At 41.2% G+C, this 72089-nt stretch overlaps 1 long non-coding RNA gene across 1 annotated transcript; it reads left to right on the top strand.

Annotated features, from left to right (window-relative positions):
• The first annotated feature begins 37056 nt into the window (after nucleotides 1-37056).
• LOC125964632 (uncharacterized) lies at nucleotides 37057-40707 on the top strand. The gene is made up of 3 exons (XR_007477833.1): nucleotides 37057-37081; nucleotides 40051-40158; nucleotides 40659-40707. It is a non-coding gene; the product is annotated as an uncharacterized LOC125964632 (long non-coding RNA).
• Nucleotides 40708-72089: the final 31382 nt, after the last annotated feature.

Raw genomic sequence — 72089 nt, 5'->3', positions numbered from 1 at the left:
TTCCATTTGGTGTTGTTTCCAATTCCCAGGGGCTGTCCTGTGAAGTTTGGATGGGGAATTTTCTGTTGAAGTTCTCTGTGTATTGCTTGATACAAAATAGTAACTCAATAAAGATTCATATTATCCAAATTTGAAAATCAAACTTAATGCTCACTATCTGAGCCTCACCATAAACGTGTAAGTAGAATCACTCCCATTTTACTGATGAAGAAACTGAGTCTTAGATTTAATTCCCAGTTTTCATGGTAGGACAATGCACATTCCTCCTTCGTAAGAAGATTAAGGTGCTGCTGTTTTGTTTGCTTATCTTGGCATATATGTCCCTAAAATGTGTTTCCTAAAAGATCTGTTTACTGTCTGCCTTCCCCATTAACCTGTGTATCCTAAAACGAAGGGACTATGTCTGTCTTGTTCGGAGCTCCATGCCCAAAGCCTAGGACACTATAGAAAACAGAAGTTTCTCAGTATCTGTTGAATAAGTACACCACAAAACATACTTTAAATTACTTTGTCCTCTCTCCAGCTACTGCGGTTTTTCCTATTATTTGGAGGTTTAGCATTAATCAAATGGGTCCTTATACCTAGATACCCATTAATAGGTTTTATCGCTAAAGAAAAGCAATGTGAACAGAGGTTTGGATAGCTTTGTTTGCTCTCCACACAGCAGAAATGAGCAAATTGGTGTGTACATTCTAAAGTCTCCGTGAGATCTGTTTACATGGAAGTGCAATTATTATGGGGATACTAGGCTCACACTTACAGCTACAGCTGGACTTGTAGGAGGAGAGGACCTGAAAGTGTTGGTTGGATTCCACTTGTCTAAATATTGCTGGCCTGGCCCCGCCATCCCCTGTCATCCTGCCTTTCAGATGATTTGTCTTGAAGGAGGAAAACTAAGCAAGGAGTAACAGATTTCTGTGGTAGGATATGAGAAATAGGATCACAAGGCAACTGTACATTTCAAAGCTGTAGAAAGAGACTCTATCTCATGCATACATTTAAGGAAACATAAACCTGGAATAATTAATTTTCCGCTAGAAATGATCTTGAGAACTTTTATTTTCAATGAAATTCCCAATCACAGTTGGGGATGAATTTAGCAACAATAAGGTTTTATTTTTCTATCTCAGCTTTACTTTCTGAAACTGTCTTTCAAAAGGCCAGAAAGCAAGTTTGATTTTTTTCACATGCAGAAAGAAAAAAAAAAAACACACAGAAGGATTTGTGTCTTGAGATCTAGGGGCAAGCTTAGTGCCTATGTCTGAGTCCTATAAAACACAAAGAAGCCACTAACAGTGAGCTGAAAATACAGAACTTTGCACCTTTATTTCAGTTGAGTTGATGTACTTTATTTATTTAGCCATCTGGACAAGGGAATTTAATATTTTCATGCTGTCACATGCAGATGTGCCAAGACCTATATGCAAGGGGAATATTTCATCGATTAATCCATGTCCGAAGGCAATGCTCCCCTTCCTTCCTGCAGTCATCTGCCTTCATTAGTGTAGATAACACACATGATACTCTTAACCACATGCCAGGGACCTGCTAAGCGCTTTACCAGTAATGTCTCACAACCACCCTCCAAGTTTTCTATTTTTACGATCTCAATTTTACATATGAGAAACTAAGGCCAAGAGAGATTAATTTCCCCCAAGGTCACCCACTTAATAAGTAGCAGAGCAGGAATTTGGCATGTTTAGTTCCAGAACTTGGGTCTATAATCGTGATTCTGCCCTTCCCCATCTCCGTAAGCACGTGTTGCTCAGAAATGGGGGCTTCTCTAGTAGCTGTATCAAAAGGACACTGGAGAGACAATTCCATAGCTAATTATGTCCTTCAAAAATGCATTTTTGATGATGATAATGACAGTGATCCCCTTAAAGTATTTCCTTTGTCAGCTCACCGTCATCTCTAGCTAGTGAAACATGATTCCCCCCCAGAATGTGTTTTGTCTCTCTCTGGCTCACCAAAGGGGTAACTTATAAGACAAAACTTATAAGATACAACTTAAAAGATAACAGTAAATGCGCCTTGCTAAGAAAAGCAGGGCTGTCGGCACAGCCAACATACATTCAAGTTGACAGTGGGATTTTGCTATGTTTACTTTAGAAGCCAAAAGCCCTGCATTGGGGTTCAGGAAACCTATATTCTAATTCCAGCCCGATAACTTTGGGCACTTAACCCTCCTGAGCCTCCATTTCCTCATATGTGCATTGGGGAATAATACTTGTTTTGCTTACTTTGCCTTAGTTACTGTGAAGGGAAGGAAACTGCGGCAACAGGGAACACCAAAGCTTAGATCAGTGTATCATTCCCTCAGCCATTCACGTAACAAACATTTTTACAGGGCGTGTACCCTGTGCAGGCACCACGCTAGGTGTTGGGGCTACAAAGTCTTCACTCTGGGGGAGGAAGATTCTGGACTGAAATTCAGTTTGGCTTTTTGGGTGGTTCATAGCATGAACTTTGTTGGATTTCTTTTTAGGACTCATTATGTATAAACAGAATTGAAAAATTTGGAATGTTCTGGATCTCTCATCCTATATTTGGCCACAGAATGCATGGAAACCAAAACAGAAAACAAAGCAACCAAAAATGCATCAATGGAGCCCAGCCTGGATGGGTCATATCAAGGGAAGTCCTGGCTGTCAAGAGGGTGACGGTTCCCATGACAGCAACACTGCTCCTCTGTGCATGACAGAAGGAAAACACACCCCACTTGAGCTATGTCCGATATGGCCCAGCCAGTTCTGCCCTCGACACACACCTACTCAGATCTGAGTTTAGCCAGTTGGTCGTAGTGCCTGATGTTTTCGGGGTGGTGGAGGGGCAGCGGCAGGCGGGCTGTGGAAGGAGTTAGCTTCTGCCACCCATGGCCCTTCTGGAACCCTTCGATTTCCTCCCATTCGGATGCATGTCTTTTCATGTGTGAAATGAATTTTCTGATTTCTGTGAAGTCCTTAGGGAAATAACCACGGCAGTAAGCATGCCTACTGGCCACCTTCATTGGCAACAGGGCCCTGCTCTCAGAAGTGTCGCTCTTAGAGTTCAGTACTCTGCCCTTGCCATCTTGAAATTCCTAATAATCTAATCTTCCACTTTGTTTTGTAAACGAAGCCTGATGTGACAACTGAGTATGCACTGGATCTTGAAAGCTTGTTCATACAAGGTCGAGCTTCCCACTGCCTCTTTCAGGCATGCTCTGGGTCTTCCCCTCCCCACTCTCCGGAGCTCTGGGTCCTCCCCAGCTTCCTTCAGCTCCCACCCAACAAGTGTCCCCGGCGGGGAACTGGGCACAAGGATGGGGACAGCTGCGGTGTCACACGGTGGCCACAGCAGAAGGCCCAGGGGATGGGCAGGGGGAACGCAGCAGCCGGTACGCTGCGCATGCGCACGCACACACGACGGTCTGACGGCGGGCCCCCAGGGGTTCATGAGGGTCTGCGCTCACCTCGGGGCATCCTGGTGCCCAAGGGGGCGTGCCATTAACTAGGAAATAAACACCATGGCAGATAGAAGCCAAGAAAATAAAAAAGGAAATGGTTTTCTATTTTAATACCTTCCATAGCACTGTTTGCTGCTTTGGAACAGAGCCCTGCACTTTCATGTTGCGCTGGGCCCCCTAAGATTATGCAGGGGCCCTGCTGGGAAGCTCAAGTTTCCCGGGGTAAAGACCTGACTCGCTTTTTAACGCTCACAGGTTAAAACAAAAAACAAAACAAACAGCTGACGAAAAGGACCCATCTCCTCAGTGAAGAGGAAAGGGAAAACACGGGGAAAGTTACATTTACTAATGCCCTTTCCCAGCTGGAAGGAGGCTGATGCTTTGCTGACATCATCTTTTAAAAACTCCCTGTTCGGGTGGGGTGGGGTGGGGGAGAGATTAGCTTTGTTTTCAAGATGAGGGAACAAAGGCTCAGGAAAGTAAACTGACTTGCCCAAGACACACTGAGCTGGTGTCTGATGCACGGTCAGGATGCAAACTTGGGTTGCTGGGTGCTAAAGCCCCCAGGCTCTGTGTTCCCAGACCTGGATACGAAATTTTTGTAAAAGGAGAAAAATGCCATGGACCCCAACTCAATTCATCTTTATTATAATGTCACTTAAATATATAAGAACATAAACCTAGGTATTACCTCTTTAGGCTTGATATAAGTTCTCAGGTTAAATACAAAGGAAACTGCAAAATCAATTAAATTCACATTAAAAACAATAATGTAATAGATGGTGTTTTGCTCAATGTTAATTAAATTCAAATTAAATTTTTATTATTTAATTTGAAGGTGTTTTTATTATTTTGTTTTATTTTATTTCATTATTATTACTGTATTTCCAGGTGAGGGTTATCAGACCTTATGCTTAACAAAAATCACTGCTCTTTTTATTTATTTTTTTTTGCGGTATGGGGGCCTCTCACTGTTGTGGCCTCTCCCGTAACAAAAATCACCACTCTTGATGGTGAGTTGCTTGGTCACTTATAAAATTGTACTGTTCATTTAAAGATAAATTTAGCATGACAACATTAGCAAATCTGTTCCAATTATTTCTGGACTAGGGATTATAACACTTTATTGCACATTTACTACTACACTTTCTGCTAATGAAATGTTGTAAATAGTTGACTAGAAAAGACAGTGGCTACTGACCAATTGGTATGGAGGTATTCCAATATTTTAACACATGGTTATGGCTGCGCCGTAACAGCTCAATACAGTGCAATACAACACAATACGTGCCTATTACAGAAACTTACTCTGCCCTTGGCCATGGCCTTCCCAATCACTGCTCATCAAAGAAAGCATGTAAATATGTGTATGCTTGTGTTCCTGTAGTGTGTAGGATTGTGTGTGTTGAGTGTGAATGTACAGATCTATAAATACATATGTATATATTTGTGAATATGTGTATATGTACATGTCAGGAAATTTCTGGGCCTGGAGGGAAAATACGAGGGCTCATCTTTTATCCTTGCTATTGAAAATATTTGTTCTGTACATAATAGATACACAAAAAATGGTACTGAATCTTATGTTACCAGATGCTCTCTTTCTCAGGCGTTATTTTTCCCTCGGTCTTGGGTTCCCTGACAACTCCAACCCAGTAAAACATGTTATCCTATTGTTGGATTATCTCAGGCTGGCAAAATAACTTACATATAGTTACTTTATTATTGTTTTCTTGGTTTAACCAATAATTACGTAGTGCTTACTTTGAGTAAGGAAGAGATCTAAGCGTTTTATGATATGAATTACTTCATAGTTGTCTTAGGTTACATTTCTCTGTGACTAGAATTTAGAGGAAGTGGTTTGTTTGGGAGGTGATTCCAAGGTGTTTTTGTCAGGTTGGAGAGTGAGATTGGGAAGGAAAAGAAGCCACTGTGGGTGCATTCATGAGCAGTTACCATTGTGGGGAGCTGGGCTTGATTCTGTTGGGGGCCTCTGAGAGAGGATGGTGAACAGACGCCTCAGAGACTCCCCACAGGGACAAGAAAGCTGGAGTATTTCCTACCCATCTCTTCCTTCATTGGTTAGAGGAGCTGCTCCCAGGGGCCATTAGCTCCATGGCACTCCTGGCCTGCCTCACATGTGGCTGAGTGGTCCAAGAGCCCCTTCCAGAGAGGCTCAGTAAGCTGCAGTAAGAAGACATTGGTGTTCAAGAGGAGGGCGCCCAGGGGGCTTAAGGGGGCCACCAGCATCTGCTGCCATACTAAGAGCAACAGCATCATCACACACATTTGACAGGCGAGGAAATGAAGGCCCAGGGAGGTTAAGTGCATTGCACCAGGTCCTAGAGACAACGAGTGCAGGAGCTGGGGTTCTTACCCCGTGGTTTTGTTACAGTCTGTCCTCTTAATAACTACAAAGGGAATCAGAAGGAATTTTATCCCTCTGGGTATTTTTTCCCCAAAATTTTCCACTTCAAATCATAAAGAGGTCTTAACGATGCATACCTTCTAATTCGCTGTAGAAGAAATCTGTTGGTAATAATATATTCTTTCCTTTTCTGTTGACGCTGAGCAAATATTTCTGAATGTGTTTCTCCTTTTCCTTGGATGGTTCTTGGATGACTCTCTAGGATAAAGTCTGCAACTTTTCTATCAAATGCAAATTACCTAAAAGGAAACAAGGAACAGTAACTGTTTGAAAGAGATGGGAATGATGTTACAGTCAGGGGTGGAATTATGTGTCCCAAGGATCAGGAGATGAGACTGGGTATCTCACCAAATATGAGTTGTACTATTTACTTACAACACTTGCATAAAAGTAAAGGGGAGAAAGGCTCAGAGTCCAGGCGATGGGCCCTTGTTGGGAGACGAAGTGTGTCTCCCACTCCAGGAACGAGATCCAAGGCTGACATGCATTTTACAGGATGCCATCTGGAGTGATGTGAGGTGGAGACTCCATGGGCCTGTGACTCACAGATCAAAGTCCTGGAACTAAGTCACATCCATTTCAATCTGACTCAGACATGCACAGAATGGGCCTAGCTCACTCATTCCACATCTGTTCCCTATGTTCAGTGCTTTTTGTCAGGTGACATGACAAAAAAGGCACAAGACACAGCCCCAACTGCAAAGAACAACCCGATGTTGCAGGAGATGTATTGAGATATTCATTTGAGTCTGCTCTCACTACAGACCCCTTTCCAGACAACTCCCTGCTTCCAGAGGGGTTCCTTTGCCTCAGGGGAGTTTTGTGGCAGAGCAGGAAACTGAAGCTTCTGGAAGCAAGTAGTCTATCTCTTCTTGCTTTTGTAAAAGGCTGGATTGATGAAGACATTTTTCTGGGTGTCCTTGATACAAAGGACTGAAAAGGGTGTATCTTCAAGGGCAAAAAGAGAGAAGCAGAGATTTCCCCCGCACCAAGAAGCAGGTTGAAGTGTTGAGTTTGGGGAAACAGGGACCTATAAGGGTCCCAGGAACTGGGATCTCAGCCTTAGCAAAGATTCTGAGCCTTATACGTGGTCCCAAAGCTGAAAGCCACCATACTGTACGGCAACAGTATCATGGTGATTGTGACCAATGGGACATGAGAGACCCTTCCCTCCCCCCAAATTCCAAACAGAAGTCTCTCAAATTCTTAAGAAATCTAGAGAGAGAGAAGTCACAGCAATGACTAAAAATGACTTTCTATTCTGCCCAGTGTGATGAAGATGAGGGCAGTTTTAAAGATATTTCTTGAATACTTGAATCTGTAGAGTGTTTCATACTCAACACTGAATAATAGCTAACATCTTAATGTGTGTTTCAGGGACCTACCTGGTGGCGCAGTGGTTAAGAATCCGCCTGCCAATGTAGGGGCCACGGGTTCGATCCCTGGTCCAGGAAGATCGCACATGCCACAGAGCAGCTAAGCTCGCGTGCCACAACTACTGAAGCCCGCGCGCCTAGAGCCTGTGCTCCGCAACAAGAGAAGCCACTGCAGTGAGAAGCCCGTGCACCGCAACGAAGAGTAGGTCCTGCTCGATGCAACTAGAGAAAGCTGGTGAGCAGCAACGGAGACCCAACGCAGCCAAAAATAAATAAATAAAAATAAATAAAATGAAAAAAAAAGTGTTTCAGTGTGCTACACGCAGGGCTAAGTACTTTGCATGAGTATCTCATACAATCTTCATAGCGATTCTGTGGGTTTGATGGTTTTGTTTTCCCCGTTGCACAGATGAGGAAAATGAGGCTGAGTTTGTGACTTAGCTCAAGCTAAGGCCCCGTCAGGTGAGATGTGACCAAGTCTGGCTGACCAAAAGGTCTGTGCATTTAACTCAATGCTGTAAGTCTAGCTCATGAAATAATTAGGGCACTGCACATAAGAGTACATGGGTAAGGATTAAATTCAGTGTTTCAGCTATAAGTGTTGCAACTTCAGAGGAAAGAGAGACCAGTGAAGGCTGCAGAGAGGAATGTCAGCACCATGAGGGCTGAAAATTTGGTTGCTTTTGTTCAGCGGTGCATTCCAAGTGCCTAGAACAGCACCTGGCCCATATTAGGAACTTAATCAATATTTGACAAGTGAATGAATGAATGAATGAATGACAGGGACCCGGAATCCTGCCTTTTATGATGAGAGGGCTTTCGAGAATCCAAAGGAAAGCCATTCCAAGTGGGGTAAACAACACTTTGACAAATCACCTTGTAAATGGCTAGGGATTTGTATGACAAAACACAACTTGATGCATTTCCAAAATGGGCTCATTATCCTTGCTTGTCTCCTCTTCCAAGTCCTTAAGTGAAAGAGAAGGAATTCTTTCTGATTCTAGAATACAGGTAGACTCCATTAGCACAAAATAGTATTTTGGGTAAAGATGAGATAAACCGAGGTAAATACCTAGATTAATGACAACAGATCCATATGTTTAGCATAGAATTATGTTTTGATTGTCCATAAACATATAACTGCTCATTATGTCTTCATTAAAGAGTTTCCAGGGATCCCCGGATGAATTATAATGATTAAAAGTAATGCAAAGCAAAGAGCTTTTGCATCTACCTCTTGGAACTCTTCTTAGAAGGGGATGGTGGCTTGACTCTAGAATTTTCATAAAATTTTCATAAAACAGTCTAAGACAAGGAGAAGTCTATTGTAGAGAGTTTTTAGGGTAGAAAATACAAGGGTGTGAATTCAAGAAGATTCATTTTAAAATAAAATTATAAGGCAATGTAGCAATGTGTTTCAGAGATCCTGACAAGAAAATGGCTTTATTTCTGTTTTACTACTGGGGCAAGTCGGACCAGGAACACATAAGGGATTTTCCCTAGGATAGCAGACCCAAGCCTCCTAATACCATCCTCAAATCTACGGAGAGACACCATGACCAAAGAAAAAGTTCGAAGGAGAAATCACCTGTTAATATTCTAAGACAGTCTGCAACCAAAATTAATGGTGAAATGGAAAAGTATATACATACTGTTCATTTCCTATATGAACTCAAATGACCTTCTGGCTTCTCTAAATGAGAAGTCTGATGTTTCCCTTGGCAGTATTGCTGGGGAGATAAGATAAATTGGAATTCCTGAGATGATCTGGGATACTTATCAGTAGAAACAGCTTCCAGGGAAATGTCTGCTTTCTATCTCTAGAAAATTAAGAAACCACTGACAAGAAGAAATTTTGGTATTTGATAATAAGAAGGCAGCATGTACCACAATATTCTAGGACATATAGTAAACAGAAATCGATCTGCATTAAAAACTGACTCATCAAAACACCACTGCCTGCTCGCTCCTGCCTTAGCCGCCCCCAACCTGGCTCCTCTGTCTGCCCAGAGCAGCAGTATTGTTATGTCAAAGGCCCACTGTCCTGTTTGTGTCCATTGTTACCTTTTTTTTTTTTTTTTAACCGTTGTTACCTTTATGTAAACACTGGCACTTTCGTGACACACACTCCAACACCAAGGAGAGCAAGGGAAAGAAATGTCGATAGTGACTGTCAGTGTCTAGGGATATAGTTTACAATGACAGTGGATTCTATTCCACTTTCTGGACTTTAGGATAATGTTCACCACTGCCCCACTGGGGCCAACTATGGGAGTGACGTTGGCAGTGCTGCACAAAGAGTATGTAAACTTTTTGGTTCTTTCCCAACGTCAAATTTAATCCCCAAAGGCAAGCACTCATTTCACTCACTTTCCTAAGACTCGGTGTTAAAATTCCAGTATGTTTTTCTGCTATAAGATTTGAAACTTTTATTGGTCCTGGAGGTACTAGAAAAGGTACAGAAGAACCCTTGCTTGCAGTACCAGCTTCAAAGACTTTGAGCTAAAAGCAGGAAACTCGAAAGCATCAAATGTAAAGGCAATTTTGATTGAGACAAATCTTTTGCACTTGCATTCAGATGCGAATTCAGATGGCAAGATGAACATTAATTACATAGAGAAAGATCTACTTAGAGGTGAGATAACTCTGCCTATTTTCAGAGAGAACGGCTGGCGTGTGTTGCAGACAGATTGTGCAACTACAGTGGCCTCTTTGAAGACGCAAATCTGACTGTGCCACTCTCCTGTTTAAAACCTTGCACTGGTTCTCTTTGACATTAATGCATATTCATCAGAATCCTTTTGGTAGTAAGACACAAAAAACAACTTAAAAGGGTTTAAGTAAAAAGTATGTTTACTGGCTTATGTGGCTGAAAATTCCAAGGTATGGGACAGGTTCTAGATGGGTCCAGGGGTTCAAATAATACCGCCAGGAATTTATCTACTTCAGGGCGGGGTCTGGAGGGAGGCATGCTGGGTGTCTAGGGTGCAGGTTTTGAGGCAACTGAGTTGTGTAAGTGCTGACCCCACTCTTAAAGGGCCCTGAGAGCCAGAGCCTGCTTGCAGGGCTTTGTCTCCGTATATTTGAGCCTTAGGCATGTTGCTGACCTTACCTGTCAAGGCCCTGGGCCATCTCCATCTCTCAGCTCTTGTTTTCACCTTAACTTCTTTCTCAGGTGAGTTCTTCCCTTGCAGTGGCCATAAGGTCCAGACATGATTCTATCATTTTAGTAAACTTTCCCCTTTCCACCTATGCCTCCCTCAAAATCCTTTCCTTGTAATGTCAAGAAAGAACAATTCCAGAATTTGGCTGTGATTAACTTGGGTGTGGCAGAATCATTTAATACTATGTGGTCCCCCAATTATTTCCTTTTCCTCCTGGGCATACAGTTAACCTATATTTTGCATCTCGGTTGGGTCATGCATAGTGATCTCCACATGACCTCCCTCTCCACTCATTGACTGACTGGTACAGAGGATTCAGCACGTAGTTCCAGGGGCCCAGGGGATTCTGAGGTCCCAGGTTGTGACACAGCCATTGTTGAAAGGAGCCTGGATTCCTGAGTCACCATTTGGAGGAAGCCATCCTGAAGAGCCATTTGATCAGGAACATATGCATTGGGTTTTTTGTGAGAGAGAAACCGAACACTGAGATTTGGGGATGTTTGGTTAGTTAGTGATTCTTGTCCTGTTAAATCCATCGGGTATGTGCTTGTTCCTGAACACATTACTGTTGCCAGAAAGGATGGGGTATTCTGACTGGCTAAGCCTGGGTCATGCATCCATCTTTGGGGCCCTGAGTTAGGTAGAGCCCTGCCCCAAACCACACAGATGCAGAGCGAGGAAGGAGCATTTCCCTGGAGGACAATCAAGATGCTATTACCAGAATAGGGAGGGGGGTGTTGGACAGACAAACAAACAAACCAGCAGTCCACTACAGACCTGCACAAAACCTTTAGGCTTCCCCTTGCAATGTTATGCTGTAAGAATGCCCAAAGTGGTGAGTCATTAATTATGTCATCATAAACCATGGAATCCTCAAAGCAGGGATGGGCCTCATCATCACTTCATCCCCAACACTGAGCACAGTTCTTCCAACTGGTGGAAATGTTCAGATGAATGAAGAAAGGAATATAGTCCACTTATCCAATTGTGGACTAAACTCACTTTTCCAGAGGATATTCATGAGATGTTGAAATCTACTTTTTCACTCATATCATTAAGTAAGAAATTTAGCAATCAAAAATGATCAGTAGCATGAATATTTCTGAAACCACTTATCTATTTTACAAATCTTACTGTGTTCGTGAATCCAAAGGATAACTTTTGAATATAAGGTACTTATGCTTTATTTCAGAATAGAGGTATTATGATAACTTAGTTGTATCAAGAACTTACGTGCCTTATTCTTGTGTGCATGTGTGTGTCAAGGGAAAAACAGGCTAAAAAGCAAATTTTAAGGGAAAACTACTTTGTGGAAGTAGGGTTTATTCTTCGCTTTATTTTTCCTTCCTTTTCCCATTGTTTGGGGCTCTTTAGAAGACGAGTATCCAACATATGGCTGATATGAGGATGAAACTGTAAGCAATGTCTCAGATTTTATTGTGATCTTTCTCTCTTAAATAAAGATAATGTCCTCATTGTCTGATTGAGACAGAAACTCCCCTCCTCCCTATTTAAAAAAAAAAAAAAAACCAGCCTTGACCAGGAGGTTTCTGAAGCCTCCATTGATAACACACAATGGCCTGTTCTTACAGGAATGTTTCATGGCCCTTAAGCGAGTCACTGTTGGCTAATATGATGAAAGAGTGAAAAATGGAAAAAGAGAACCTGAGGGCTCATCGGCTAAACCCAGTCCTGGCAGGGGACTGGGGGTATAAGCAGGAATCCATAAAAGCAGGCTAGGATAAGAGATGCCAAGTTTTATCTTAATGATGAGAAAAAGACAAACCTTCCAAGTAAATGTTTTCCAGCATCTTTTAGCTCAGGGGAGGGGGGAAGAGAAGGAAAAGGAAGGGTCACGAATGAGCACTGCCATGAGCCACAGCCAGTGCTCTGGGTGGCTTTGCCCCCTCTCTCGTGGGCTCTCCGATGCCAGTCTTGACTGTCCTGAGCCACAGCTGAGACCACTTTCCCATTGTATAGAGGTGAAGGACCCTATGTAGATGTATTATGCTGAGGTGTGTTAGCTGCATCCATGCCTGGAAAAATAAGATTGCCACTTTCTATCAGCTTGACCTGAGGCTCATCTGCTGTGAATGCCCCCACCCTAATCCCTGGAACTTGTTGTATTACAAGGCTCTCCAGAGTTTTTATTTATGTATTTGTTTATCTATTTATTTGTTTGTTTATGTAAGAGGAGATGTATTTTAAAAATTGATTAGGGAAGATGAGAAATCCTACAATCTGCCATCTGCATGCTGAAGAAACAGGAAATCCAGTGGTATAGGTCAGTCAGAATCTGAAGGCCTGAGAACCTGGAACCCCAATGTCCAAGGGCAGAAGACGGCTGCCCCAGCTCAAGAAGAGAGAATTTGCCCCTTCTCTGCCTTCCTGTTCTATATGAGCTCACAGTGGATTGGAGGCTGCCCGCCCACGTTGGGGAGCGTGATCTTCTTTATTCATTGTACTGATTCCAATGTAATCTCTTCTAGAAACAACCTCACGGACACATCCACAAATCATTTTTTTTTAATCAGCTTTCTGGGTTTCCCTTAGCACAATCAAGTTGACACATAAAATTAACCATGATACCTGTGAATATGTTACCTTGTATGGCATAAGGGACTCTGCAGGTGTGCTTAAGGGTTCACATTTTCAGATGGGAGTTTATTCTGGCTTATCCAGATGAGCCCAATTTAATCATATGAGAATATTTCCTAGCTGCGGTCAGAGAGAGAGATGTGACAACAGAAGATGGATCAGAGAGATGCCACATTGCTGACTTTGAAGATGGAGTGAGGGACCACAAGCCGAGGACTGTGGACAGCCTCTAGAAGCTGGAAAAGGCAAGCAAGTGAGTTCTGCTCCCTGCCCCCACCCCGGCCAGAGCTCTCGGAAAAGAAAGTAGCCTGCCAAAACCTTGATGTTACCCTGTTGAGATAATGTCAGAATTCTGCCCCACATAACTGTAAGATGGTAAATCTGTGTTGTCACTAAATGTGTGGTCATTTGTTACGGCAGCTATAGAAAACTAACGTATCCACTAACAGATCTTGAAAAGAAATAGTGGTCAGAGGCCAAAAAAAGACTTCATAGTCTGCTTGACAGTGGAAAGTGAGAAATAAACATTAAATTGAGTGTTCTATGCTTCTGCCTTCTAGTCTCATTCTGTTCAGTTATACAAATACGCAACAAGAGGAGAGATTGGAAGGAACAAGCTTGAGTATTTAGTTACTGACTTGGAGCAGAAGAAGATGATGAAGGTCAGCATGAGAGGAGCTGTCTCTGACCACTTAGGACAAACTCAAGTCTGGAGAGCCCATAGTTATGAAAATTATATCTTGAAATCAAAGCTGGGAGGAGGAATCAAAGTTGGATTACTGTTTGCAAGCTCCAGGATCATAAATTTATTAAGATGATCAAATAAGATGATGTATGTGAAATCTCTTTGAAAGCTACACAATACAAGGTGCAGTAGGCTGGATGGTAGCCCCCAAAAATCTAGGTCCATATCCTAATTATTGGAAATTGTGAATGGGACCTTATTTGTAAAAAGTTTTTTTTGCCGATGTGAGGAAGTTAAGGATCGTGGTAAGGGAAGGTTGTCTGTGATTATCCAGGTGGGCCCTAAACGCAATCACGTGTCCTCATAAGACAAACACACAGAGAATGAGACATCCAAAGAAGGGGATGAAGGCTATGTGACCACAGAGGCAGAGACTGAAGTGATGCAGCCACAAGCCAAGGAATGCCAGCAACCTCCAGAAGCTAGAAGTCAAGGAATAAAAGCTCTCCCTGAGCTCTGGAGGAAGTGTAGTCTTGCTAACATCTTAATTTCAGTCTTCTGGCCTCCAGAACTGTAAGAGAATACATTTCTATTGTTTTAAGCCACCCAGTTTATGGTAATTTGGTATGCCTCTAAGAAGCTAAAACATGTAAGCTTATGGACTAAGCTATAAAATGAAAGTATTGGTAGAAATTACAGCATACACGTTTATTAGTCCTATTAAGTTGTCCAGAGACATTCCCATATCACAGAATGATTATCAGCATGGGAACCCCAATCCAATTAATTTTAAATTCATGATTAAGTGGTGAGATCCTTGAGGATTCTTATCTCCTGGTGCCCATCCCCCATAGAATGGGGTGCCAAATAGGCGCCCACCAAATATTCTCTGATTTGTATCACGTAAGAGGAAGTAATTCATCCAGTGAGGAACTCCTTGGGAATGCAGAAAAGTTGAACTGCCAAGACCAGAAGAAGTGACCCTGTGCGATCCCAGCCCACCCTTTCTCTTGGAAGATACTGAATTCTAAGGAAAGACCTAAACCAGATCCAGGAACTCCAGGGTCATCTGAGAAGCACAGTGAGCCCTCTGCAAATGTTTCCCTGTAGCTCCTTACAAGAGGAGTTTCTGGTTGGATGCCAAAGCCAAACTGGCCAGATGAACCACAGAAACAGATGGGATCAAGTTTCCAAGGTGATGGGATCTGAAGCCACCCTGCCTCAGGGCTGTGCCCACCAGGTCATATTCTCATTGGCCTCCACCCAAACTTGGTCATACTGCACCATGAATTTGAGATGACTTCTGGTCCTCATAGTGCCACCTCATTTCTTTCTAGAAACCTCTAGAAAGTTTCTAGTGGTTCCTTGAACGTTTCTAGAAATAGTTATTTTGTATGGAAACACCGAGTGTTCTTTTCTGGCTAGCTCTGGCTCATGCCCTTCCCCTGTCACAACACATCCCTTCCAATCAGCATGATGACTATCTGCCCTTGCGGCTGAGAGGCCAAAACAAATACGATTATCAGGCTATCTTCAGAGTGCTGACAGCACCCTTGGTGTGGGATGAGCAGGCAGCCCAAGCCACTGTGCCAAGTTCAGTTCCCAGGGGACTGTGCAGAAACTGCAAAAGGAGAGAGGAAGGTATATGCATTTGAATGAGAAACATACTTCCATCAGCACCAGTTTCCCCCACCCCAATTCAGCAATACAAGAAGCTACTAAAGAAGCCTGCATTTTCCTTCCTTCTTCTTTCTTTCTTTCTTTCTTTCTTTCTTTCTTTCTTTCTTTCTTTCTCTCTCTCCCTTCCTTCCTTCTTTCCTTCCTTCCTTCCTTCTTCCTTCCTTCCTTCCTTCCTTCCTTCCTTTCTTTCTCTCTCTCTCTCTTCCTTCCTTCCTTCCTTCCTTCCTTCCTTTCTTTCTTTCTTTCTTTCTTCCTTCCTTCCTTCCTTCCTTTCTTTCTTTCTTTCTTTCTTTCTTTCTTTCTTTCTTTCTTTCTTTCTTTCTTTCTTTCATTAGAGTATAGTTGCTTTACCCTTCTGTGTCAGTTTCTGCTGTACATCAAAGTGAATCAGCCATGCGTATACATATATCCCCTCTTTTTTGGATTTCCTTCCCATTTAGGTCACCACAGAGCACCAAGTAGAGTTCCCTGTGCTATACAGTAGGTTCTCATTAGTTATCTATTTAAGGCTGCATTTTTCATTACTAGTTTGGTAATTGTTCATTTATCACTGTAGAGTCCCATTCCACCCAAATATGCACAGGCATCAAACTCCCAAATCTCTCGTCTCTCTCATGGGTGAAATTAATCATTTATCCAAATGAGATTTTCTGTGCCGTGTGGCATGGCCACTTCTCTCTGTCTTTAACATTACCACTCACCCTAGTTTATGGTCAGGAACCTAATGTCTCACTCAAGAAGAAGACTCTGTTTTCCTCCCTTCTCAACTGAAGCCCAGGACAGCTATGTTGTCTCCACACAGTAGCATCATTCATTCTCAATGCTGAGACTCATATGTGGTGGCACTGTGGTCCCTGAATGGCGTAAGGTGGGTGTACTGTTGGCCGTCTCTGCACAGTGTCAGATGACATCAGTGTACCTAGCTCACAAAGTTCAGCAGACCATGGAGAAAGACATGAGCATGCAAGATGAACTCTTCTCTAGGATAAAAGCACGGTTCAAGCATCACTCAGAAATGACTCCTGACAAGATATATAATCTCACTTTATCTTTCAAACAGAGCTGTGGTGAGGATGGAATAATAAGATGATGTGTAAAAGCACATAGAAACTTATTCTTCAGTGAAAGTCAGTGTGACCACTGTTATAAGTACTTGTCTTTATTTTACTGGTCTCTTTTTATTTTTCTGAAAAACGTGGACAAAATGCCTATATAATGTAATATGACACAACTAATCTGGGAAGCATTTGCTAATCCTCCTCTTTCAGCCAAATGGTTCCCCCAGATGGACGTGGAACCAAGAGGCAGATCCAATATTGACTGTGCCAAATGAAGAAATGGAAATAGATTTGAAAGGTGGGAACTTTGAATGGAAAAATTTTCCCTTTCCTCACCTTCCAACCTGGGTTCTGCTCAGAAGTGTTAGAGAGCTCTGAAATTCCACTGTGGGAGAGAAGGATTTCAAATGGAAAATTTTATTTTAAATGCCAAGAGCTTCTTGTCTCTAGGATAACGTTCTCTTTTTTCTTTCTTGCATTCTCTGACTTCTTCCTTTCTTTTGCTGAACTATTTTCCAACCAGCTCACTAATATTTATCTATTGTAGTGAACACATTTTTGTTTGGAGTTTCTACAGCTTTCTGTGGGCATGTAAAATAAGGTTAAATCTTGTACTTTGTAAAATTTTATCCATACATTCCACAAGAAGAATTTAAAGGGTGGTGGGAGGGAGAGGGAAGGCTGGCCATGGTTCAGGTTCTGGTTCTGGTCAGCCCTAATGCTTCAGGCCATTCTCCTCTTCTGGGGTTTCAGGCTTTAGTAAGGAAGATGTCATCCTTGGACATTTCTTTTTCAATTTTTCAACTAGGTTTGATTTTGTTTCTTGAATTCAGCATTTACTGTAAGTTGTCACAGTTGTGCTAAACACTTCACATTGGAGCTGTTGAAGTTGTAGCTACTTTGTGTAGCTCAGCAGTCCCCAACCTTTTTGGCACCAGGGACCAGTTTCGTGGAACACAATTTTTCCACTGACGGGGGTGGAGGGTGGGGGGAGTATGGTTCAGACGGTAATGCGAGTGATGGTTCAGGTGATAATGCAATCAATGGGGAGCCATGGGGAGCAGCAGATGAAGCTTCGCTCACTCGCCTGCCTCTCACCTCCTGCTGTGTGGACTGGTACTGGTCGGCGGCCTGGGGATTGGGGACCCTTGGTGTAGATGATTTACGGATGTGTTTTATGTGATAATTAATGCAGTTAAATATTATATATGCATCTGATTTCAGATTAGCTGGCCTCACACAAAAGGGCATTGCTGGGTTAATATGGGAGAAATAATAGGAAATCTTTAGTTTTAAAGTTAGCACTGGTGTCCAACTAATAAGATTGATACACTGAAAAGAATATCCATGCCATGCTAATCCCTGGATCCCTGGGACAATATCTTCTTCCTCTCTTGGGCTCTGATATGTGACAGTTTGTAACTTCCCATGGGGAATTACCTGGATGCAATGGTGATCTTCAAACAGATTACCAGGCAGCTCTTCTGGTGATCACATAAGGAAAAGGCTGACAGACCAAATTAACATCCTTGAATCATAAAATTTTTAAAGTCAATTTAAAATATATAGCCAGAAGCCAGAGATGGGGTAAGAATTTAACATACTTTTGGTAAGGGTGGAACGACCACATTCCCAGAATCTTCTGTTATGCAATGTTTTTACATCCTGTCTCTCTCTTCCTCTTTGCTGCATCAGCCTTCCCATGACAGCCAAGTTATGAAGACCAGAGTTAAGGGTTCAGTGAGGGGGCCCAATGAATGGAAGGGGCCTAGAGCCAACAATATTCGGTTGACCTATTGGAGAGATGCAAGCTATAGCTTGTCAGTTAGCTTGATAAACATCTTTGGATTTTATCTATCTTTCTTGGGGACAGGAATGTGGGACCATGACAAATGTCACTAATGGGTGGCTGATGCAAGACCTCATGAATATTGAGTGCCTGTGTGCCTCATGGATATTTAGTACATCGTAAATATTCAAAGCCTCATATATCTCATGAATATTTGGTGTCTGTTAGTCCTTTCTTCCTTTCTATCTTTATTTACTATACATACGCTCTTCTCATTTTGTCTACATATAACGTGTCTCCCAGGTTACCACCTAATCTGTATTTAACACATCTTATGAATTCCGTATATTCCTCATAAGTTGCTAGCTCATACATCCATCCCATTTATTTTCTGTAGCAAAAACAAATATTCTCAAATAACACAGCAAACACAAATTACAGCAACATTCACATTTGGTCTGGTGGTGTAGTAAGAAATAATAGAATTAGTAGACATTCAACAAAAATTTTCTTTATTGCTGGGAGATATTTCTTTGGACAAACACCTTCCTAATGCCCACAGCAACAGTGGAATCCCAGAAATCTCTGAAAACGGTTCTCTCATTTCAATTAACAGCATCATGATTTTCCCAGTGGCTCAAGTGCCAAATCCAGGCACTATGTTGATTTTTCTCTTGCCCTCACTCCATTATATTCCAACCATCAGTAAATCCTGTTGATTCTGCCTCCTATATGTATTCTTAACCCATCCACTTCTCTCCATCTTTAATACTACCACTCCTAATTTAGGCCACCAATTTCTCTTGCCTTCAAGGCAGTAGCCTCCCAACCGTCATCCTTGTCGCCACTCCTTTCTTTTTGCAGCCCATTTTCCATACAGCAAGCAGAGTGGTCTTTTAAATATGTAAATTGGTGTGAGTGGCTTCCAATTGCTTCTAGATTGGTGTCAATCCATATATGGTCAGTGGAAGTGGAAACAACCCAAATATCCATAAAGAGACAAAAAGATAAGAAAAATGTAGTATGTCCATGCAGTGGAATATTATTTGGCCATAAAAAGGAAAGAAGCTCTGACATATGCTACAACATGGATAAATCTTGAAGACTTTATGCTAAGTGAAAGAAGCCAGTCACAAAAGACCACATATTATATGATTCCATTTATACAAAATGTCCAGAATAGGCAAATCTATAGGTGCAGAAAGTACATGAGTGATTACATAGAGCTGGGGAGGGGTGGATGATGTGGGGAGAAGAGGGAAGTAGTAGCTGAAGAATGCAAGGTTTCCCTTTGTGTTAATGAAACTGTTCTAAAATTGACTGTGGTTTGCACATATTTGTCAATATACTAAGAATGAATTCTGCACTGTAATTGGGTAACTTGTATGGTATGAGAATTATATACCAATAAAGTTTTTTTTTTTAAGTATGGTAAGTGGGCAGGCAACATTTGAATCATCTGGGAGCTTGGAGAAATGCAGACTCTCAGTCCCCACCTCAGATGCACTAAAGAATCCCTTGTTATGGATCCCAGCAATCTGTGTTTTAACAAGCACTCCAGGTGAATTTCATGCACAAAAGTTCAAGAACCACAGAAATAAGTTAAAATTACAATTCCATACCAGGCTTACTAGACCCTACACAACTATTCTATCTCTCCAACACCAGCTCCCATCCCAGCCACACTACCTCTCCTTCTGTGTCATCAACAGGCCTAATGGCTTCTCCTCTTAGGGCCTCTGAACTCTCAATTCCCTCTACCTGGAGGAACTCCCCTGAGATCTTAATACTACTGGATTCTTTTTGCCATTCAGTTTTTAGTCTACGTGTTACTTCCCCAAAGAAGACTTCCTAGACCATTGTAGTTAAATGTCCTGCCATTCATCTGGTCACATCTCCTTGTTATATTTGCTTCCCAATACTTATAACTATTACTATTTTCTACTTTATTTATTTGTGGGCTGTCTGCCTGCCTTCCTGGAATATAAGCAAGCCCATCTATCTAGTAGGCACTCAAGTACCGTTGAATTGATGAGGAAACACACTGAACCCAGGTGACCTGGAATATATACCTTACCACTCACTCACCATGACCCACGACTAGTTTCCGAGCCCTCTGTGTCTTGCCAAGAGATTGTGTTGGAAACTGTTCCACCAAAATTAGCCACATTTTCTGGTAACACAAAAGGCCACCCTAATGACTGATGTTACAAGCTATGCTAAGGATGACAGAGAGAGACAAGAGAAGTGGTTGAGGAAACTATTCTTCTTCCCCAGACTAAAAGTTCCTCAAGAATGGCCCCAGTGCCTGCTACAAATTAGATGCCCCGAAACATATTTGCCTAACTCTTGAACTAAGTACTTAGGAAGTAAAAATATTTCATTCTTGCTTTGTAATAAACCCCTAAGAGGTGCTCCCTAGACTCCTCCAACCCTTTGGAGAGTCACCTAAACACCCTGTTCCCTGTCCCCTTCTTCATCCTCTCTGTTAAATAAGATATTTGTGTTTTAAATGAAAGCCATTGTTGATCTATCACTAGTGGAAAAGAATCAGTGTGCATGCATTCCTCACGTAATAAGAAATAAATCCCTTAAGCCTATAATTTGCTCCTACTGGTGTAGAATTTTGAAGTCCAAGAATGCATCTGCCATCGAGGAGGTTAATTTTGGGTCTGCTGGCTCTGCAGTTATGTATGTGGCCATTGTTCATGACAGAGGAACGGTCTAGAGGAGATCAGTGCTCTGTTCTCATAATGAACCTTATGTTTCTAAACACAGGTGCGTTTGGATTGTAGACATCTGTGTCATTAAATGGGAGGGTGGGGGGAGAAAGAGCACAAAAGCAACTCAGATATGGGTCCCTTGGAAATGCAAGATGGTATTACTGCAGTAGCTCTTATCAACATCATTGTTGTTTCTTTGATGATGTATCATGGTACAGAGATAGTGGTGAGGAATCCAGTCTCTCACCACCATGTTTTCACTATGCCGCCTTTCACTAAGAGATGGAGGGGACTCTTGCTAGAATTCACCCTATTGTCATCCTATTGAAAGGAGTTGTCAGAAGGCCCCTATTCCATCCTGCAATCATTTCAATCTGCTTTTTATTCCAACTTTGTGTTTCATCTTTGCTATTTGATGCATAAAAATGAAAGAGCTCCTGGGAAATACTTGTTCCCAATGGCTCTGATAAGACAGATATCCTGGGAAACTACCAAAAAGGTGCAGGGCAAAGAAAGGAGGGCTATCCAATGACTCATGGTCATTCTCTTGCCCACCTCACACCCATTAATTCAGCATATATGTGTTCTGCATCTCAGTCTCAGGATTCCTGCAAGTCAGACATTTACAGGTATTCAGGACAACCCAACTCTTATGACAACAAATATTCTTAGCCATTTTACAGACACTTATGCACTGGGAATTTTTGTAATTAGTCATATGACACGCTATCATTTGCACTTGTCTCATCTTGATGAATATTTTAAAACATTATGACAAAAGGCTAGTACTCCAATACCAGCAAACGAAGGCAGTTTTAAAAAGGAATCTTAGATGGCCTCATTTGACTAAAACAATCTCCTGGCTTTTTACGAAGTGTAAAACTCTGAATATAATGTCTCAGTAAGTTGTAAATGTTGTGGTAGTGTTTCACTAACTGCCTCAAACTTTGAGCTGGAGCTGCCACTAATATTCATCTGATCTAACAAACGAGAGTTACAGAGAAGTCAGGTGATGTGTCAAGCACACAGCTAGGCAGCTGTTAAGCCAGCGTGAGAATCCAATCTCCTGACTTAAAGTCGTTCTTGCTATTAAACCAGGTGGATCCGTCTGGGTGCAGTTGGGGAAGCAGAGCCACCATGAGTGATATGGATTAAGGGTCAGGCCCCTCCCACCAGGTGGGAGCTGGTCAGGAGTCTTTAAGAGGATATTGCTCTGTGTCTCAGTCGGTCCTGAAAGGGCTGCAGGTCAGCAGGGCTTGAAGTTGGAAAAGTAAAGCTGGGTGTCAAGTGCAGAAGACCAAGGGCAAACTGGAATCCACGAGGACAAACTCCAGCCTACAGCCCTCTCCCCACCTCCAACATCAGCGATGTGGGTGACTTGCAGGAAGAAGCCGGCAGCCTTCATAGCCAAACCACATGTGCACCTGGCCCAGGCCACAGAGTCGGGTGGAGGAGATGGGCAGGAGCTGAGGCATCTGAGGCCCAACTGCGGCCTCTTGACACCGTGGGGGGCAAGCAGATCCGCATACACATGTGGAGCTGCCCTTGGCCCCCTGCAGTGACCTTGTGGGTGTAATGGCCCTCCCTTCACTGCCACCTTCCAAATCACGCAGAAATGTACATTGTGGCCAACTCTATCTAACCCAGAACCAGCTTAACTAAGTAAAAAGCCCCCACACAACGTTATAACCTGTCAGTGTATTCTCAGCTGCCTTTGATTTTTCTTTATGACACCAAATACAGAATAATTCAAATATACAAGAGAATATGCATATAGAAACCTTCCATGGTTTCCTTTATGGAATGAGTGATTTTCTGCTGCCTTGAGTACTCAGTCACTTTGGTTCATTTTCTTGCCATGTGCTTATGGAGATGAATTAAAACTGGCCTATTTGTATATTACTTATATATGAAAATTTGGATCTATTGATTATACCCACAGCAATAACAAGTCCTCTAATATGATGTATATCATGTAAATGAGGGTCAGACCAACTTCAGGATCCATTTGGCATTATTATCTGTGCAACTATGTGCTTATGTATCTATGTAGGTAGGTTTGTATTTGTCCTACCTACCTATCTATCTATCTATCTATCCATCTATCTAACCAGGTAGTACTATAGAGACTTAAGAACAGTTTTGATGAGTACACAGACAGATATTCTAAAAATTGAGAGCTGAGAGACTGAAATATTGGTGTTGTAACTTCTGAGTAATTGTTTCAGCTACTGAACACTGGCACTAATCCAAAATTCAAAAGAATTGACAGTTATGTAAGCTGTTTCTTCCTTTGGCTTCTTGAGATGACTGAGATAGTTATAGATAGGAAACGCAGACACAGTTAAAAAAATCTAACCACACATGATTTATGAGAATTTGTCATGCTCTGAGACTCTCAGCTTCTGCTTCTCTAAGTACCTCTTAGATTCTTTAGCCTTGTAGCTTGTTTTCATTCTCAGAGCCAAGCCCAGCAATGCTCCTTTCCTTTGCTTGTGCTTTTGAGGGAGGAAAAAAACAAAGTTAAGACTGTAGGAAAATAAATCAACAAAATAAATACAGCTTTGTAAAGACATTGAGATAATAAACTGAGATTATAAATCAACTTTCCAGGCTTCAACAGCAACCCAGGGAAAAAGGTGAAACAAGTGGTTTCCAAACACTTGATAAAACATAGAGGGTGTTTGGGGGTAGAAAGAGCTCTGGTTTTGGATCTAGAAGAACTGGATCCAAGCCATTTATCCATTTTGTGTCCTCTTTAGTATTATTTAACTTATTAGCATTTATGTTTCCTCTTCTGCAAAATAGCCGTCATCTTATTTGCTTCCTCGAGAAGTTCCAGGGTTGAAAGAGATAACTTCTATGTCCACCTCGTACCTTACTTCACCTTCACCTGCATTGACTCCATGCATCTCATATGACATATATAAATGGCATTACAATGCATGGGGTCACATTATTTTTAAATGTTAGAGAATTAGGTCTTAGTAGATAAGTGGAAATGTTAAAAGAACTTATTTCTTAGTCTGACAACCACTGTTAATCTTGCTTAATTGAAACAACTGAAGCAACGGATTTTTCCTATGTCAGGAAAAAATCGTGAAAGACTTTGAAAGAGCAAAAAGAAATCACTGGGTATTCTATCTAGGTAACCCTTCTGGGTTATCTATGTCTTTTATTGTTTTGGAGCTATGTTAACATTTAATTCATGGCCCACAGCATTATAACTCATGTCTGAATGAAGCTTTCTAACTCATGCATTTTATTAAGTAGGTGAGTATGCAAATACTAAATCAGCAAATAATGAGAACTAGTATGGTGTCTAGTGGATGCACAATTGATTTATCTCCCCATTTTTCCACCAAGAAGCCACTTTTGCAACTATGATGCAGATTTATTTTGACTATTCCTGACCACTGATGAATTATTAAAAGATGAACTGGGGCACGTTAAAATTTACAAGAGTTTATATGAGCAAACAGTGCTTCCAAACAAAAGTTGTTAGAGGCACTTATCAGCAGGAGCTACGGGAAAGACTTTTATGGAGAAGACTCGGAAGCAAAGCAAGGAAAATCATTGGATTGGCTATAGCTTAAGTTGTTGCCTTATTTGGGAAAGCCCAAATAAAGGCTATTTGTGATTGGATTTCTTAAGTTTCAATTTCTTAACTTTGAGGATTTCTAGGAATTGACTCTGGCTTAGGGTCCAGTTTGTTTACGTAGGTTGCTGAGGCAGTAGAGACACCTTAGTCTAATGGCCTTGTGTTTCATTACTTTAACAATGCCACTTGTCCACCTTTTAGAATTTTTGTTTTTTAACATCTTTATTGGAGTATAACTGCTTTATAATGGTGTGTTAGTTTCTGCTTTATAACAAAATGAATCAGCTATACATATACCTATATCCCCAATATCTCCTCCCTTTTGCGTCTCCCTCCCTCCCTCCCACCCTATCCTACCCCTCCATGTGGACACAAAGCACCAAGCTGATCTCCCTGTGCTATGCAGCTTTTTCCCACTAGCTATCTATTTCAAATTTGGTAGTGTATATATGTCCATGCCACTCTCTCACTTCGTCCCAGCTTAACCTTCCCACTCCCATGTCCTCAAGCCCATTCTCTACATCTGCGTCTCTATTCCTGTCCTGCCCCTAGGTTCATCAGAACCAATTTTTTTTTAATTCCACATGTATGTGTTAATTTACAGTATTTGTTTTTCTCTTTCTGACTTACTTCACTCTGTATGACAGACTCTAGGTCCATCCACCTCACTACAAATAGTTCAATTTCGTTTTGTTTTATGGCTAAGTAATATTACACTGTATATATGCGCCACATCTTCTTATCCATTCATCTGTTGATAGACACTTAGGTTGCTTCCATGTCCTGGCAATTGTAAATAGAGCTGCAATGAACATTGTGGTACATGTCTCTTTTAGAACTATGGTTTTCTCAGGGTATATGCCCAGTAGTGGGATTGCTGGGTCATATGGTAGTTCTAATTTTAGTTTTTTAAGGAACCTCCATACTGTTCTCCATAGTGGCTGTATCAATTTACATTCCCACTAACAGTGCAAGAGGGTTCCCTTTTCTCCACACCCTATCCAGCATTTATTGTTTATAGGTTTTTATGATGGCCATTCTGACCAGTGTGAGGTAATACCTCAATGTAGTTTTGATTTGCATTTCTCTAATGATTAGTGACGTTGAGCATCCTTTCATATGTTTCTTGGCAATCTGTACATCTTCTTTGGAGAAATGTCTATTTAGGTCTTCTGCCCATTTTTGGATTGGGTTGTTTGTTTTTTGATGTTGAGCTGCATGAGCTGCTTGTAAATTTTGGAGATTAATCCTTTGTCAGTTGCTTCATTTGCAAATATTTTCTCCCATTCTGAGGGTTGTCTTTTCATCTTGTTTATGTTTTCCTTTGTGTGCAAAAGCTTTTAAGTTTCATTAGGTCCCATTTGTTTATTTTTGGCTTTATTTCCATTTCTCTAGGAGGTGGGTCAAAAAAGATCTTGATGTGATTTATGTCATAGAGTGTTTTTCCTGTGTTTTCCTCTAAGAGTTTTATACTGTCTGGCCTTACATTTAGGTCTTTAATCTATTTTGAGTGTATTTTTGTATATGGTGTTAGGAACTGTTCTAATTTCATTCTTTTACATGTAGCTGTCCAGTTTTCCCAGAACAACTTATTGAAGAGGCTGTCTTTTCTCCATTGTATATTCTTGCCTCCTTTATCAAAAATAAGGTGACCGTATGTGTGTGGGTTTATCTACGGGCTTTCTATCCTGTTCCATTGATATATATTTGTGTTTTTGTGCCAGTACCACTGTCTTGATTACTGTAGCTTTGTAGTATAGTCTGAAGTCAGGGAGCCTGATTCCTCCAGCTCCGTTTTTCTTTCTCAAGATTGCTTTGGCTATTTGGGGGTCTTTTTGTTTCCATACAAATTGTGAAATGTTTTGTTTTAGTTCTGTGAAAAACGCCATTGGTAGTTTTATAGGGATTGTATTGAATCTGTAGATTGCTCTGGGTAGTATAGTCATTTCCACCATGTTGATTCTTCCAATCCAAGAATATGGTATATCTCTCCATCTGTTTGTATCATCTTTAATTTATTTCATTAGTGTCTTATAGTTTTCTGCATATAGGTTTTTTTTCTCCTTAGGTAGGTTTATTCCTAAGTATTTTATTCTTTTTGTTGCAATGGTAAATGGGAGTGTTTCCTTAATTTCTCTTTCAGATTTTCATCATTAGTGTATGCAAGAGATTTCTGTGCATTAATTTTGTATCCTGCTACTTTACCAAATTCATTGAATAGCTCTAGTAGTTTTCTGGTAGCATCTTTAGGATTTTCTATGTATAGTATCATGTCATCTGCAAACAGTGACAGCTTTACTTCTTCTTTTCCCATTTGGATTCCTTTTATTTCTTTTTCTTCTCTGATTGCTATGGCTAAAACTTCCAAAACTACGTGGAATAATAGTGGTGAGAGAGGACAACTTTGTATTGTTCGTGAGCTTAGAGGAAATGGTTTCAGTTTTTCACCATTTAGAATGATGCTGTCTGTGGGTTTGTTATATATAGCCTTTATTATGTTGAGGTAAGTTCCCTCTATGCCCACTTTCTGGAGAGTTTTTATCATAAATGGGTGCTGAATTTTGTCAAAAGCTTTTTCTGCATCTATTGAGATGATCATATGTTTTTTCTCCTTCAGTTTGTTAATATGGTTTATCACATTGATTGCTTTGCATATATTGAAGAACCCTTGCATTCCTCAGATAAACTCCACTTGATCATGATGTATTATCCTTTTAATGCACTGTTGGATTCTGTTTGCTTGTATTTTGTTGAGGATTTTTGCATGTATGTTCATCAGGGATATTGGCCTGTCGTTTTCTTTCTTTGTGACATCCTTGTCTGGTTTTGGTATCAGGGTGATGGTGGCCTCGTAGAATGAGTTTGGGAGTGTTCCTCCCTCTACTATATTTTGGAAGAGCTTGAGAAGGATAGGTGTTATCTCTTCTCTAAAAGTGTGATAGAATTCGCCTGTGAAGCCATCTGGTCCCGGGCTTTTGTTTGTTGGAAGATTTTTAATCACAGTTTGAATTTCAGTGCTTGAGATTGGTATCTTTATATTTTCTATTTCTTCCTGGTTTAGTCTCAGAAGGTTGTGCTTTTCTAAGAATTTGTCCATTCCCTCCAGGTTGTCCATTTTGTTGGCATATAGTTGCTTATAGTAATCTCTCATGACCCTTTGTATTTCTGCAGTGTCAGTTGTTACTTCTTTTTCATTTCTAATTCTATTGATTTGTGTCTTCTCCCTTTTTTTCTTGATGAGTCTGGCTAATGGTTTATCAATTTTGTTTATCTTCTCAAAGAACAAGCTTTTAGTTTTATTGATCTTTGTTATTGTTTCCTTCATTTCTTTTTTACTTATTTCTGATCTGATCTTTATGATTTCTTTGCTTCTGCTAACTTTGGGTTTTTTTTTTTGTTCTTCTTTCTCTAATTGCTTTAGGCATAAGTTTAGGTTGTTTAGATGTTTATTGTTTCTTGAGGTAGGATTCTATTGTCACCTTTTCCTTTAATCTGGTTGTACCATCTTACTTGTTCCCTCCTTAATTAATAGTTACATAAAAATTTTAGCCATGCATTCTTTTTAATTTTATATGAGTCAGGATTTTATGTTTAAAATTTTTTTATTCTTTAACATTTGAAAAATAGTTCAGGCTGAATTATCATCTTCAACTAGGGAAGTTTTATGCAATTCTATGAGCCCACCTTTTCAGAGAACACTTCAGAACATCACTTTCAATGAGTCATAATTCCTCTTTGGGAGTTTTCTATCTGCCATTCTATGGATTCACGATGTAAGAAAGTGATTTTACAGTGTAAAGCCCTCTGCAAATGAGTATCTTGTTTAATCATTACAGCCTGTGAGGAGTTGTCATTTTCTGTATTTAAGGCTGAGGAACTTCATATTCAGGGTGCTTCTGAGACATGCTCAAGATCACACAAGCAGAGAAGCTTAGTTTGACTGTTGTCAAGGGTTAAGAGGCAGGAGTTTAACACGTGTCAGATTCAGTGCTCTTCATGTAAATGACCCAGAACTCAAGCCCAAATACCACAGGGACTAAAAGCCTCTCCCACTTTTCTGCACTTAAGAAGAATAATGTCTATTCCTGAACCTTGTTTTGCAGATCATTGAATTGGGTGTATTAGTTTGGGGAGATGGTGATGAAAGGCATCTACCTATACTCGCTTGATTTACAATGGAAAGGGTAGAAAGTTACTAGATGACTAGAAAATGATGGATTCTTACTCAGAGCTAGTAAAAGGGGTGGAGAAGAGAACCTGAGAAACCTGGGTTGAGTGTTGATGCTTGATTGGGAGTGGTGAGAAGGGAGAAGGGGGCACATGGGCAATTTCCCTGTTGTGATGAATAGGGCTTTGAGAAGACAGGAGAGAGGTTTCATATTCTACTGAGCTTGAGAGACTTCAGTAAAGCTCTATATTACATTTAGGGGGATGTCGGACTTTTTTTTAAGTACAGCATCTTGCTAACGGGCTGAAGGGGTCTAGTTTTGTCTGAGTGAGGATTATTACTTTGCTACGAGTGGAGTATCTCTGTAAAGAGAGATGAGGCAACTCTGGCCCAGGATTCAAACTTCGATTAAGTGATAACAAGATGTTGGCCACTGGCTCCAAACTGTCTTCAAGCATCATTTGATCAGCTAATTATTACTATTATTTACTACTTTTTTGTCAAGCATCCTAGAATAATATCACCAGGAAATAAATGAGAAGAAAGAAAACTTTATTGGCTTCTATAGCAGAAGGGTTGTTCAGGCAGTTAGTAGAGATTTTATATGTTACAAGCACTTAGGTTAGTCTTAGAGAAAAAGAAACAAGACAACAAGCACTTAATATGTGGAACAAAACTTACTCTCTATTATTAGTTCTTAAAAAGCCTAAGGTAAAGTAAGTCTGGGAAAGTACTTTCTTAAGGTTTCTGGCAATGAAAATGGTTGCTTTAGTCATATAGAAGGCACAAAAATCTTAACTTTTCATCCTTTGAAATACATATGTGTCCTTCTCACTTCCTAATTTCTACAGTGGAGTCTACTTCTCATCTTTGTGACATGACAGATACATGGTAGGTCAATCAGAAAAGTCAGGTATTACGGAGACTCACTAAAAAGTGATACATGCTTTGCATAATTTAACTCAAAACATATACATTTACATTTATTTGCCAACATTTGGTATAGGAACCAAGGATTATTCTTTGAGCTGGGGACATCTGATTGGAATTCTACATTGTCTTCCATACATGAGCCATAGCAATAATATGTATTCTATCCTTTCCAGTTTTAATTTCTTTTTAAAGGGAGCAAAATCTTAAAACCAATGACACGATCAACACACAGAATCTCTCTAGATTTTTAAGATGTTTTTCCTTTAAGCTTTATAGTTCTCCTATAACTATTCAAAGAATTTAACTTAATTTTCATTGAGAAAATTCTCTTGCTAAATTCATCTTTCACTTATTTGGTAATATCTAATTAAATTAGACAGTTAAAAAAATAAGGACAACTGACATACACAGGTTTGGGAACAAATTCAAGTGGCTTATGCATCTACCTCATATGGTAAATGAATCAGGAATCATTCACAGGTTACTTCAGTAGCACCCAACACAGCAAATATTTAGCATCCTGTGGGCAGCAGTTAATACACTTAGAAAAGGAACTGTAAACAGATCGATCATGGTAAGTTAGGTTGGCCTGGAAGGGCCAGATATGAGTTCACCTCCAGGGTAGAATGAACCTTGCTGGTACATGCAGATCAGAAAGCTAAGGGTGTTCACAGATAGGACCTGGGTTCCAGAATTTCCCTCCCTTCCCACCCTGCCAAAACTACCTTGGAGTGCCTGTGAGCAAGTGGGGAGCACTGAGAGCTGAAAGGAGCAGCAGGAAGAACATTCCAGCTGGCCACGTGGCTTGGGAAAGTCACTCACACCTTGGTTACTGCAGCAGATTTCTCATCTGTGGAAAGTGAAGTTTGAACCAACGTAAAACCACGTGGATCAATTTCCTCTCAAAAGTCAATGATTTCCTTGTTTATTTGTTTGAGTGGTTGTTTGTTTTAGTTTGCTTGTAGGATACAAAAAATTAAAGCATTGTTTATATACAGCAGCAATAACAGTGTTGAAATTAAGTGGATGTCTTATAATTCACTTCCTCGCCTCTGTAGTGGAAACCATGGCCCAGGACCTCTGACCAGAGCTTTTATGAATTGCTTTTGGACACTGTAGCAATAGGGCCACGGGCTGGCAATCTCCGGCAAAGGGGACACCAAGAGAGAGCGGGCAGCAACTGCCCAGCTCTCGGCATCGCCCCTGACCCCACTGCTGGGCCTGCAGATGGAGAAGAAAGCCTGAAGCCAGAGACCCCTGCCTTCCCTCTTTCGCTCTGAGCTCATGTGTGAGCGCCCTCAAGTCTAAGGAGACCTCTTCCCAAGGCTGGGTGCCAGGGGCTTCCCTGGCAGAGGGAACTGAAACCTGGCAAGTCCTTAGGCCCTCTTCCCTGGGCAGAGGCAGCGAGGAGGGGTGGGCTGGCAGTCCATTTCTATTGTGCCTGCCTCTGGGGGAGTCCCTGGAGCTAGAGAGGCTCTCAGATCAAACCTGCTGTGCTGCGGGAAAGGTGAATGGACCCAGCCACTCTGTGTCCAGACTGGAGGAATCCACTGTGATCAAAGGAAGAGGCTTCTGTTATTCCTGGAAGTAAAAGCACAACACAGGGCAAAGCCTGTGTAGACTTTGGTTCTCTCAATGTATGTCATTTGGGGTAATTCATCTGAATAACCATAATTAGCATGGATAATTGACTTATGGGCCGAGAAGATATTTGTTTGTCTCATATGCATATCTTTTCTCCTTCAAGATTTTTTGGAAATATGAGTATAGAATACTCAGAGGGAAGACCAGGCTCTTCCTCCTCCACAGCCTGCCCCCTCATCGCCCTTCCTGTCTCTCTCCTTCTCTCTCTTCCCTTAATCAGCCATTGCATGAATTGAAGTAGATTTTGAGTCTTTATTCAATTTTTTGGAAAAGATATTTATGCTCCCTGTTTTTAATTTTAAAATCAGTTGAGGGCTTCCCTGGTGGCACAGTGGTTGAGAGTCCGCCTGCCGATGCAGGGGACACGGGTTCGTGCCCCGGTCCGGGAGGATCCCACATGCCGCGGAGTGGCTGGGCCCGTGAGCCATGGCCACTGAGCCTGCGCGTCCGGAAGCCTGTGCTCCGCAACAGGAGAGACCACAACAGTGAGAGGCCCACGTACTACAAAAAAAAGAAATCAGTTGAGCATGACGTTTCAGATATCTTTCTCTTACCAAACAAAACAGAAGAGAACGGAATTGTGTCTTTTCTAGTCCCACGTGATTATGATTTTCTTTTAAAGCAGGTCAGTTGCTCTTAACAGACAACTTTCCCAATTCCTGTTAAAAAAAAAAGAAAAAAGAAAAGAGAGTGTTCCAAACATTACAGTCTAAAGTAGCGCAAAAAAATAGATAATGGTGCAAAGCTACATATGTAACTTTAAATTTTCTAGTAGCCATATTTTAAAAAGGAAAAACAGGTAAAATTAATTTAGTGATATATTTATTGAACCCAATATAATCAAAATATTATTATTTTAACATGTAATAAATATTGAAAGTTAGTAATGAGATATTTTGCCTTTTTGGCAGAATTACGTCTTTGAAATGCATGGTGTGTTTTGCACCTACAGTACATCTCTGTTTGGGCTGGACACGCTTCAGGTACTCAGTAGCCACAGGTGAGTAGTAGCTACTATACGGAGCGTCATTGGTCTACAGATTCTTCTTTATATTCTGAGGCCTAAGTTTTGTGTGATTTCCATTTGTCGCTGTATCTTCAAGCAGAAAAACCATTTAGAATCCAAGTTTTCTGTCAGATTGGAAGCTGTTGTAGCAGTTCCCACGAGGTATAAAATTTGGTCAAGCAGAAGATATTTCTAGTTATGCCACTTATTTCTTCCCCAACAGAATGTCCATTTTTGTATAGAGTGAGCAGAGCATCAAAGCAAAACTACTTGATTTCACTAATTTCAACTTTAAGTCTCTGAAAAAAATCAAAAATTTCCAATGAGAATTATCACCACTCATTACCCAATACTGAAAAAATCGTATATTGTCTTTTGCAATGTTTCTGAATGTGCACAGCACTTCGATAATTTGATAGCTACCTTGCAAATTGATGCAAGCCCAGCTATTAGGTAGAACTTTACAGGTGAAGAAAACTACATGCCACGTGAGTTCCTGACATGTGGATGCTGAAGACAACACCACCCATGGCTTTCCTCACCTTCAGTGTGACTAGGGAGGAGATGTCCTCTCTGAATTTCCCAGGTAACTGATAGAATTTCTACTCTCGCTCACAAAATCCAGTACCTGAAAGTACCCATCTCATTATTTTTATTACAACATTATAACATCTTATCTCTATGTCAGGATTTTGGCAAGTTAAAAAAAACAAAACAAAACAACTGTGATCCATTACATTGCCTATCCCACCAATGTTTGAGCAACTCAGGGCAGAAAACATTCCTGATTCTTCACTGTGTCTAACTGAACCCAAGCAGCAATGTCTGGTGCATCGTTGGTGCTCAGTCCTTTCTCATTGAAGGCAGGAAGCTCTGCCCTGTTCATTTACCTTTTTCTCCTAATCGTACACTTTCTTCAAGACCCGAGACCATACTGGTATTTCACACTGATTTTCATTCTTTCAACAAACGTTCATTGAGTGCCTGCTTGAAGCTAGGCACTGTGCCGGGGAGAGTGGTGAAAAACACAGACGTGCTCCTTAAATTCAAGAGGAAGAGGGAAGATTGTGGAAAAAATAAGTGTAATGGGCACTGTGGTTTTGAAATACCTTCCAGTGGGTTTTCCTTCTGGGTATTCTGCTTTGTTTTGTTTATGTGTTTTCCTCCCCTGCAACATATTCCTCCATTCAGTTTTAGGAAGGAGATCCAGGTACTGCTTGGGACAAACAAAGTAAAGGGTAGGGAGGAAGGAGAGGTCCCCAGGAGATAAAGAAGAGAAGCAGATGCTCTCTGCTCTTCTCTCTGGGTGGGGCCAGTGCGGAGGGAGTGCTGAGTTGAGAGAGAAGGAAGAAGGTGCAGAGGGAGGGAAGGAGAGAGAGGGAGAGGCCTTACCCTTCTCTGCCTCCCGTAGGGCCTAGGAGCTGCTTTCAAGTCTCCTCAGTGCTATGTGGAAGGAAGCTCTGAGTCTCAGGATTTAAATTTCACTACGTTTTACTATATATATGACTAAAGAGTGACCAGCTCTCTCTGAGCTATCGAGCTTCCCACTACCCTGTAGATGGTGGTCCAACAAAGAAAAATGGCCAGTAGTAACCGGAAACTTTAAAACAGATCCGTATTTGTACAGTCCTGGGTTGGGCCTCCTAGTCAAATCCATGAAGGCAAGGGATGAAATTCCCAGCCAAATGATCCTCGTGTGGCTATAATTCTTTCAGAAATGACTACTTCTTTTTCGAATACATTGTTGGTGGTTCAACTCAGAATATTCCAGATGCAAGACCACAATCAGTTATTATAAGAAAACACACACATAGCGTCTGTTCAACAACTATTTTGTGGGGGGGTGAATTTGTAAGTGGTCCATAAAAGAAGAGAAAATGCCATTTTTTTAAGTTTAGTTGTTTCAATAAGTTCTCAATAACTATTGTAATGCATTACCTAAAACTTCAAATGCAGAAAAGCCAGTAATTTGTGTTTTTATACTTAGCCATTTAAGAATTTCTCTAACTTTCTATCTTAGAAAGGCCTATGCTTGGATGTCCATCTTCTTAAAAGCATTTTCCAGACATCTGTGCATATTTTTAGAAGCTTTATATCTTCCAAGGAATACATGGGAGGATATGGGGTTTGGAATCAGACACATCTGGGCTTAAGTCACAGCTCTGTTATGGTGAAGCTGTGACGTTGATCGAATAACCCAGCCTCCTAGAGTCTTGGTAGTCTCACCTGTGAAAGAAACAAAGAAAGAAGAAAGGAACAGAAAGAAAGGAAGGAGGACAGGAGGAAAGAAGAAAGAAAGAAAGGAGAGGGAGAAAGAGAAACTGGAAGAGATAGAGGTGGGAGGGAGGGAGGAAATATCCTTCTTTTAGGGTTGGTGTTGGGGAGGCATGGGTTAGAGACAACATCAGAATATCTGGTGTAGTTCTTGGCACAAAGTGGATATTTAGAAATTGGTAATTATCGTTATCGTCAGTGATCACTGGTTGATTGTCATCCCTGAAATAACCACAACCTTTTCTGAAAAGATACAATTGCTTTTTGTCTCTGGTCATACCCCTGGTTACCTTCTCTGTTGCACTTCCTGTGAGGGTGGTCTGAATGACATTGGCAATTGGTAAGTTAGTCTCTGCTTCTAAGGGGTAGATTTCCTCCTGGCTCCTTCATCATGTGACTCAAATGTTTTTGAGCAATGGTTCAGTGACTCTCCTTTGTCCTCTGCAAGAAACTCACCTTCCCAGAGATGGCCCTGGAAGGAGGGGGGAGTGGGAGAGCATGCAAGTCACAACCTCACAAGGTACTGTGAGGATTAAAAATAATCCTTGAAAAACACGGCTCCACGGTCTTCATAAATAGCATCGATGAATAGTATTAAATATATTAGTGTGTTGCCCATCCAGTGGGCTGTGGACCACTGCAGCTGGTAACACCAAGAACGGCCATGGGGAGTGATGAGGATTGTTGCAGATCCTGAAACAGGCAATGAAAACCCAGAGCAGGGTGAGAACATGAGAGATACTCAGAAGAGCAGGGCTGACCAGGACAAGGGAGAGGAAGAAGAATCCACACATGCGCCAGACAGGTGCAAAGCTGGTTCTCTCAGCTCCCTGGCCCTCTCATGAAAAGAAGCTCTCATTTCGATCTCCTTGCCCCACAGAATCATTTTCTTGTTTACATGTTTATGCTGAAGATAAACTCTAGTAAAATGGTGATAGCTATCATTGCAAAATCTGCATCAGCTTGTATTAGCCAAACCACGTAACTCAGGTCTTTGTGAAGATGATGCAGAACTGCATCAGGCATTGTTGGACAGGGGAACCCTGGGTGGAACGGCCATTACCTGATGGTATGTGTTGACATTTCAGTGCCCAGAATATATGTGTTTTACTCTGGGTCCCTCCAGAAGATGATGCTGAGATAAAAATTCAAGTGCAGTTTGTTTGGGAGGTGAAAACAAGATACACTAGGAAGGGAGCAGGGGACTGACACAAGGAAGGGAAGCACAGAGAGTATGCTGTTAAATCAGCTTCCGCTGGGTGTCTCTGGATCTTAATCCTGCTGGGGAAACTCTAGGAGCCCATGTAGAACCACCACCTGAGGGACAGGGGAGCTGGGGTATTTATATACCAACTGCAGGTAGTCAAGAGTTGATGGCTGTTCCCAGGGAACTTTAATTCCTTAGGCCTATTGATCATACTGGTCATCATATTTCTAATTTTTATTTTAAGTGAAATGAAAATTGGGTACAAGCACAAGGGAAGAAAGGAGAAAGAGAGTGACAGTTAGGCAGTGATTAAAACAAGAGGTCAGAACTCCCGAAGGTCACCTTTACTCCTTATAAAGGACATGCACACGCCTTTCTCTCTGTGTCATGCCCCACTCTGCACTGTCAGGGCCTGAGGCACACACTGCAAAAGTTCCCAGAGCTCCTCAGAGTTGGCATTTTTTCATCCTAGGAAACCAGCTTCCATAATAGAAGAAATCTTCTGAAAGATTTGGACATAGCATAAACATTTCTTTTTAATTTTATGAATTGAAATCTAAACTACAGTGCCTAGGTAAGTAAAGAATATATACCAACAAAGTACTTAACACACTGCTCCTTTCTTATTATGTAAAACTGAGTAGAGATCTTGCCTGTAGAAATCAAGCACCTAACGTTCAAATTCTGTCCCAGAAATGCATTCTGTTCCCCTGGCTGCTACATCACATGCTCTGACCCCCACGTGACTCAGTTTCCCCAAATGCATGTCATTCAGTTCTCTCAGATCATCCTCTCTCGGGTTCCCACCCTTGAAAGCTGTTGGACACTTTAGGAGCCATGCCTTTGGCTACTATCCAGGGAACAATCATTTCCTAAAGCGGGTTTGTGACCCCATAGAGTTCATGGGAGCCTCCCAAAATAGGTTCCTTTTTTCCCAGGTCCAGCTTTTGCTGGGAGACCTGAAATACATAAAACATTAAAGTCAGTTTCCCCTTTGAAAAGAGAAAATGAGTGATTTATTGAAATTACAGGCATTGTCTTGCTCCCTGCAGGAACAGGAAAAAAAATTCTCTCTGGCTACATTGAACTATGTGTCCTGGGGCTTTGGCTTCCCATTAACTGTGAAATAAAGAAAAATTCTGAGTTCACATAGGGATCCTTTCTTCTGTGATTTGTACTACCTGTCTCTTGTGTGGAGAAATTCAATACAACCATGAAGACGCAAGGACTCAAGCGGGCCTTTGTCACTGTTGGAGAGTTTGGACTGAGCCCAAGGCAGATGGATCATCCTTTGTTCAGGTGAAGTGCTGAGCTCGGGTGCATGTCTTACTAGAATGGCAAGACTAGTCTCCAAAGTAATGGCACTTAGTCTTAAGAGGAGTGTCATTGACCTGTCTTTAATGGCAGAATTCTTGCATCATCTCAAGTACACACACACACACACACACACACACACACACTCTAAGAGAGAAACGGAGAGAGGGTGATCTCCTTTAATTCTTCATATTTAGTTTCAAGCTAGAAGAGAAATTTTTGTTGGGGAGAAAGCTTGCTGATAAATCATTAAACAGTTTGGGGATTTCAGCACTTTGAAAAATGAAAATGTTCAGAGGAAAATTTTTTCCTTGCGTTTCCTTGCATCCTTCCTTGTGTTTCAGATTTGTTTTTTTCCTCATCCGTAACTCAAAAGAGATTGCCCTTGTACAAGGTCAAACTTCTTATGCATTTAGTTTTCACGTCAGATTGTTAAGGAGAAATGGAAAAGCCTGGATTTTGTGGAGGTCCCACATTTTAGGGAAACACAGAATCCCATACGCTTTTGAAACTAACATTGCTAGAGGAAAAATGAGTTACCATGACTTAGGCCATAAAACATTAGGTTGGGAAAAGAGATTTCCCTTGTGAACATAAAGTTCATTACTGACTGAAGATCCCCACATAAGTGGTTTAAAAGTTTCCCACTGTTGCTGAAATAGTAAGTCGTGCAAAGATGCACAGAAGACTGGATATTTGTTTTTCATCCTAAAATATGCTCTCTTTGCCACTTTTGACCTTAAATGGAGCTTCTACCCTCTCTGGCTCTCTGTTTCTCTTGTGATCACTGTAGCAATGTGCTCGATGGCTCAGATGTAACTATCATCTTGCTTTAAGCATCTGGGCGTTCAAATAGTTATTGTATTGAGTATTCACACACTCCATACCCTTTCTTCCAGTGCCTCTATGTCTTAAATACACATCTCTTAAAATATGGTTTTTAATCCAAAGACCTAGACAATGATGAGTAATGCATGGAGAGAGGTGATCACTTACCTAATAGTTCACTTTGGTTACTCCATTGCAAGACTATTTGGAAAATCTTTTACTTACCACCCAGTCTCTTACACCATGGAGTCAACTCTCATTGATTCTGGAGAGTTCTGTGAAGAAATGGGATACTGCAAAAGGGGAGGCTGAAAATAAGAGATGACCGAGTTTTGGCAGTCTTGGCAGTTTTGGTTGGCAGACTTGACAAAATCATCTAGCCCAATCCTGCACCCAATACTTTCATCTGTCTACAACATACCTGGTTTTGCCTAAAAGCTGACATTTAAGCACAAAGAACTCTCTACCCTCCGAAGCATCATCAGGCAGTTTAGACTGCAGTGCAATGAAGGGATCATTTTTCTTAGATTCTATATAGTTAACATCGATCTGATCTCAGTTTCTTAGAGAGTAGGTTTAACCCCATTGAGCATCACAAGTCTACTTGCTGGTGAGATTATCATCAGTCTGTCTCTGGGGAGCTAAGCAAGACATGAACAGAGTGTCTCAGGTTGTTCACTGATCTATCCCATCACCTACATTAGTCACTCAACAAACACCTGTGGAAAGGACCTCGCGAGGTGCCTCTGCCAACTTCAGAGGGCTTCAGCTGTTTGGGGATGGCTGCTTGTGGTCCCTGTGCTTTTTTCTTCCTCTTGCCATAACTAACAAAGGGGCCTCTGACAGCTCTTCTGTGACCTGGTTTAGTGTCTCCTTCTCATCTGGTTGATTACCTTCTGCTGATTGCTTCTTCTCCTTTCTCCTTCTATTTTCACCTTCCTCTTTCCCTTTTATTTTCCACTTCTCCTCTTCCTCTTTATTTTTCTTCTATAAGAAAGAACTTGATAGATAGGTAGATAGATAGATATAGGTAGATAGATAGAGAGAGAGAGAGAGAGAGACAGATAGGGAGAGATGAATGATAGATCATTCAAGAATGGCCCCAATGGCCCTGTCTCTCAGTCATGAGGCTTTGGTGCCGGTGGTTGTGATACACTGAGGAGGTCACCTGAGCACCAGGTGGACCCATTGTTGCCACACCCTAGTCCACAAGTCCGTTGACCTCTTAGATTCTTAGGCCCATCCCAGGGAATTTTGGTTCAGAAATTCTCTGGTGGGGCTTGGGAGCTGCATTTCAAAAAAATTTTTTTCCTGGGGGATTCTGGTTCACAACTAGCATTGCACTGAACTAACCAAAGTAAGCAATAAAAAGCATTTTATCAAATATAATACTGGCCCTTCACCTGGAGGAGTGCCCACTGCCAGGCTTCACATAGGCTGTGTTTAGGAAAGTAAGGTAGATACCTAATGATACAGTATGCTTTCGATCAGAGGCTGAAAATCCAGCTTGGGACTTGACATTAGCTAAGATCTGGAGTCACCCATTTAATTGCCTATAGGGGCTAGGCAGCTCCCTTAGGTGAGAGGAGCTAGGTGGGCTGAGATGCAGCTGAAATAAAGACCCTTGGCCACATTCCAAGGGCCAGCCATCATTCAGCGATTCATGCCAGGAAGGAATGTGGACCCCATGTTGCGAAACCTTCTAAATTTTAAATAAGAAGAAATCCAAATGTTTATATGAAATTGCTCAGCTTTCTGATGTTGGCCATTAATGCAACTTAAAAAAAAATAAACCTGACTTGTTTCTGGATTCAGCCTGCAGCCCAGTGATTTGCTACCTTTGGTGTAGGCTGCCTGTGTTGAATAAGTTTCTGAAAATTATGCTTCATTACTTTAATTGTAAACATTTATCAAGCATTATAACAGTTAGGATAACGTTCAGCTACTAATAATATAAACCTAAAGTGACAGTGGCTTAAAAATGATGGAGATGTGTTTTTCTTTCACATAAGAAAGTCCAGGGGTAGATGACCCAGCAATACAATTGTGATTACATGGTTATTCTATCTTTCTGCACTTTTTATATTTCTGCTCACTACCCTTAATACATGGCTTATGTCTTCAAGGTTGACTCATGATCACAAGATGGCTGCTGGTGCTTCAACCATTGCATTCAAATTCTGAACAGAAAGACAAAAGAAAGGGGAAAGGGGAGAAGGGTGCTTGCCTCCCAGGTGAGTGAGCCCCTTTTAAAAATTTTTCCTGGAAGTCCTATCTAAAAATATCTACTTGCACATTGACCATTTTTATGTGGAAGGAAGAATGGGACACATTTTTTTTAACTAAGCCTAATGACATATTCAACACAAGTCTATTATTGAGGAAGAAAAAGAGAACTAATATTGAGTAGGCAATCAGCACTCTCTCCCACAAGTGTCTGTTAGGATCCAGAAGACCAAAACTTAAAGGTGAATATTCAAGAGTCCTTATCCTCAAGAAAGGATAAGCTCAGTGTAAGAGAAATCATGCCGTGTTATAGTTAGTTGTGTACATGCATCTGAATAGCATACTGATGATATAAAGAGAGTGCTATAGGAACACAAAGGAGGGAACAATGAACTTGCTTGAAGGTGATATCCACCAAGTCTAACTCTTAGGCAATGACATTGTAGCTGGGGAGAAATCACCCCAGAAACTTACTTGCTTATGGATCTTATTTCTTGATGCTCCCTAGAAAGATGTACTGGAGGGCTTTGAGGACACAGTAGAACTTGGCCTAGTGGAGAAGAAATGAAATGATTTTCAAAGCAGAGAGAATGACTAAAGAAAGTGTAAACATCTCATGTTCATGGACATAAGAGTCTAGGTAAGGTAGAATGGGGACCAAGTCTATGTCAGTTGCTGAGCATGTCATAAATTGAAGAGTATGAGCATTTTAAAAGGCAATCTTTATGCAGAAAGAAGCATAAATATTTTTGGATGTCCAGATTATGATTTTGAACTTTTCCACTTAAGCAACTATGTCTGAGTCATTTCTGTGTCACTAGTACTTGGCAAAGAATAAAATCTTAACAAATGTTTGATGAAAGTTTGATGTTTTACCTACTTGGGGATAAAGATGGTCTTTTCTGTTTGTAATGAATGAGGCAGCATGAATTTGAGAAGATGCTAGTAGTTATTTTGGGTCCCGGAGGGGCATTTTAGAAGAAGCCAAAATCCAGAGGAAGGCAGACCAAAGTTGAAGATAAAGCAATTCCTGGTTACATTACTGAGTGACGGAATTGAGATTATCTTAAAGTCAGGAGATACTTGTAGGCAATAAATTCCCTTGATCACTTTCTTCTTTCAATTTTATTATTGCATATTTCAAACCTTCAGAAAAGGATAGAAAATTATATAACAAATGTCAGAAGATCTACAATCCAGCATCTTAAAACTAACGTATTTTCTTCTGAATTTTTTTTTTTTTTTTTTTTTGCGGTACGGGGGCCTCTCACTGCTGTGGCCTCTCCCGTTGCAGAGCACAGGCTCCGGACGCGCAGGCTCAGCGGCCATGGCTCACGGGCCCAGCCGCTCTGCGGCATGTGGGATCTTCCCAGACCGGGGCACGAACCCGTGTCCCCTACATCGGCAGGCGGACTCTCAACCAGTGCGCCACCAGGGAAGCCCTCTTCTGCATTTTTTAAAGAAACCAAATGTTAAAGATGCTGTTGAAGGTCTATAGCACCATGTGATCCAAAGTCTTTAACTGCCATCCAGATGTGGTGTTTAATATTATTCCCATATTGTTGGTTGTTGGTTGTAAGGCCAAGCTGCTGTAACAAAAAGACACAAAGCTTCAGCGGTTTCAAGAATATATACTGTCATTTCTTTATCACTTAGCCCCGATGTAAGCATTCCACGTGGGAGGGGCAGTTCTGTTCCACAAGGTCTATCAGGGAACATAGCTCCTTCCTTCCTATTACTCCATCATTACCAGGACTGTCATCACCTGTAAGGCTGAAGCTAGGTCACTGCCACTTCCAAGTTCCAGCCATTGGGAAGGGGCAGAGAGTTTGGAAGGGGCACACCCATGTCTTAAGATGCAGACCCATATGTACTACACATCCCTTCCTTGTGTTCCACTGCAGAGAACTTAGTCACATGAACATACAGTGTATCGCACAATGTGAAGAAATATGAGTTAACTGGGCTACCGAATGCCTGGCTGGGACTCTATGACAATGGAGGAAGAGAAGCCTACTATAGGCCATGCTTTGATACTTTCACCCCCTGCACTTGCATATCTAAACACTCTAAGGGCAAATGACAAACTAGCATAAGCCACCCAAACCTGGACATGCCAAAGAAGTAACAGTGAAGGCAGGCAAGTTTCTCCTCAGTCTGAGGTGGGAAACTTCTAAAATCCCATTAATATAGATGATGCTTGCTGTTGGTGTTTGATGGGCACCAATCATCAGGTTACAGAGGCTTCTTTCCAGTCTTTCTTTGCTAAATGCTTTTAACTTTTTAATCATGAATGAGGAAGAATTTATACTTTATGCTTTTGGGGCATCTACTGAGATGATTATATCATTTTCCTCCTTTAATTTGTTAATGGTATGTATTGCATTGAGAGATTTTCTAGTATTGACCAGCCTTATAATTCCTGGGATTAACCTAACTTTGTCATTGTATATTTTTAATAACTATTAAATTCAATTTGCTGTATTTTATCTGGGATTTTTGCATTCATGATTATAAGTGAGATTGGCCTATAATTATTTTTTCTTGTACTGTTCTGTCTAGTTTCCATATCAAAGTTCTATTAGCCTGATAAAACTATGTGGGTGGCTGACCTTTTTAGGTCTAGACTCTGAAAAGATCTGTATAAGATGGGGAATGTTTGCTTCTTGAAATTTCCAAAATCTTGTCTGGGCCTGTTGCTTTTGGAAGGAAGTATTTTGATTCCTGATTCAACTTGTTGAGTTAAATAAAGTTGTTTATTTTAAATGTTCTTTAAAAAAAAATCACATTTAAGGCTATAAATTTGCCTCTAGGTATGATTTTTGCTGTATTCCACAAGTCTTGATATACATGACTTGTATTGTCATTCACAATTCTCACTGTAATTTTTCTCTTTCACCCATGTGGTGGACTAAGTGATGGCCCCCAAAAGACATTCATATCATAATCCCTGGAACCTGTGAATGATATATGATCAAAAAAAAGAATGCAGATGTGACTAAGTTAAGGATCTTGAGATGGAGACATTATCCTGGACATCCAGGTGGCCCCTAAATGCCATCACATGTATCCTTACAAGATAGAGGCAGAGAGAGATTTCCCCAAGGTCAGAAGAGGAGGAGGCAATGTGACCACAAAGTAGAATGATGTAACCAAAAGCCTTGGAACGTCCAGAGCCACCGGAAACTGGAAGATTCAAGGAACAAGTTCTCCCCTGGAGCTTCCAGAGGGAACACAGCCCTAACAATACTTTGATTTCAACCCAGTGATACTAATTTCAAGATTCCGGTCTCCAGAACTGTGAGAAAATATATTTCTATTGGGTTATGCCACCGGGTTTGTGGTAATTGGTTACAGCAGTCATAAGAAGCTAATATACCCATGAATTATTTGGCAGTACATTTCTAAGTTTCCCAATATATATGTGTCTGTTTTTATTCTCTTTTTTTTGTTAATTTCTACTTTAATTGCATTGAATTGGAACACCATTATTCATATGATACTGCTGTTTGAAATTTGCAGACAATTCCTTTGCGGCCTATACATAGTAAATTTTTATAAATACCCTATGTGTAGTTGAAAATAACATATATTCTTTTTATTGTCCTATCCATACTTTCCATACTTTCCTGTCAACTTGAAGTCTGTTCAACCAATCATCATATTTTATATATATTAAAATATCCCTGTGGGTTTTGGGGGATTAGTCAAATTTTCCTTATATCAGTTTTTGCTTTTTGTATTTTGAGGCTATGTTGTTAGAGTCATACAATTTTATGACTTCTATACTTTCTCTCCCTAACCCTCTGAGGCCCTAGTTCCATGCCCTGTTTCCATATCATGGGTTTAGTTACCAAGTGAGGATGGATTGACTCATATCCTGGTCAAGAGGCTAAACTTTTACCATTTCTTTTTCCTCTAGTCTTATAGATTGGTAGCCTTGAGTCCCACCCAGGTCCTAGTGTCAAGCATTGATCCAATTGATCTGGCTTATACTTCCTTTCCTTTTCTTTCTTTTCTTTTTTTTTCCCATGTAGTAATGCTGCCCAGGCCAAACTCCCAGCAAATAGTGCCTTCTTCTGGGCCTGAAGCACCTTGTACTATTTTTCCACTTGTGGTCTTTAGATATATTTATGTGGTTTTTGATCCTCAACTATACCTTTTCCTTATCCATTATTGTGCTATATGTTTGGAGGAGTGCCCAGAACCTTCTTGCCTGGAAGTACTCTTGTATTGTTTAAACTACATCGAGTAGGGTGTTCTATTATTTGCCACTAAATGACATAGTATTATTCTCTCCATTTTACAGATTAGAAAACTGAGGCATAGAAGCTCAATGACTATCCCAAGGCTACACAGCTCACGAGCAAATGATCCAGAAATTCATTTTTAAGTCAAATGGCTGAAAAGTCTAGGTTCTTTTCCTTTTACCATGCTGCTTCCAAAAGACCATTTCAGGAATCTTAAAAAGAACAGGGTTTTTTCCACACTTGGGCCAACACAATTTTGTCCCACCCTCCACCAGCCCATTACGCCTCCTCCCTTCTCTACGCTCATGATTCCAGCTTGTTTCATTGATGGCAACACCAAAACCAGATTGAACGGATGTTGCCATCTCAGGGTTTCCTGTTAACTCTCACTTTGCTGGCTCTGTTTGGATCCTGTGCTTCTTGGGTGCTGCTGTGGAGAGGACACAGGCTCCCTGTGATTCACAGCTCCTTCATGCCAACCAACCATCCATAAAACGGACTCCAGCAAGCAGAGTGGGTCTTTTGAAAATCAGCTCCTCCACAATGTCTGGATCTCTTCCTGTAAAGGTGACTATATAGCCTCCATCATCAGAGAAAATTAATACTCTCGCCTGCCTTGTTCTCCTTCATTACTTTCCTCTCAGCGTCAACATTCAGCAGATTACAGTCATTTCAAAGGAACACATTTCCATTTTCCAATCCTTTTGTGTAATGTAACTGTCCCCAAATTTGCACCAGGCAATGATCTTGCTTTTGCTTCTTCTTTTCTCTTTTTCCCTCCCATTGAGCTAGATAAGAAACTGCTGTGTATTCTTTTTCCCTTCTCTTTTGGTAAGATGATATTTACCACATTGGCTGAAGGAGCAAAAATGGAAGTAGTCCATACCCTAAGAAATCTTCCAGTTTTCACAGCTTACTGTCAGCAGATATGAATACAAATAAAGTTAAAATTAAATCAGCTCCAGGAATGTGCTTTCCAGTATGTATAAACAGTTCTTTCAAGAATGAACTCTCTCCTGACTTAAAATTTTAAAAGGCATGGTAATGTATTTTGTCAAACTAGATGATTGACAGTGATCCCCAAATACAGAACTGAGGGAGTGTGTGGTGATACCAGGAAGCATAAGTAGCATTAAAGCAAGTTCATTAATGAAATAACGTATCAGAGCAATTTAACACTGAAATTGGTTTCTCAAAGAGCCTTCCATGAAACACTTGTTTCCTGGGATGTCTTCCCACTAACGGGTCCAGGAACATAACAGACACCTCTCAAGCACAGCTTCAGATTCTCTCAGCCTCAGCTGATCGCAAGCCAGTGACTATGGTGTGATCGCTTCTGTGCAGGCTCTGACCCACTTCCTGCAGGTGCCGATGCTGCAATTACACAAAAACAGGGGATGTGGTGAGGACCTGCTAGGCACTTAGACGTGCAGAGCCTGTGTGGGTGGTGAAGGGGCACTTTGACTAATGGTGGTGGAAGCCAGTGGATTACTGCTGCCCCCTCTCTTCCCCAGTAGAAAGACCCCAGATACATTTCCTCCAGCAATTTGAGCTGTCTCATGAGGTCAGGCCACTAACAGCCTCAGAGGTGGCCAGATCTAGGACACACCTGGCACTGCTCTCCATCTGTCTGTGTTGTGCCCTGCCCTTCACTCTGCCTCCCTGGAAAATAATCCCCAGTGGAAAGCTTGCACTTAAGCCTTGTCGTAATCCTTGCTTTCTGGAAAACCCAGACAAAACATACTCACCTGGGAAATACCATGCATCATTATCCCAGTTCTGAAAAGCCATAATGTCCATCAGCTTCTTAAAGGTTCTGAGAAATTCCAATTGTAAAGAAACAAACAAGCAAAACCAAAAAAAAGCTGCTACCGCTTAACTTTGCTATACGAAATTATCAAAATCATCTCACCATGAAACTCATTTTAGAAAATAACTCTTCAAAACTAGGTGTAAGAAACTTACCCTGGGAAACACAAATATAGAATTTATAGTATTTACACTGGGGATTTAGGGCTATTTCTGAGAGTCTATTTACATGAATACTATAGCAGGTTGAATGGTGGCCCCCAAAAAGATATTCCCATGTCTTAACCCCAGAACCTGTGAATGTGACCATATTTGGAGAAAGGATCTTTGCTGATGTCATTCAGTTAAAGATCTTGAGATGAGAAAATCATCTTGGGTGAGATGAGTTGGCCTTAAATCCAATGACAGACGTTCCTGTAAGGGAAAGAAAAGGAGAAGGCAGAGTCCTCAAGGAGAAGGCCATGTGACCATGGAGGCAGACTGGATTTATGCAACCACAAGTCAGCGAACTCCTGGAACCATCAGAAGTAGAAGAAGCAAGAAAATATTCCTTTTCAGAGCCTTTGGAGGGAGTGCAACTCTACTGACACCTTGATTTTGGACTTCTGGCCTTTCCAATTGTGAGAGAATAAACTGTTGTCTTAGGCCACCCAGTTTGTGGTAATTTGTTAGGACAGTGACAGGAAAGTAATACAAGTACCATTGTGCTTCATGGAAAAGACACATGGAAGGGAACTGCCTTGTTACCTAGACTTCTGAATTTGGAACTGGCTAAGTGCTCTCCATAGGGGCTCACTTTTATATAGAGGGATTCTGAAGACCATGTTCTTCCTGAGGGCAGAAGAAAGGGGAGGGGCGGCTAAGAGGACCCCAGCACCTGGGAGACTGAGCTCTGTCTGCCCAGCGCCTGTGCAGTGCACACATGGGTTCAAAGTCCCGGCTCTTGGTTTTCCTCATTTGTGAAAGGCATTGAGTGGTTGCTAGATTCCCTTCCAGCTCCAAAGTTCTGGGATTGCCCACAGGAATCCTTCAACAACAAGGTCTTCCAATGCCTTTTAAAAAAGGTTGTCAACATATGAAGCAAAGGAGAGAGGGAAAACAAGGGAAGGACCAAGCATGTGCTCAAATTATCAGGAACAAGCTTCATACATAAGCATTGATTCAAACTTAGGCTCTTCTAAGTAGAAATGCCCAGGCAAGGCCTTTTCTCTTTCACTTTGATTGACTTAAACTTGAGAGGATTATGAGGACTGCAGTTGCTTTTTAAAATTAAGGTAACAGTGGTTGCCACGGCTCACATGTGGGATCCTCCCGGACCGGGGCATGAACCCACGTCCCATGCATCGGCAGGGGGACTCTCAACCACTGCGCCACCAGGGGTGTCCTCTATCCTCAGTATATTTAAAACTCACCCATTAATTGCCTTTTAAAGTTTCACTTTCTGGGCCTGTTTCAGAAAGAACATGGGCAGCAGCCTCTACTGCAAACCCCTTTGTAAATGTAGATGTTTCTGAAGCTTCAGCGAAGCTGGGACTCCTATCCTCTCCTTGGTCTTTTCTGGCTGGGTCTTTGAAGTACTGTGAGCTTTTGGGCATGTGGGGCAGCTCAGACTCTGTCATACAGAGGCTCACATCACCATCAACCTTCTTTTGAAAGTCTCCCTGTTTCTTCTTAGTGTTGCTTTTCAAACCTGTGACCTATGACTATTTCAAGAAAGTCAAGGTGAATTCCTCTCCATAAGTTGAATTGTATTTTAAAAATTTCACTAGATTCATTCACTATTTAAAAGTTCCATGACAAAAGGAATATATATATATACATATATATGTGTGTGTATATATATATATGTATATATATATATATATGAATCACTGTGCTGTACACCTGAAAGTAACACAATTAAGTCAACTATACTTCATTTTTTTTAAAAAAAGTTTCACAACAAATAAGCAAATAAAAGTTCCATGACAAAGCAACAGGTAGTTATCTGCTGCTGAAAAGTGGTCCCTCTCTCAGGGGCCCTTCCCCTGTCTTTAGAGTGAGTTGCACAGAGCAGGGTGCACCTGCACGTCCCACCAGTCTTTTCTATTTCGAGGCTTCGTGATGCCTGCATTCCTGCCTCGGTCAACCTGTCAGGGGGCGCTCTATAGAGTTCTGCAGGACCACCTCCAGGAAACAGCAAGAGATTCTTGAAAATTTGCCAAATGGAAAACACAGAGACAGCTTTGGATTCCTTCCAGGGCCCAGAAAAGAAGCACTACAGATACAGTCATTCCTTCACAGGGACTTGAGAAAATACAAAAATAAGTTACTAATGTCTCTCAAATCTTTCCACAGGGTCAGAAGTAAACAGACTTAGAAAAGAGCATATATTTCATGTGGACGTTTTCACAGGACATTTGTAGGATGTTAGAGTCATGGCCTTGGTCGAGTGAAGAAAGGCCTGGACAAGAAACCAGGGGCCTGAACTGCAGTCCTGATGAGGTCACACTGCAAGTGACTCCTGGTTGCTGGGAGCCTTAATTCCTCCTCTACAGAAGGGAGGGGACACCTGCTTCTCCCAGTTCCTGTGAGGACAAAATGAGATGAGCTGAAATACATCGTTTGTAAAGATGCTATCGGTCATGCATATGTAAAATGTCATTAAGAAAGGTCTCAGGGGGCATTTTTCTGAAAGGGACATCTGACCATTCTTGGATGGTTACATAATTCTCTACCAAGCAGGTAACTGTCGATGTCCAAATTTTTTTTTTCCTTTTTTTTGTGGTACGCGGGCCTCTCACTGTTGTGGCCTCTCCCGTTGAGGCGCATAGTCTCCGGACACGCAGGCTCAGTGGCCATGGCTCACGGGCCCAGCCACTCTGAGGCATGTGGGATCTTCCCAGACCGGGGCACGAACCCATGTCCCCTGCATTGGCAGGCGGACTCTCAACCACTGCGCCACCAGGGAAGCCCTTTTTTTCCTTTTTTGAAAAAACAAGTTAATTGTGAGAGTCCTCACCGTGACAAGCCCACGTGCTGCAGCCCCAACGTAGCAGTCACTGTGCAGTGCCTGCATACCATCACTGGGATAATGGGCAGTTAAGGGACCAGTGGTGATCTCATGGGGTTATGTCCCCAAATTAGGGTACTCAACTTGGGTGATAGAACAAAAAAGTATAACTTCAGAATACTCCCAGCCATGGGAATGTTAAAAGCCTACAGATTCCATCACTTTCCCCCTCACCCCTTATGTCTTGGAAGAATATGTCCTTGAGTGAAACAAGGAAGCTGGACAAATTTTCCCATAGAAATATGCATAATTATGGGGCTCTGTTTCTGTTCAAGAACTTGGCATTAAATGGACCATTGGTATACGGCAGAAACAAAGACACCGCAACTCCACATCACTATACTTATTTAAACTAGGAACATTATGTTCCAAGTGGTGGAATGTTAGAACTAGAAGGGATCTCTTTTTCTGGAAATAAAAAACCAAACATTTTATTATTTATAAATGGTATTGCCTGTATAGGAAACCCAAAATTAGCTACATCTATATTAGTACATTTAACAAGTACCTATAGCAAGTTTAGTGGACAATAAATCCATTTAGACAATCAATTTATGTTTAATTTTTCATACAAGCCTCCAACTGTTAGAAATACTTGGTGGACTCCATCTCTGCCAGGCTCATCAGCTGAGGAGACCAAGCTTTCCCACGTCTCAAAGAGTTTGGTGTTCATAGTTAGAGCTGCAGGTTTGAGGCACTGCTTTGCACATCTTTTGCAAAGGATAGACTCTGATAGACTCCATTTAAATCCTGGCTTCTCCATTTGCTACTTATGTGAATCTTGGTTTTCTCACCTGTGAGATGGGGTAATGATGGTGATTATGGCAACTCGCAATATGGCTACTTGGTTCAAATAACACACATGAAGGAGATCTATAACTAGAACCTCCTACCATCGCTATTCACTGGGTCAGTGACAGCACAGACTGAAGCCATGTTACCTGGTTCTTCCACTTATAACTGCATGACCTTGAACCTCTCCAGGACTCAGCTTCTTCATCTGTCAAGTAGGGATGATAACACAGGGTTGTAGTAAAGACGAAATGAGTTACTATATGCAAAGCTTTTAAAATAGGGCCTGGCACGTGGCAAGTGTTACTCTTACTGTATTTTCATGTGTGCCCAGAAAAAAGCTGTCTTAAAAAAGAAGCAATCTTAAAGATGACCCAGGCCATCTCCCTCTCATTTCAGGGAAGGCAACTCAGGCCTGAAGTGTTTCCTTTGGTCACAAAGCTGGGTCACCCAGGGCCTCTGGGCTTCCAATTCTATATTTTTCCCATATACTGTGAATATAGGCCTCTATGAAGACTCTGTTATCCTCACTGGCTAGACACAAGAGTCACGAATCCCATGAAACTGTAATTTTTATAGATGAGAAAAATATAACTCAGAGTTTAAGAAGCATGCTTAAAGTTGCGTGGGTCTGAACCATCTGAAATCAATTGAGATTCACTACAGTCACTGGAGTAACCACTAACTAGTTATGCAACCTGAAGCTGGCCACTTGGTCCACTCCCTTAAGACTCAAAAGTGTGCTCTTGTGGATCAGAATCACCCAGGAGCTTGGTAGAAATGCAGACTCTCAGGCCCCACCCCAGACCTTAACTGAATCAGGAACTACATTTGAAAGCTCCTTCTAGAAGCATTCCTCTTTTTTGCTCATCGATAAAGGAGGCCAGGAAACAAATGCAATGTTCTAGATCCTCCCTTCCAGCTCTAAAATGTTCTTTTCTCTTTGCCTCTCTACCCCCTACAACCTCCCAATTTTAAAGAAATCTTTGAAGGAGGAAAGAGGTTACAAAGACAGCCTGAAGGTCAAGGTGAAGGGAAAGTGGACAAGGACATATTTCTTTTCATCAGGGATGCTAGTTTCTGGGTATTAGGAAGTCTCTTTGCAGGTCTGTGTGTGATGTTTGGATCAAATGATTGATGGGGGCAAAGCCCTCCAACAAGAGTCCAGGGGACCTGAGTGCTGTTCTCAGCTCTGTCCCCAGAAGATAGGAAAGCTTTAGTAACTGACCCAGTGCCCTCCTTTCTAAAATGAAAGAACTGGTTTTCTAAATATTTTTAATTTACATTATCAGTCTGTGAAATCAGTTTTTTTTTAAATTTCCCAATTATCTAGCTTACCTGTGATGTATTGGTGTGAGTTTCTAGCAGATTCTTCAGCTCTAACCCAGGACTCTGGCTGCCGAGGACGGCGGGGTGCTCTGGTTAAAGTCTTGCAATCACTACCAGGATTCCCACAGGCACGGAGACCTGAGCGATCTTTCTGTTTAGTTTATTTCCATCATTTTATGTTGAATAATTGATCAGGCCCATTCACTTTGGGCCTGAACCTACTTAAAAGGGCCACCTGTTCCGTCAGTCTGCTTGTTCCAGGGGAGCACATGCCGGAGCCATCCACTCACTGATCCCCTCCCCGCCCCCCCGCCGCCACTGCAAAAGTGTGTGCACAGGCACCAGCCCAAAGGCAACCGAAAGAGTGAAACCAAGTAAATTCATCTTTAAGAGGCTCTCTCTGCTTTCCTCTGGATTTATCCCCAGTTCTCTGGGCTCCAGCCAAGGTTCATGGCTACAGAATATAAAACCCCGATTCTCAGTCTTTAGGCTCAACCTTTGAACACAGAGTGCCGTGGAGCTCTTTGTAAGCATCAGGCTGCATAAAAGTTTTGTGTTCTCATAAACATAGAAGTTTTAGGAGTTTAAAGTTGACTTTGAAAGTGGCACAGAGCTACACAGAGCTTTTGTTTGCCAAACACTTGCAAATCATTTTCCTTTCACAAAAGCCTTTAAAATGTCAGCAGTCTAAGCATCTCTGCCCACATGGCTGTTCCTTCCATGGAACCTGGGCAGTAATTCACTACCCAGGATCAACTGGCCCCTGGACCCCAGGAAGGCTGTGAATGTTTACCGCCTTCCAGGCAAAAATTTTCTGGAAGCATCTGGGAGAAGTGCAGGCCCTTTCACTACCTCTATGGCACTGAACCATTTCTGTGAAGGTATTTTTATTTTAAATAAGTGAGCTCAACAAGCAAAAATTAGTGAGGGTGAGTGAAGTGCGTCAAAATGAAGCAGACTGAGTGAAGAAAGAACAGCCTTTGGATAATAAGATTCTGGTTTTCCTTTTTCTCCTCCCTCTTTTCTTAAGGGGCGAGACCATGGAAAACAGGTATCAGCCTCTCTTTCAGAGCCAGTTCCCTGTGCTCAGCCCATAGATACATGGGCTGAGAACAGACCCAGGAAGGCGGGTGATGGTGTGGACTTTGTTTCCCTTCAGTTACCACATGAAGGAAATAATTCGTCATCTTGCTGCTCCCTCTCTAATCAAGACTCCGGGAAGACTATCATGAATTATCAAGAGAGAAGTAGAGTTTATTTTTATTCCTAAATGGACCAAAGAGGCATGCGGTCAAGTTCAGAGGAGATTAAGGCAGAATGGTGGGTGAGAGGCACATCCAAGTTTTCCCACACACATTGCTCCCTATTTGACTAACACAGTATTCTCAAAAGCAGACGAAGAAAACAGCACATGATTTTTCCTCCAGAAAGGGAAATCTAACTTACATCACTATAGTTACAATTAAATTATACTATTTATAATTAAAGAGTATTCCAAGCACATACTATATTCAACTGAAAAATTGATTCTTGCCTCTAGCCTCTCTTCTCTGCCTTAACGACTAGGCACTAAACAGGGTGTAAGGAGAATTACCAAGTCACTGCTTGATCATTTGTCACTCTGAGGTTGCTTTCCCAGCTCTTACTGCATCTGATTCTACTGATGAGAAAACTGATCAAGAATGAAAAGCTTTTCTGGAGATTTGTGCTACAGCGTTGATCAATGAAAAGAATGTGGTGGCTGTAGATTTTATTTTACTTTTACATTGAATGAGTTAAAAGAAAACAGAAAAAGCAGAAATTTTTTTCAGTCTAGGAAATTTCCCAAATAAGGCTGATGGACTTAAAGGTCTTCCATAAATAGATGGAAATGAATTTAAAATCTAGCTTTTAGCTGTGTTTCCTGCTTTTAAACTGTTCATGCTCTCCTCTTCCCTGCAGTTTTCACATACAGGGGAAACTTTTGTAAAAAGCTCAAATCCCAAAGGACCCCAAACAGCCAAAAGATGTCCCAGAAGCAGTTTCACTTCTGGAAATCTAAATAAACTCATTTATTTTAAAGCCAGGGAAATGACAATAACATAAAACAACTGGCTTGCTGTCCATACTACATGAGTAAGTATAGATGCTCCTGTACACATACACATATACACGCAGACATGCACATATCTCATTGAGCCAAAGTCAACCACTCCAAAACAAAATATAAGGGCTTACTCAATGACTTGAAAGATCATTAGTTTTACTTGGGATTGGGAGAAAAAGAAAAAAATACAATCAGATCTTAAATGCCAAAGCCAATAAAAAGAAGAGATGCTGTGATCAAGAATTTTTTTAATCTTCCTCCACGCAGGGGTTTAGAAAGTCTCCAGTGTCTGTCTCCCATAGTATGACAAAATGAGAATTCTTCATAGGTAAGTCTTCCTAGCATTCCTCAATTTCACATGGATTTTGTTTTCTTTTATTGAAGTATTAAATACATTAAAATACACAGATCTTAAGTGTACAACTGAAAGAATTTTCTTCCAAATATCACCCACATCAAGATAGAAAACATTTCTGTCAACTCAGGTATTTCCCACACACAGGTATTTCCAATCCCAGTCAATACTGCTCCTCGCAGAGGTCCCTACTAGAAGGTTTTAAGTTTCATTTGTACAACACTAGAATAGGAACAAAGATTTCTGAAATGTATAGGCCATTTGATTTCCATATCTCCAGAATGGATTATTGTCCCATTCTAGCAACTATTCATGTATTCATTCAACAAATATTCATTGAGCACTCACCATGTGGCAGCCACTAGTTTAGATGCTTGAGATAGATCAGTGTACAAAATAAATAAAAATCTCTGCCCCCACGGATGTTATAGGCTAGTGGGGGTAGATTAGCAATACACAATACATATAATACAATACACAATAAATATAATACACAATACATATAATACATTAGTAAATCATAGAGTATGTTAAAAGATTTAAGTGCTGTAGAAAAAAAAAAAAGCAAAAGTGGAACAAGGCAAGAGAGATCATAAGTACTAAGAGGGGTTAGCAGGAATTTGGTCCTGTCCAAGACATCCATTAGACATTTGGTCCACGCCGAAAGGTCCTTGATATTTGGTCCTATCCAAAATGTCCATGAGCATATTTGGTCCATGCCAAACTGTTTTGGACAAGACCAAATATCAGGAACCTTTTGGCATGGACCAAATGTCTTGTGGGCATTTTGAAAAGAACCAAATGTCCAGGATATTTTGGTGTAGACCAAATGTCTTATGAACTATTGGGAAAGGACCAAAGGTCCTGCTAGGCTAAGAGGTGGTAAGAATGAGTTACAATATTAAATAGGGTAGTCAGAGTAAGCTTCCCTGAGAAGGTGAAGCAAAGACCTGAGGATGGAGGGAGCTTCCTGTGTGAATACCCCAGGAAATATAGTTTCAAGTGGAGAATGGCCAATGCAAGGCCCTGCGGTGGGAGTGGACTAGAGAGTTCGAGGAACGGCAAGGAAGCCAGTACGGCCAGACCACAGGAAATGACAGGGACAGTGGGGTCAGAGCCAAGGGTGGTTCAGATCATGCTGGTAAGAACTTTGGCTTTTATTCTAAATAAAATGGGATTTCTTCCAGAAGAGAAAGGATGTGATCTAATTTATGTTTAAAAGTTTCGCTCTGGCCATTGCGTTACGGATAGACTGTAGGGGGCAAATGGAAATGGGATAAGAGGAGTTAGGAAGCTATTACAATAATCCACATGCAGGAAAATGCAGGTTCAGAACAGAACACTAGTAAGAGGAAGTAGTAAGAAATGATCTTATTCTACTTATACTTTGAAGTAATACTTTCAGGGTTTCCCTAATGTGTGTGGATATGGAGTATATGAGAGAAACAGAGAAGTCGAGAGTACACCAAGTATTATCTGTTGGTATTCATCACCACTCCTGTCTTTCTCTGTTTGCTCTGTATTCCAGGGGCAGAAACTACATTTTTAAGATCCCTTTGCCACCAGGGTTCCAATTCATGTTCTACCAATGGGAGGCTCATGGGTGATGAGGAGGTGGGAGGAAGGTATATGCTATTCTTGTGGCTCCAGCTGTACCAGTAGTAGCAGACCACAGACTCCCTTAGGAGGCTTGTGGCAGCCCAAGGGCACATGGGCATAACCCACAGAGTGGGTCATCACTCCCTGCAGTTCTTAATCTCTGGGTACCATCCTTCTCTCTTTGATCCCTCTAGAAATTCTGAGAAGGCTGTTGTTAAACCAAGGAGAAGGAAGGATGAGGAAGAAGAAAGGATGCAGACGAAGAGAAAAAGGAAGAAGTGGCACTGTGTTAAACAAAGATGGAAAGGGGGCAAGATTTGTTATGTCAACAGCAAAAGTCTCATCAAAATAATCCCACTCCCAAAGACCATTGCCTTCTGCAATTCTATTTGTCTCAGGTGTGTCAAAAAGCCCAAGGATCTCAAGTCATCACTCACAACCAGCCTTCTCATCCACACGAAGTTCTGTATGTCCCCTAACCTGACCATATCTCATATCCCTTTGACAGCCTACAAGCACCTCTACTGGGTCTGCTGAAATTCAAGGCCATCAGCAGAATCTTCTATGACTCAAACTCTTCTCTGAACCTCCTTTCACCTATGGTCCATCCTCATTATTCACAGATAACATGTTTGCAAATTTGCCTACATGCTAAAATTTATTGGTAACCCCCAAATCAATATACACAATGTTTTCACAGTTATTTGTGAACACGTGCATAGTGGCGAAAAGTTTGAGTCACCTGACACATTTCCAGGTAAAATCAAACAAGGCAACACCCTGCCTTTGTGTTTCAGCTCTCATACTATAAACATGATCTATTTAGTGCCACTTTCTTTCACATTTTTATGGTCTGTGTTAGTGATTCTACTGTTTAAAATGGCCCCAGCATAGTACTGAAGTGCTGTCTGGTGCTCCTAAGAGCAAGGAGGCTGTGACGTGTCTTATAGAGAAAATATGTGCATTAGATAAGCTTTGCTCAGGCATGAGTTAGAGTTGTTGGCCACGACTTTAATGTGAATGAATCAACAATATATATTAAATAAGGTGTCTTTAAACAGAAATATACAGAAAACACAGTTGTGTATTGAGCAGTTGATGAAAATCTTGTGGCCAGGAGCTTATATTTTTCCTAGGAGCAATGGTATTTGCTAATTCAATATTCACAACAACTTTATAGAACATCACTACCATGAAAAATGGGAATCGACTGTACATAACAGACACCTGGCTCTCCTCTGAAGATACTGCTTCCCTTACGACCTTCTTGAGGGGTGACATTTATTTACTTACTTATTTTTAAATTCCATGCCCCTCCATCCTCCACTTGCCTCTGGGAGCAGAGGAGGGAGTGAGATCAGTGTCCTCCTTGTTCCTTGTTGTCTTTCCTGGGCCATTTATCCTCCTTCCATCCTCATTCCCCACCACCATCTCAGCTCCTTTGAACTTCAGGCCATAAGACTATGCTACATCTTCAGACACCCTAATAACTCTCCCTCATTTCTTGAAGAGTTTAGTTTTTTCTTGTTTTACTGTCATTCTCTTCACTGCTACTTCTAATATGATTCTTGAGGATTTTAATATCCACATTTTCAATAATTTCATTTCTTAATTCTCCCTCCTCCTCCCCACCACCTGTGAGCTTGCCCTTCACCCTCACCTTATCCACCCACATCAAATGATCCATCCCACTCTAGACTTTATCATCACCAGTAAGCAGCCCCCTCTACCATCTCAATTTCAAATATTCTACCTTATGACCACCAGCTCCTATATTTTCAGATCATTATCTCTAGTGCCCAAGCTCAATAACCCTTTGACTCCTGGGACCTCTAAGCTCCTCTCCCCTATCTTTTCACTGCTTCTCACCTCCTCAGGTCCTCTTCTGCCTCCAGACCTGACTTGGATCCCATGCTCTATAACTATAATCAGTCCCTTGCACTATCCATCACTCCATTTCCCCATCTCCCCTTCCGTTAGCCACAACCTGATTAAATCCAAACACTTTGTGCTTACTGTCTGGTCTTGATCTAAATTCTTAACCAAACCTCAATGGGCCAGAAATGCTACACATTTCCCTCATCAATTCTCACTATCAATCTTCAAGTCTACTATTTCATAATTCCCTTTCTATCCTTAAACACTAAAATGTATTCCTCATTCCTTTCTCTCAAGTAAAGACCTTCTTACTTCAAGAAAAAATAGAATCAGTAATAAGAGAAACTCTAAAAGTTCCCACCTCCAAATCTACCAACCTGCCTGCATCTGGACCCGTATACCTCACCCCTCTCCTGTTCCTGTGAGTGAGGTTCCTATACCTTCCATAGGTCACTCCTCCCTCAGACACTGGATTCCATCCTCTCCAAAGTCATCAAGGGCTTCACTCCTGCAATTGTGCCCTTCTCTCTCAAGAGTCCATTTCTGTTTTGATCACTTTGATTATTCCAGTGAACAGGTGTAATCCTCCCTTGACATCACCTTCCCCACTCACTACTAGCCACATTTCTCTACCCTGTTGCAGCAAAAATTCTCCAAAGAATTTTCTAAATTCATTGTCCCCATAGTATCTCTTCTGATTCTCTCTTGAACATCTTCCTATCAGGTTTTTGTCTCTACCCACTCCATTAAAATTCCTGTCAATCCAATCTAATGTTATTTCTTAGTCTTCTTTCTTGTTCTGTCTACAGAATTTATGCCAGTTGATCATGCTCTTTTTCTTGAAGGATTTTTTTTCACTTGGCTTCCAGAGCACCATTTATGTCTAGTTTTCTTCTCACATCACTGCCTCCTTCTTCTTATATCTTTAATGAATTCTTCTCATTCCCCTAACCTCTGAATTTTGGAGTGTTCCAGAGTCCAGTCCTCAAATTGCCTCTCTTATCTATACACACCCCCATATAATCTCTTCTAGTAAATACCATTTATACCCTGATGGCTCCCAAATGTCTGTCTGTAGCCTGAGTCTTTCTCCTGAACTCCAGACTTATCTTCCTGCCTTCTTGGATATATATCCAGCTCTTGATTACCCACCCAAACTTGCTTTTTCCCCACCTTCCTCATCTAGGTAAATGAAAACTCCATCTTGCCAGTTGTTGAAGCCCAAATCCTTGACATCTTCTTTCCTTGACTCCTTTCTCTCAGATCCTTCCTCCAATATATTATCAAATGCTCATGGCTCTGTTTTTAGAATGTATCCAGAATATGGCCACCTCTCAGCCCCCTTCTTCTGCTTCCGTCACTTTTTGCCAAGATTACTGCAACAACCTTCTAATGTTCTCCCTGATTCTATCCTTTTGCTTCCCTTTCAACGTGTGTGTCTGTTTTAACACAACAATGAGAGTGCTTTTAAGATCTAAGTTGGACCATATGGTAGTTCTATTTTTATTTTTTTGAGAAGTTTCCATTTTCCACAGTAGCTGCATCAGTTCCACTCCTGGGATAGATCCAAAAACAAAAACACTAATTTGAAAAGATACATGCACCCCAATGTTCATAGCAGCATTAATTACAATTGCCAAGATATGGAAGCAACTTACGTATCCATCAATAGATGGATATATAGAATGCTTTTTAAAAACAAAAACAAATCTAAGTTGGACCTATTATTGCTTTAACCAAAATCTACCAGGAGCTCTATCTGTCTCAGAATAAAATCCAAAATTTTCACCATAGACTACACAACCCTACCTGATCTGGCCCACCTACTACTTCTCTGTCTGGTCCCCTGTGGCTTTCCCCTCATTCACACACCTCCAGCCACTTGGATAAAGAAGATGTGCTACAAATAGAAATATACAATGGAATAGTACTCAGCCATAAAAAAGAAGGAAAATTTTGCTATTTGCAGCAACATAAATGGACTTGGAGGGTACTATGCTAACTGAAATAAGTCAGACAGGGAAGGACAAATACTGTATGTTATCACTCACATGTAGAATCTAAAAAATACAATAAACTAGTGAATATAATCAAAAAAGAAGCAGACTCACAGATATAGAGAACAAGCTAGTGGTTACCAGTGGGGAGACAGAGGGGGTAGGGACAATATAGGGGTAGGGTGTTAAGAGGTATAAACTATTATGTATGAAATAAGCTACAAGGATATATTGTACAACACGAGGAATATAGCCAATATTTTATAATAACTATAAATCAAGTATAACCTTTAAAAATTGTGAAGCACTATACTGTATATCTGTAACATATAATATTGCACATCAACTATACTTCAATTAAAAAATAAATTTTATAAATATATAGAATGATTTTTTTTTTAAAGATCTAAGTTGGACCTATTATTGCTTTAACCAAAATCTACCAGGAGCTCTATCTGTCTCAGAATAAAATCCAAAGTTTTCACCATAGACTATGCAACCCTATCTGATCTGGCCCCCTTACCACTTCTCTGTCTAGTCCCCTGTGGCTCCCCCCTCATCCACTCACCTCCAGCCACTTGGGTTCTCACCTCAGGACATTTATCCTTGCTTCTCCCAGATATCTGTCCATCTAACTTTATTCAGAGCCTTGCTCAAATGTCAAATTATTCAAGAAATTTCCTCTCTGTTCTATTGAAAATAGCCCCATGCACCTCCTTCTTTTTCTGTCTACTTACGCTGTTTTAGTCTCCCTTCACACTCACCATCACCTGATATGATAGATTTATTTATTTATTATATTACCTCAGTTACAAAGTGGGCTCCATGATAACAATGGTTTTATTTGTTTGTTTTTGCTGTATCCCAAGAGCTTTGAGATGTAGTATATGAACAGTAAACATGTATCAACTGAATAAATTAATTTTTAATAAGAACATTTAATAATAATATAAACTCTGAAACAGATTCAACCATTGATATAGCCATTAAGCACTTTTTGAGCATCTTCCTTGGGCCAAAAATATCAGCTGCAAAATAAAAATACTGAGAAACCAAAGAGAAATTTGTTCATGAAAGATGACATTGATAACCATTTAAAAATATTTAATTGTCTAAGACTGTGGTATGGACCATATCCCAGTCAAAAAGGAGGAACTGAGTGTGACGCATATTTGCCAGTTAAAGAAGATGCAAATGTTAAGGAAAGTAGAGGATTGATACACACATGACTAAATGAATTAAGAAGGTAAGTAAAAATTTTTCAATAAAATTCACATTTGACATTTTGATGGTCTGTAGAAGACTGAGTCATTATAAATCTATTATTTTTCACTAGTAATAGATGCAATCTGTTACCTTAGCTCTCAGGAGAAAAAAGACACCTGTACACAAGAGAAACATACATTTTATTTGCAGTTTAATATCTCTGACCATTGTTGTCACACTCTCCTTTAAATGTTTTAGACGTGGAAGGGGTTGTCCTTAAAAATGTATTGGATTTACTTGATCAGATCACAAGGAGGACAATGCACTAACATTGAGGTTGGAGATGGGGTTGCTGTGTTTTGTTTGGGTTGCATTTAATTTGTGTTTTGTGCCATGCAGTGTGGGCTGGTGGGAGGAACCTGGCACCAGGGATTGAGAGGCAAACCTATAATCCTGGATGTCAGAACACCCAGGGCCTCCATGGAGAAGGAAATTCATACTCCTTTCCTTTCCTTCCCACCTACCTCTCTGACTTCACATCCCACTGTCTGCCTTTTGGTTGCTATGATCTAAAAAGAGTGACTATTTCTTTAATAGTTGTTACTTTGTTAGTTACTAATCAGCAATTAGTTATTTCTCTAATAACCAAAGATGTTAAACTTCTTTTCATATGTTTTCTAGTCCCTGGGGTTTCATTATTTCTTTCTTGCCCCAAGCTTTGAACTTTCTCTCTCCTCTGCCTGGAGCTCACTTCCCCAGATCTTCTTTCTCATCCTTCCATCTCAGCTTAAATGTCACCTCCTCAAAGAGACCTGAGCCAATTTAATAATGCCCCTGCCCTTTCAACTCTCCCTTTGACATTACCCTATTGGGTTTTCTTCTTAGAACGTGCCACTGTCCGAAATTATCTTGTTTACTTTTTGTTCACACCCTCCTCCCTTCCCCCCAACTGAGCAAAATCTCTAGGACAGCAGAGAGCGTGTCTATCTTGCTAAGATCTGGATCACCAGTACTGGAGCTGTGCCTGGCACACAGCAGGCACCCTACAAGTATTTTTTGGAGGGAAAAAAATGAAATGACTCCTCTTTTCTGGTCATGTGGTCCTTATCTCCAGAATGAAAGAGCTGGGCTAGATCAGTGGTTCTCAAAGTGGACAAGCAGCGTCAGCACTTACTGGGAGCTTGTTAGGAATGCAGATTCCAAGTCCCCGCCCCACACCTGCTGCATCGGAGACTCTGGGGTGTGTCCCCATGATCTGTGATCTAGCAGCCCTGCAGTGCCTGAATGTGCACCAGAGTTTGGAGACCACTGCACCAGATGATCTCTGAGGCCTTCATATTTAGTAATTTTAGCTGTTTAAATAACAAAGGTATTTCACATACAGAAATGAGAATTGAAAATAATACAATGAATTGCCATCCCCAACGGCTCAGTTGAGTAAATCTTAATATTACGTTCATATTTATTTTTAAATATTTAAAAGTATATTTCAAATATATTTGAAGTTTACAGTGTACGACTTTTGCCAGTCCCATCTCCTCTCACCCTCTCCAGAGGGAAGCCACTCTAATTATCTCAGTGCTCATCATTTCCCAATTATTTTCCAAAATACTTGTAAAATTTTACGTTCCCATTAATAGGGCATAGGAACCCCACTTCTCCATATACTTCCAACATTTGGTATTGTCAGAGATTTTAAGTCTTGCCAATTGATGGATGTGAAATGTTATTTATTGGGATATTAATTTGTATTTCTCTAATAACTAATGATGCTAAACTTCTTCTGTTTGTTAACCATTTAGGTTTCCTTTATATGTCAAATACTTATTCTCTATCAGCTATGTGGTTGCAAATATTTTTCTAAGAATGCAATTTTTTTCATTATGCTTCTGATGATTTTTATTACACAGAATTTTAATGCATTTATCATTTCTTTTATGATAAGTACTTTTTTATTGTTTAAGGAACCCTTCCTTAACCCCAAGGTCATAATGATATTCTCCAAAATTTTATAACGATTGTTATACTTTTCTCATGGAGGTCTTTAATCCTTGATCTTTGTAAATGGTGTGAGGCAGGGATTATAATTTAATACTGTATCTTTCTATAATAGAAGATTGATATCCTGTCTTCCCTTTCATTCAACATGAAAACAAAATTATATGTATATATAACCTGTGCCCTAATGGAAGCTTAGTTTGGGGGGAAGAGAAACCATAAATAAGTAAGCAAATATATGAATAGTAATATGAACATATATATAGGGCCTCCCTGTGTGAGGCACTAAGCTCTTTATGTCTGTTTAACCTATATAATCATTGTAATTTCTCCATGAGGGAGAAGCAGTTAATACCCTCATTCTATGTATGAAAAAATTAAAGCATAAAACAATGCAGTAAATTTCTCAAAGTTTCACAGACCATGGGAGAGCTGGAATTTCAGCCCAGGCAACTCACCTCCAGGATCTGTGTTTGCCAGCCTGACACTAGGCTCCCCTTATCTGTGACACAGGAAAAGCTGCAACTGAAATTCACATGGGGGTCAGGGAAGGGGCTTAACTTCTTGGGGATCAGAGAAGGAGTCTTTCAGAAAGTGACATTTAGGCTAAAATCTGAAGTCTGAGAAGAAAGCAGCTTCTCCCTGCCCTAGGGAGGTAGATGGTTCTACTGTTCTAAGTCTTAAATAGGTCAGAGAACAAAGAAGGAATGAAGGGATTTTTTTAACCCTTTAGGGTGAACTGAGTAAAGGTAGGACATCTGTCTCAGTGGTCACAAAATATTAACATTCTTTTCGCCCCCCTGCCAGAAAAAGCAAAACCCAACAGTACACTGGGATTGCATCTGTGTGCCCTGGCCTGGGCTGCGGGTACACCCATGTGCCATCCACACAGCAGACAGACCCAACACAATGGCTTCTTCTCTCCAGTAGACAGCATCTGTCCTGAGAAAACAGCATGGTGTGCTCTTCACATGGGCTCTCCTCCTGTCCCTCTCCTCTCTCTGTGCTCCCGGCAAGACAGAGACGCCTTTGTGACTCCATGATGGGAGCAAACAAATTACACAGACCCGTCTGAACCAAGTCTGAACATATTAGTCAAGGCACTTGGAAAACATTATCTTCTTCCCCTCAAGACACTTCATTCACAGTTTCACCAGGCCCTCACCTTACAAATCAAATGAGTATGTTGTTCTTAAATTGCTCAGGAGATGAGAAGTAGCAGAAAAGATTCCCCCAGGGACTATGGGGAAGGCTGAAACTTTCTGGAAAGATCCCTGAAGTGTTGGGCTGGCTTAGTCCCCCTTGTTAGCAGAGCTTGCAGTGCACATTCAGAACTCGAAGTTCAAGAAAGACGACTTTCTTGTGCTTGAAGATTTTATAGCCCCCTCTGCACCATTCTGCGAGATGAATTCAATGCGGTGCCTGCACTGTTCCCAGGTTCTGGAGGATGGGGATAAAGGCAGGCTCTAGATTGCATTAGAATGTCATAAGCTGGCCTGAACAAGGGGACCCCTCCTCGGCCACATTTTGGGTGTCAGAAGCACTGGTGTGCATGGACAATCGAAGGCATCTGATTTCTAACCTGGCACGAACCCCATCCAGCTAGCTCCACTGTGCTGCCTTACTTATTATAGCAGTGAAATATTTGAGAACAAGAACATACCATTCACTCACTGAGCCAATGTTCAGCTTTATAATCTCTGTGCTTGCCCTTGCATTTTATGTACAGATCAGTAGGGATAAATTGGGGGATGAGATATGTTACCTTATATACTTGAGTTAAAAATGTTCTCTGATTGTGCAGGGCACACCATGACCCACCTTGAAGTGTACTCTTGAAGTGTCACTTTTAAAAACAGTCCCCTATGAAAATTATTTGATATAATGTCTTGGCATTCAGAACTTCTAAGGTGTTCTTTGATTGTCAGTGTGCTGGGCAAAGGGAAAAATGGGAGGACAAAAAGAAGAGGAAGGAGAAGTAGGTAATATGGGGGAAGAGAGGGAAAGGGATGGGAGGGAGAAGAGAGGGGAAGCTGGCAGTGGAGAGATGGGTTTGTTTTCACCAGTATGCTATTGTCTCTAAACTTTCACAAAACATGAGGTGCTGGGAAGTTGACAGCCTTCACAGAAGTATCTGGGATAGCCACATCTCAAAGCACTGCCCCTGTCATTAATTACCTGTCTTCAACATCTGTAATATCCATTTGACCACAGTGCAAAGTAGAGACAAGTGCGTTGACCAATGTAGTCTGTCTTAAGTATACTAAGGGGCGTGTGGCAGGACAGATCTCTTTGGACATGCTATATAGGGCAACTTTTTTAAGTTCTCAATTGTCTGATGGTTTCCTATGATCTGGAGGAGATTTATAGTTATGTTCCAAGAAGCCTGTGTCAGTGGGGACTATCCCAGCTTTCTTCCGGACAGAGATGGGATGACACGGTTGGTAACATGAAATAAAACACTCCAGGTACTAGCTGGAGAATAGGATGTCAAGCCGACATGTGCCCAGTACTTATCCAAAAGTCCAATAGAAAGAAACAGTATTTAAAACTATTTGAAGGCTCAGTGTTAATTTGTTTTTCTAGGTGTTCTCAGCTATCCTCCAGACTCTGGAGGAGCAGAAAGAAGCCAGGCACGCAGATTTCATTTCCTTGGATCTCTGAAGAATTGCTTTTTATGAATTATGTTTTGGGGATTCCAAAAGCCTAAATAAAGGGTCATTATTAGAAAAAGCCTTAAAAAACTCCAACATTCAAGGATAAGACATTGTTGAGGACATCAAACATTATGTTCTGTATGTGAGAACTCCAGGAAGAATTTCTTGTCTCACTTTAGTAACAAGACTAACTAGAGCTTTTCTCAGTGATACCCTTTGTTGTTTTCCATCTCAAAAACATTGCCAACTATATAAATGATCAGGTTAAGACCATATGTTCAACCCAATCAAAACAGGTTCAAGTCAATACACAGCATGTTTTTTAAACCTCATTCCTTCCCTCATTGTATTTTTTTCCTGATTCTTCCTTCACTCAAATTATATTTGACGCCATACCTTATATTACGCACATTGTTATAATCAGCTAGCTCATTTTTGGAATCGGGGAATATAAATTAATAAATAACTTCTTAGGGTCTAAAAGCTTGATGAACTCTAAGTGCTACATATCCTTGAAGTCAAGGCCTGAAATAGAGTTGAACTGTCAGAAACATTGCACGTTGCATCACTTCTGATAGAGGATGTACCTTCCCAAACCTTAAGGAAAAGGGGGATGCCATTCCATTCTGCTACATTAAAAAAAAATGTCCTGCCCTATACCCACAATTTCCATCTCTATTTTTTTGACCTTCAGGGTGTGATTATTTGGAATTTCTGGTTACACTCCTTGTCTGAATCCCCTGGTGGTAACATTTAGAACATACTCTTCGATTCCACAGTCTTCTGTCTTTAAGACTCCCACAATGGAGGAGATGAGGTCGTTACACAGCATATTTCTAAGCTTCATTCTTTGCCTCATTGTATTCTTACTCAGCCCATCTTTCTCCTTTCATCCTATTTATATTTGAAGCTCTATCTTGTATGTATATGTTTTTATAAATTTAACTCATCTCTGGAACAAGGTGGAATATAAATTAATAAATTGTTTCTTGTGGTTTGAAAGCTTGGTGACCTCTAAATTATAAATATCTGTGAGGTCTCAGGGTTTTGAGCAGACTCTTCGATGTTACCACACTTATGGTGGGCAGAACAATGCTCCCCCAAAGATGTGCACATCCCAATTCTCCAAACCTGTGGGTATGTCACCTCACATGGCAAAAGGGACTTTGCAGGTGTCATTAAGACTCTGGACCTTGAGACGGGGAGATGATCCTGGATTATCTGGTGGGGGAAATGTAATCAGAAGGTTCCTTATAAGTGAGCATCAGAGAAGGAGATTTGAAGATGGAAATAGGGATGAGGCAGAGATTCGAAGGTGCTGTGTTGCTGACTTTGAATGGGAGGAAGGGGCCAAGAAGCCAAGCAGTGCAAGAGGCCTCTGGAAGCTGGAAAAGGCAAGAAAACTAAAGGGTGCAGAAGAAACTGCTTCATTACAACCCAGTGAAACTTCTGACCTCCAGAACCGTAACAATGAATTTGTGCTGTTTTAAGTGAGAAAGTTTGCAGTAATTTGTTGCAGCAGAAATAAACTAACACTCTTTGAGAATTCTATATCCCCTCCATGTCACAACTGTGCTCGTATGTTTTCTCTTTTATTCTCTCTTGCTCCCACAGACTTTGGCATCACTCATTTCTTAGCCCCAAGTCTGCTCGTGGTATAGGACTAGGTTCTGCATTCCTGCCCAGGATCATTCAGCTTTGAATGTCATGCCTCTATTTTGGCATTGACTTCTCACCCCTGTTCCATCTTGGTAGTATGCTCATACAGAACATCACTTTTCACTGTTCATCTCTTTAACAAGAAGGTGCCCACTTTCCAAGGGCTGACAACTTCCCACATCTGTAGATTATCCATTGTGCAGTCCATCTGCCTCCACGCTTTAGGACTCAGTAACATCCAATAGAACTTTTTGCTATGATGGAAATGTTCTATCTGTATATCCAATATGGCAGCCACTAGCCATATGTGGCTAGTGAGCACTTGAAACGCGGCTGGTGTGACGAAAGAACCAAAAAGTTCATTTCATTTTAACTAATTTAAAGTTCACTTTAAATAGCCACATATGGCCCGTAGCTACCACATTGGAAAGCTAGGTTTTCTCTAAATGCATATTGGTAATTATTGAAGCCATCATCAGACACCTGTAATCCTTAAACTCACATCAGCAAATTTTTCTTTAATTGTTGCTTTAGAAGAAGGGCCGTCTTGATGAAAGATATCTGAAAACTGAAGACATTGACCCATGAAATAGGCTTCAATTGTGTAAGGGAATGATCAGTACTTAAACAAAATCCCCCAAACTATTAAATTCCTGTGCACAATGCCATTACCTTCAGGAACTCATAAAAGGAAATGTCCTTAATTAAAAGTGTGATTTTTTTTTTTTTTGAGCTCTGGGGACTTTTAAATGTCTGGGGTATAAATAAACCACATTTGTAGAAGGCTTGCCTTTACCTCTTCTGTCAGTTCTCAGCCCCTCCAGGCTACACCAATGCCCAGTTACCCAGGAATCCAGGTCTGCCACAGAATGAGAGGGAAAGGTTGCTGAGCATGTTGGCTGCTCACTGTGTCCCTGTGCTGTTCTCTGTGATTTATCTTCCATGAAGTGTCTGTGGATGTAAAAGCCCATGTGCAAAGGAGTAAATGGGAGCAGTAGGAGATTTGTCACTCACTACCAGGCACTTACTGACTGCATGAAGTGGAGGAAATACAGCGGGAGCCTTGTGAGGGGAACGCTTGGCCTGGGATTTGGTCTAGACAGCGTTAGCTGAGCAGAGTGACACCAAATGGAAGCTGACGTGGTTCCCGGGACAAAAACCAGAGTTCAGTAGAGAATGCTGCCCCAGCTTCCTGCCACTCTCCTGGCTTCTGCAGGTAGATTCTGCAGTATTTGTAAAAAGAAACCCTAAATGGAAAAAGGCATCAAAATGCTAAATTTATAAAGCTTGAATTTGATACCTCTTACCTTTGTGTAAGCATCTATAAAGTTAGGTTTGTAGATGAATTATAATCCAGGAAGAGTGAAGTCACAAGAAACTACAGGGACAGGCTGTCAATCAGGGATGATCCTGGTTCAACCTACAGGCAGAACCCAGTATCCCAGTGAGGTAGGTGTTTGTCTCTTTCTGGAGAAGCAATAAGTTCCCCTATTTGGGCATTTCCTTAAATGGTTACACTATTCATTACTGTCAAACTCTCTTTTATTTAAAAAATAATACTAGGGCTTCCCTGGTGGCTCAGTGGTTGAGAGTCCGCCTGCCGATGCAGGGGACACGGGTTTGTGCCCCGGTCTGGGAAGATCCCACATGCCGCGGAACGGCTGGGCCCGTGAGCCATGGCCGCTGAGCCTGCGCCTCCGGAGCCTGTGCTCCGCAACGGGAGAGGCCACAACAGTGAGAGGCCCGCGTACCGCAAAAAACAAACAAACAACAAAAAACAATAAAAAATAATACTAAAGCAACAAATAACATTATTTGTTAAGAAATATAGCCAAAATACAAATTTCTAGAATGTATAGTCTATTTGGTTCAGATAACAGAACCCATCCATTTGTATGATGAAAATCAATTACTGCTTACCACATCCTGGATTTTGCAGCCTGAGAAATGCTTCTCAAGGGATTTCAAAATGTGACATAGCTTTATGCACAAATCAATGAACCAACCACGTGGCAAATGTTGGGAGTTTGTGGGATATTCCAAAGAAGAATTTAACGTTGTGTGGGAATTACTTCCGTAATTTCTCCCTCAGAGGTAGAGGGAGCTGGGGGAAACATCCCCGTCCTATGTCTTTCTTAAGGGTATCTCCTTTCCCTGTACGTTCACTGTCCAGGATTTGACAATGCCCTCCCCCCATTTCAGCTCACGTGCATTCTGTTTTCAACGGCTCTGCCGCAAAACATCTGATATGGCTCAGTGAAATTTCACTTTGAAATTTCAGTGATCATAAGCTGAATTAAGGCTCTGAGTTCCAAACCCTGTAACAAAATTATCGTAATTAGAATAGAATCTAAATTTCCTATAACTCCTAAGTGGATAATACGATAAACTTTTTTTTAATAGTTCTCATTTCCTCACTGTGTAATCATTTACTTTACCAAACTTTAAACCAGCATCAAATACTCCTTCATCCCTGACCTTGCCAGCTAGGACCACCTTATTAAAACCTTCCCAATGCTTACAGAAAAAAGAAAAGTACCCAATGGAAGGAAAGAAAAATCAGATGTTTTGAATGTGAAAGGTTGCAGATGTCTTAGGCTGATGAGTGCCTGGAGTGTACTCTGTTGCAGTTAGAAGTTCCATTTCAGTGCAGTGAGCAGTGAATGCATGATATTGGGTTTCCTGAGACATTTGAAAAGCAATACTGCCTATCTTTTACTCCATTCAGCACACATGGTCAGGGGACTTGAAACACATTAGGAGAAAGGAAGTCTATCAGAGAAAGGAGAGCAGCCACATCGAGAAAGAGACCAGGAGTCTGTCGTAGGCAAGAAAGAAAAAATTCAGAAGTCGTATTTTTAAGAAATGATTTATTGTTCAAATTACACTCTTGTGCTTTTTTAAGAGCAGCCAGGAAAATGAAGTTTATTGGTACATTAGATTTTTCCTCTCTGCTGTCATCCCTAATTAATTATTGCTCAAACATCTGTAATGGAAAGAACTAGGGGCTCAGAGCAGGGTTTCCAGCTTGGCTCTTTCTAAATCTGTCCCTGGTCAGATGATGGAACTGGGACAAGTGACCGTGGCGCTCACAGAGGTTGTTTCTTTACCTGAAACAAGAGATTCCTAAGTGCTTCATTACAGTGCAGATGAGAAGATATAATAAAGTTATGGATGTGATATTGAGTCAATGCTCAGCATGTTAGCCAAACCCAAATTTAATGACCATGTTTCTGCAACCTGACAGTAAGAGAGGGTCCTGCCCCCTACAAAGCCCCGCCGTTTTGAATTGAACTGTTTGAGGCAAACAGGATTGGATTTGAGGAGAAAAGACACTGCCCGGTATTACATCAAAGCACTGACTTACCTTCTATCCGGATGAAAGCAAAGTGAGACACGGGAAGAGGTCTTCTGGACGCCACGTTGTAGGAGTCTGAGATTGTTAATACCTGCAAAGCCTTCCCAAACATGGGATTTATTTAGACCAGCTCGGAACTGAAAATACCTGCCACGCAGAGTTTTGGGAAGAGTGAAGGGCAGACAGGTCCTCAAATCAGATGGGACGGAGGTATAGAATTTCATGGTTAACAATTACGTTTATGCTTGTCATCTCAATTCTTATATACCATAAAATAAGTAGGTGCCAACCAAAGACTCAGCCCAAACATTGAGTTAATCCTGACCTGGCTCAGTGGCAATCTGTATTTAGAGCCTTTTAACAAAATTAAAGTTTTTTCTTTTGTTTTTAACAAATGGACTCTTTTTCAAGTGGCGTATTTAGACACGGAACCACTGAAACTACATTTTCCCCCACTTGTTTTTATTCTACCGTTGTCTGGACTCCCAGAACCGGGCAGACATAGAGACCTCTTCCAATGCATATAAAAGCATGGCTTGGCTTGGAAAATCTTCTGGTCAAGTTAAAGTAGGCACTGTGCCATTGACCCTGTGCTCAGCTTACAGCTTTGAGGCCTTCGTTAGAATCTCTTAGAGTTCCGCTTTCAGAAGAGCAACAGACCCTCTTTAGCTGAGGGGAATGAAAGGAGCCTCTTTATCCACCACTCATGTATTCTTTCCAGTTCTGATCACAGATTTTGTCAGCAGGAACCAGGCCAAGCTAGAACTTTCACGTTGGTCAAGCTCTGTGGCTCGTTCCCTCCGACAGCACGTCCCAGCGGACTGGGTTTCCTCCTTAGTCACACATTGCTCATGTTGTATTTCCTGGCTCAGCTGTTTGTATGGTCATCCTAGGGCTGGGTGTATCCGGGGTCAGTATTAATCATGAGACTTGCCACTCTCGGGGTTGGATTTGCTTTGAGGACGGCATCGTGTATTTGCCTCTAGTTATGCTTTTTCCCTGGAGAAATCTCAGGTGGGGCAGTTGCGGGGTGGGGGGTTGGGGATTGGGGGGATCCAGTTCCTGCTTAATAGCCTGGTCATTATGAGGGATCCTGTAAAACTGTACCCCCGGCTGTTATGTGAGAGTTTCATAACCATAAAATCTGCCGTCTCTGCCACAGCATATTAACTGGCTCCAAGTTTAAGATAATCCACAAGGATTTTAATTTACCTTTCACCTGTCTCCCTACCTAGTTCCCACACAATTATCTCTGGAGACTCCTGAACCCTTGTTGCTATCATTCAGCCATAAGCCGTTTGAAAACCACACCGTGTCATGTAATGAGAGCAGCTACCAAAGGTGTCACATACAGAATTGCTGGCCGAGCTTGTCAGGCACTGTGGAGAGTTTCAATCACACTGTTTGCTTTAGTGCTAGACATTGCCTCAGCTTTGAGGTGTGGGAGCTCTAACTTAGCTTCTGAAACAATGCAGCTGTATTCCCATTGCTGCATTTCTAGCCAAGGCCCTAGTCCCTGTGACTTCTAAATCTTCTGTCTGGGATCTGCTATTTGTTGCATTGAATTCCACTTTGGGAAAAAAATGTGGGTATCTCTTGAATTAGCCCATGGAAGGAATGTGCTGAGAGTCCAACTATCTTTTTGGTTTTCCCCAGAAGCAGACACCATGGCAAGGATTCAAGTGTAAGTCATGTATTTGGGAGGTGACCCCAGGAACCACCAGGAGAGCAGTGGGGAAGGGAGACAAGAAAGGCATTAATGGGCTTCCCTGGTGGTTCAGTGGTTAAGAATCCACCTGCCAACGCAGGGGACACAGGTTTGAGCCCTGGTCTGGGAAGATCCCACATGCCACAGAGCAGCTAAGCCTGTGCGCCACAACTACTGAGCCTGCACTCTAGAGCCTGTGAGCCACA

This window comes from Orcinus orca, chromosome 6 (assembly GCF_937001465.1).
Source record: "Orcinus orca chromosome 6, mOrcOrc1.1, whole genome shotgun sequence".
NCBI classification, from domain to species: Eukaryota; Metazoa; Chordata; class Mammalia; order Artiodactyla; family Delphinidae; genus Orcinus; species Orcinus orca.
This window is presented reverse-complemented; position numbering and strand designations above follow the sequence as displayed.